The sequence below is a fragment of the Chiloscyllium plagiosum genome, chromosome 38 (genome assembly GCF_004010195.1).
Source record: "Chiloscyllium plagiosum isolate BGI_BamShark_2017 chromosome 38, ASM401019v2, whole genome shotgun sequence".
Classification (NCBI taxonomy): domain Eukaryota; kingdom Metazoa; phylum Chordata; class Chondrichthyes; order Orectolobiformes; family Hemiscylliidae; genus Chiloscyllium; species Chiloscyllium plagiosum.
Window position 1 is genome coordinate 12,066,473 of NC_057747.1, and position 61,120 is coordinate 12,127,592.

General features: G+C 42.6%; 1 protein-coding gene and 1 long non-coding RNA gene across 4 annotated transcripts; one reads left to right on the forward strand and one right to left on the reverse strand.

Annotated features, from left to right (window-relative positions):
* The first annotated feature begins 21,250 nt into the window (after positions 1-21,250).
* Positions 21,251-50,219, forward strand: tmem72 (transmembrane protein 72). 3 transcript variants are annotated; one of them, XM_043678849.1, is made up of 6 exons: positions 21,251-21,523; positions 21,622-21,727; positions 44,809-44,875; positions 44,969-45,040; positions 46,426-46,574; positions 47,358-50,219. In XM_043678849.1, exons 2-6 carry the CDS (start codon positions 21,658-21,660, stop codon positions 47,789-47,791), a joined length of 792 nt encoding a protein of 263 aa, XP_043534784.1. In that variant the 5' UTR covers positions 21,251-21,523; positions 21,622-21,657; the 3' UTR covers positions 47,792-50,219. The 3 variants fall into 3 exon arrangements, with proteins under 3 accessions (XP_043534784.1, XP_043534783.1, XP_043534782.1); XM_043678848.1 differs by having other exon boundaries at positions 21,258-21,545; XM_043678847.1 differs by lacking the exons at positions 21,251-21,523; positions 21,622-21,727 and adding an exon at positions 40,643-40,757.
* Positions 40,709-52,033, reverse strand: LOC122541826. Its single transcript, XR_006309683.1, has 3 exons — positions 50,791-52,033; positions 49,232-49,235; positions 40,709-40,718 (listed from the first exon to the last, which is right to left on the reverse strand). It is a non-coding gene; the product is annotated as an uncharacterized LOC122541826 (long non-coding RNA).
* Between the last annotated feature and the right edge of the window lie 9,087 nt (positions 52,034-61,120).

The window sequence follows — 61,120 nt, forward strand, 5'->3', positions numbered from 1 at the left end:
ATCACATTCCTGACTTGTGCCTTGGCAAAGCTACATGTTATCACTGTGTGGAGCTAACATTCAAGGAGTTGTTATTTTAAATCATTGAGCTGAACCATAACACGCATATATGCATTTCGGAAGGGAAATTAAACATTTTTAAAGATCATCAAAACACTTAAAAAAACACAATGGTTGTATAGAAACTAATTTGGTAACAAATGCTGAAAGAAGTATTTGAAGATTTACAAAGAGAATAGCCTTTCAGATTTGGAAAGGCATTTTGAAGCAGTGAGCATTAACTAAACAAGAATCTGGCAAGGTAAACTGAGTCTGGAGAGGGTAATTGTCAAAATAATGGTATTTTGCTGTTTTCAAAGTGAAATATGAACATTTCATAAAGTCCTGCAGCACAGAAACAACTCATCCGCACCAACCAGACATCCCAATGTGACCCAATCCCATTTGCCAGCATTTTGCTGCTCCTTACAAGTTAAAAATGGGCATTGAACCTCTCAATGATGTTAGAGTTAGCAACAATGACCCTAAAAACGGCCACTGCTGGCCATCATTCATGCAAATTTGATGTGTGCTGTGGGAGGTCATAGAGTCATAGAGATGTACAGCACGGAAACAGACCCGTCGGTCCAACCCATCAATGCCGACCAGATACCCCAACCCGATCTAGTCCCACTTGCCAGCACTGGGCCCATATCCCTCCAAACCCTTCCTATTCATATACCCATTACCTTTTAAATGTTGCAATTGTACCAGCCTCCACCACTTCCTCTGGCAGCTCATTCCATACATGCACCACCCTCTGTATAAAGAAGTTCCCCCTTAGGTCCCTTTTATATCTTCCCCCTCTCACCGTAAACCTATGCCCTCTGGACTCCCCCACTCCAGGGAAAAGACTTTGTCTATTTATCCTATCCATGCCTCTCATGATTTTATAAACCTCTGTAAGGTCACCCCTCAGCCTCCGATGCTCCGGGGAAAACAGCCCTAGTCTACTCTGCCTCTCCCTATAGCTCAAATCCTGCAACCCTGCCAACATCTTTGTAAATCTTTTCTCACTCTGCGGAGAAGTTTAAAAACATCTTCAACTCTTTGCGTTCTCAATGTAGGTCTGCTTCCTTCCAGAAAGGGACAGGTGACCTGTGTGGGATCTCTCAGTCATGCTCCCGTAGGTATATCAGGACAGTGACCGATACCATCTGTGCACAATCGGTCATTTCAATCTTCCATGATGAGGTCAGTGGTGTAATCCAGGCGATTGGAATCAGGTGTGTAGCTGGCATCCCTGGGTGCAGTTGTAATTGGCTGCGCACACATGGCACCGTGAGGGCCGAACCTCAATGCTGCAGGATTCAGTAACTGAAAGGGGCTCCATTCCATTAGTGTGCAGTGATCAGTTACCACTTCCTGGACTTGTGTGCTCTCTACCCTGGCAGTGCCATTATTCCTACATCCTGGAGCACTCTCATATAACCTGGTGCATTGGAGGGTACAGGTGCCTACTACAATGGTTACTGAGAGACAAAGGCTCCCCACTGTGATCCAAGGCTCATGAGACCATCATGCACCTCCTGTCTGATATGGACCACAGGAATAATGCTGCCCCAGCCTTGACCAGGTGGACCAGACAATGGGACTCCTGAAGGTGCAATACTGCTGATGGGAGGGTGGATCCCTCCAGGAGAGTCCAGACAGAGTGTGCAACGTCATCCTAGCATGCTGTGCAGTGCACAATGAGCAGGCAATGAGACAATGTGGTAAATACTGAGGAATGGGGGAAGAGGAACTGTCTTCCAAGGAGGTGGAGGAGGAAGACACAGGGAAGATGCAACTCTCCTGATCAAGGACAGAGCTCTGCTGTGTCAGGCGCTATAAGGCAGACAGCACCTCACTGAGACCTGCATCTAAGGTGGGGCTGTTTTCCCCAGAGTGTCAGAGCGGTGACCTGATAGAGGTTTATAAAATTATAAGGGGCATGGATAGGATAAATAGACAAGGTCTTTTCCCTTGAGTGGGGGAGTACAAATTAGAAGGCATAGATTTAAGGTGAGAAGGGAAAGATTTAAAAGGGACCTGAGGGGCAACCTTTTCACGTAGAGGGTGGTACTTTTGTGAAATGAGCTGCCAGAGGAAGTGGTGGAGGCTGGTACAATTATAGTATTTAAAAGGCATGTGAATGGGCATATGAATAGGAAGGGTTTCAAAGGATATTGGGTAAATGCTGGCAAATAGGACTGGATTAGGTTAGGCTATCTGGTTGGAATGGACGAGTTGGACTGAAGGGTTTCTTTCCATGCTGTACATCTTAACAACTCTGTGACTGCAAGAGTGTTAGGTGCGGCAGGACCACCACAGACTATAGGATAGTCATTGGTCATCATGCCAGAACTTGGTTTTCATTATCAAGGAGAACATCAGCCTCTGCTGGCTCTGTTTGTGTTCCCTTTTGCTGTCTGTAAATAAAAGCGCAGGTCGAGAATGAACTCTGCGGGGCCAGTGCTGAAAGCAATGACGGAGTGGGGGGGGGGGAGGTTTCTTGATTTTCTGATGAATATTTTCAATAGTTCAGTGGAGCAGCTTATTGTGGGGAGCACGGAAATGGACTTTACTCAAATTAAGTTGTACGACAGTCAGTGGCTGCAAACTCAAAAGGGAACCAACATGGAACAACCTATCCGAGCTGATTAATCTGAATAAATAGTGCACAATGGTTTAATGTGTCCTTGTCCGAACTGAGGAAATTTTGGCAAGGCCAAGCATGTCATCTAATTTTTCATTCTTCTCTGGGTAGGATCTGGTTTCCGAAATATTTTCAGAAGAAATCAGATACTCTTTGGCTCTTTGAGGTGTTTTTTACATAAATGCCTGAATATATTTGGAAAATCAAGTCCTTTTCTCTGCTGTTTAAATAAATTAATCCCCCTCAAAAGCTTCCAAAGGCCCTGTATGAAATCCTATGCTTTCTAACTTCGATACTGTGGCCCGACCCAAGCAGAAAGCGTAGCTATACAAAATGTTTGTTTTGAAAGAATATCATTGTTGACAATTTATATATGAAGGCTGAACTGTGTGTATGGGAAATCACAGCCACGGGAGTCCTCCAGTGTTTTCTATATTCTTTTGAATGTTGCTGTTTTTGCGTCGCAGCATATGGTCTCAGTTAGAAAAATATTTCAATGGGCAAATGAAATACAATGCCAGCCCTATAGCTGTAAGTACAGTACAGTACATTGGGACAAAGGTTATGTACTGCAATGCTTTCCTTTTCCATTTCTGCTTGGAGAGGGGAACATTATACATTGTCAACAGAAAAGAGGACACTTTTACAACTCACTGCCATCTCCGTTATTATCCACGTGATTCAGGCATCGCAGCATCATCGCAACTAAAGCCTACCCCCCTGTTACCACATTCACACATGCACAAAATCTTGGGGCTGTATGTTATGGAGGGGACGCTGTCTGATACCCTTTGAAAAGGACATTGGCTACCAATCAACCCACCAGCAAGAAAGGAGATTGGGCTTAACTAGTAGGGAGGTCTGATGAAAGGTCACTAGACTCGAAATGTTAACTCTGTTTTTCTCTCTACAGCTGCCGCTCAGACCTGCTGTGTCCCTCTAGAATTCTCTGTTTCTGTTTCAGATTTCCAGCATCCAGGTCATATTATTGTAGTAGGGCCCCTCAGTGTGAGAAGTGACCAGTCCATCAGCAATGTCCCCCTCCCCCAGGAGCTTTGGGGTGGCATAAAGAGGGTTAGGGAGCATCAGGTTTGGAAGAGTAGGTGGAACAAAGGCGGGAGGTGGCAGTGAGAGAAGGTGCCTCCGATGTGCACTGTAAACCCTCTGAGTCATATAGATCCTCATACCTACCCACCTTCTCAACACCCCTGCTGTCCCACCCCCACAGTCTCTGTTTTTAGATTTCCAGCATCTGGCATCCTCCATATTTATATTGTAGTAGTAGGTAATGGGGTGATATTGGGCCTCGTGGCATTATCACTGGGCTATTAATCCAGAGACTTGGAGATAGGGAGGACTGCAGATGCTGGATGAAAGATCCTGACCTGAAACGTCGACTCTCCTGCTCCTCTGATGCTGCTTGACCTGCTGTGCTTTTACCAGCTCCACACTTTATTGACTCTGTTACTCCAGAGACTCAGGTAATATTTTGGGAATCCAAGTTCAAATCCTGCCATGGCAGATAGTGGTCATGAATTCATTATTGATTGTTGCGCAAACCCATCTGGTTCACTAACGTCCTGTAGGGAAGGACACTGTCGTCTGTACCTAGTCCAGCCGACAAGTGGCTCCAGACCCACAGCAACATGGTGAACTCTCAAATGCCTTCTGGGTAATTAGGGATGGGAATAAATGGTGGGCTGGTCAATGACACCTTCATCAATGAATTTAAAAATAATTTTCTTTAAAAACCTTCTTAAAACTACAACCTGCCCACTCCTATCATCCCTCTCTAAACAGGCCAACCATATAATGGTGGGGGAAGCATGTTACAATGGCTGGCTTGGTAACAAATCCAATTGGTCCATAATTATCTAATTTTTTAAAAAGCTAGGAAGGTTGTTGATTTCATCACTCACCCACTTACAGCTCGGAGGTGGGTGAAAAGGTGGTGAGTTTGCCAACCCTTACACAGGGGAATCTCGATTATCCGAATATCAATTATCGGATTATCCGAGGAGATTTCAAGGCCCCAATAGAAACATTACATCAAAGAGATGTTTCCAACACTGATTACGTCTTTTGTTCACAGTGATTAAAAACAAACTCGGCTTACTGAAATGCTGCTGGGAACAGTCCTGGACATTGTTGGGAGCGCAGGCACTGTCTCCAAATGACTGACCTCCCGCCCGCTCTCTCTCTCTCTCTCTCCCCACACTTTCCCTGGAGTTCTACACAGGGATGTACCCTAAACCCCCCCCCCCTTCCCCAGATAATCTCTCCAACATTGTCCTGTACAGAGCAAAGGTGGAACCTGTCAAAATGTTGCAGTAAAATGTCGTGCGCTATGCGTGTGCTATTAGGAAACTCACCCCTCAAGAGCAGCAGCAGTCCTACTGTTGGTGTCCGGTCTAGCTGCCCCGGAGCGGGGGCTGCAGACATGGGGCGGTGTTAGGGGGTGGGGGCAGATGGGAAGAATGGGGTACTCGCGTGTGGTGTGCTGCTGCCTAATCTCCTGAACAGGGAGTGGACCTAACAGAGAACTCCGAGCCCCAGAAGAGAGGCATTGAATCAATTATCCGAACAAAATAGTGTCCGCTCATCTTATTCGGATAATCGAGGTTCCTCTGTAACTCAGCACCTACTGGAGACATGCCTGGCAGCAATGACATGAATGTCTAGCAGAAAACTCAGCTCAGAGAGGTGGGCACTGCAGGAGCTGGGTACATTATTTTACATTCAACGCTATTCTAATTTCATTCCTTCCCACTTTTCCTTCCCTTCCCTTTTATTATTAGTTAAAACTCACGCAACACCAGCTTATAGTCCAACATTTCACTATTAGTGCATTGCCCCTGGTGGACGGTGTGTGAAATGCATCAAGTTAAATACAGGCACGTGTAATTCTGTGGTAGCTTTACAAAAAAAGGATATAAAACAAATTCCAGCTCATGGTTTCACTCTCGTTAAATTGGCTTTGAGGTGGATACTGGAATCTACTTCTAATGTTCAGTTTGATTTGCAGAAACTCTTTGAAAGAAAATATGTGCCAACCCGAGAGACTATTCACAAGTAAGCAGTAGGAGGAGACTTCCCAGCTTCAAGCTGAAGCATTTACATGTTACTGCTTTATTTTTGGTTGTCCTGCCACCCATGAGGTCTGGTCATTTGTATTCATGGGATCATGGGGAAGAACAAAATTAGAGACAAAGATGATTTTGCCTTTGTTTCCTGCACAATCACAACAAATAGAAGAGCAATTATCAATATATACCACCATCTTCCATTTGTCTAGTCTCTAGTGCATTGATGTTTGCCCATGAGGTATATTCAAGGAGAAAGTGAGGACTGCAGATGCTGGAGATCAGAGCTAAAAAAGGGGTTGCTGGAAAAGCTCAGCAGGTCAGGCAGCATCCAAGGAACAGGAGAATCGACGTTTCGGGCATGAGCCCTTCTTCAGGCATGGAAAGATCCTGACCTGAAACGTCGACTCTCCTGCTCCTCTGATGCTGCTTGACCTGCTGTGCTTTTTCCAGCTCCACACTTTATTGACTCTGTTAATCCAGAGGCTCAGGTAATATTTTGGGAATCCAAGTTCAAATCCTGCCATGGCAGATAGTGGTCATGAATTAATTTAGTGGATTGAATCTGGACTCAGAAAGGGTTGACTCTGAGACTTTCGTTGGCTGTTGTAAAACCCCCCACCTGGTTCACTAATGTCCTTTAGGGAAAGAAACCTGCTATCATTAACAAAAACAGAAATTGCTGGAAAAACTCAGCAGGTCTGGCAGCATCTGTGGAGAGAAATCAAAGTGAACGTTTTGCTTCAAGCGACCCTTCCTCAGAACTGCCATTGTTACCTAGTCTGGCCTTCATGTGACGCCAGACTCACAGCAACTCTTACTTGACTTATGAAATCATCATGCAAAACTCAGTACAAATTCGAGATGGACAATAAAAGCTGGCCCTGCCATGAAGCCTACATCCCTCAAAAGAATTTTAAAAGGTTGATCATCTCAGCTTTCTAGTTATTGGGTGAGCACATAAAGATGGTGTCTGATATCCATTAAACAATATCCCAAAATAGATTGATGTATTTCTTGAATAGACCTTCAAATCTATGACAAATTACAGCAAATTCAGTGCATTGCTTCAAACATTTGATTGGAACAAGGCTAGACTTCCTCAAAAATATTTATATAGCACCTAGGCTTGTTTCATAAAAGCTTTCTACCTGCACCACCATTTGTTCCATCGTCACCTTTGTACTTTATAGAGTCATAGAGATGTACAGCATGGAAACAGACCCTTCAGTCCAACCCATCCATGCCGGCCAGATATCCCAACCCAATCTAGTCCCACCTGCCAGCACCCAGTCCATATCCCTCCAAACCTTCCTATTCAAATGCCTCTTAAATGTTGTAATTGTACCAGCCTCCACCACTTTCTGTTGAAGGAATTGTTTAATTGTTGTGCACAAAGATAAAACACATTCATAATTTTATCCAAGGATTATGGTAATCCTGCCTTGATAATGCACTTATCTGGAAAGTTAGCTTGTGCTGATCAGACTTTCACTGTAATAACTTCCTGAATTAAACTGAGCTGTTTTAATTGCAGTCCCAGTTGTCTTTGTGATCTGCCAAATGAGCAACGTGGTATGAAAAGCGAAGAGAAAAAACAAAGAATCCGATCAAACAAATCCACGATGTTTCTGAGGGGAGGGTACATTTTACCTCTATCAGCCCACTAATGATGAATCACAAAACTCTATGTTCTGTAAAACAGACGTTAGAGCAGTGTACTGGCTTGTGGCATTGAATCCTGTCAATCCATTAACATTCATTCGGAAATGTGAATACATTTAAACTTGGATTGGATTGGAGCCCTGGAGAAGGGAAGATATTGCACATCGTGCTTCCACAGGGAATGCAATCTTCCTCATCATTTCAGGACACATTATGGAGTTTGACAAGGTCACTGTGAGAAAAATTAAGTTCTCCTGACTTTATTATTTTTGGTACACGGGCCAAGGTTAAAGGTATTAAATTAGTCACAGTTCATAGCAATATCAACATTTGTGCAGTTATGGAAATCTTTGGTGCCAGTCTTTTGAATAGTGTCCTACCCAGCTAAAGTATTGTTGTCAGATCAACAAAACAAATCAATCCTTCTTATCTGAGTATCTTAGGTGACTGATATCTTTGGGTAGTGGTTCTGATTGATAGTTGGGTCTGGAATGAATACAGCTTTCCGAAGTCGTAGAAAACGTATTCACTTTTCATCCACATGCCTGTTAATCAACTTACGTTGGTTGCTGTTCTAGAAGTCTCATCCTTTTATTCAAAGTCCTGCATGGTCTTACTCATTCTATCTCAGTGCCTCTATCTGGTCTGACAGTAAAACTGCACAAATTCAGTAAAAAAAAAATCAAAAAGACTGAGCAAAATGTTCATCACGGAGTTGTTACAATGCAAAAGGAGGCCATTGAGCCATCATGTCAGCACTAGCTTTCTTAGAATTCAAACATAGTGCCAATCTCCTGCCTTTTCCAATGCTGCTCATTATTTCCATTTAAATAATCTTCCAGTGCCTTCTTGAACATCTCAAGTGAAACATAGATAGAGTTAATGGTAGTTGTCTTTTCCCTAGGATGGTGGACTTCAGCACGAGGGGCATGTTTTTAAGGATTAAAAAGACATGAGAGACAGATTTTTTACACACAGCGTGGTTCACATGTGGAATGAACTTCCTGAGGAAATGGTGGATGTGGGCACAATTACAACATTTAAAAGACATTTGGATAAGTACATGAGTAGGAAAAGTTTGGAGGGATATGGGCCAGGAGCAGGCAGGTGGGACTAGTTTAGTTTGCAATTATGTTCGGCATGGACTGGTCGGACCGAAAGGTCTGTTCCTGTGCTGTATGACTCTATGACTCTAGAGTAATTTCATTTTGACAGGTGATCGCAGGAGAAGCGCAGGTTGTTGTAACATGCAGACATACATTGGTAAGATTATAACATCTGTTAACTTACAGATCGTACTGAGTACGGATCATTTATTTGTTTTTGTTGTTGGATAATGTTCAACTCGAGCCAAAGTTGGACAGTGCACATTCAATCCCCTGAAGGTGAGTTTATTGTGTGTTTATGTGATTATAGTGTAGTTGACTAGAATATTAGACTCATTGCATTTAGCTAGATATTAGCAGATGAAGGGTCACTTTGATTCCGAAGGAATGCACAGTTCTTTTATTGGAATGATTAGTTACACTAGCAAAACCTACGTCCCACCATCTCTCCAAACACTCCCTGCCCCCCAACGTACATATAAAAAAATCTGTACTTCTATTAAAAACTCAAAAAAGGGACATTGGCTTATGACTGCTGATGAGTTCCTGTCTGCTCATCTCTGCCACAGAGCATCATTCAGGATTGTTTAGTTGCAAGGATTAGGATTTACAGGATGGCTGATGTGAGATGGCCTGAAGGATTGCAGATAGCAGTGTTGCTCCTTACCATAACTTATACCAGCGATCTCGATAGCTCTTGCTGTGCCTTCAAACTAATTGCGACTTGAACATCTATCAAATATCTCAGACGAAGTAGTGGAGACCCTTGGTGGTTAATGCAGAACCTTGGAATCATGATCTGGAAACATGATTGAACAGTTTGGTGGCTGGGACTCCTGTCCCACACATTGTCAATGGCCTTGTATACTCCCAGACTTCCTTTTCACGCATTCCAATCTCTTCAAACACAATGCAGGAATGGAGGAAATGGTGCTAAGCAGCATACTACCCTGTTTTTAATAAGTCACTGCAAGTAGTGCTTATGATTGTTTTTTTTTCTTTACTGTTTCATAAAGGAAATTAAATCATTCCTTATAATTACTGCAACAACTGCTGCTGCATGTCCCCAGAGAGTTATTGTTACTGATTAATTGTTTCTCCACTACAGAGTCTTCATCTACTCCTGCTGTCCAGAGAATGGAGTCACCTTCTTAAGAATCAGGTACATTTTAGAATTCTCATCCCGGTTTTCAAATCCATCAAAGGCTACTTCGGTTGCTATCTCAGTAATCTCCTCCAGACCTAAACAATGTTCTGATACATTTGTGCTTCTTTAATTCTGGCCTCTCGAGAATCCTGATTTTATTGATATATGCAACTTCCTCTGCCTGAATCTTGAGCTCCAGAATTCACTCCTTAAACTTTCATGCCTTCCTTTCTCCTTTTAAGTGGTCCTTAAACCTACCTCTTGACCAAGCTTTTGATTGAGTGCTGTGGACTCCCTGGTGTGGCTTGAAGGTCAAATTCTGCTTGATAGCAATGGTATAAATGCTTTGGACATTGTGTTACATTACAGCAGCCACTTACAGTTTCCAACAATCCTGTAACTTGAGGGTATCCTACAGCCAACCCCAGTGAGATAACAAAGAAGACATAAAGATGGGCGGCACGGTGGCACAGTGGTTAGCACTGCTGCCTCACAGCACCAGAGACTCGCCTTCAATTCCCGCCTCAGGCAACTGTCTGTGTGGACTTTGCACATTCTCCCTGTGTCTGCGTGGGTTTTCGCCGGGTGCTCCGGTTTCCTCCCACAGTCCAAAACTGTGCAGGTTAGATGAATTGGCCATGCTAAATTGCCCATAGTGTTAGGTGAAGGGGTAAATGTATGGGTGGGTGGCAGGTCGGTGTGGACTTGTTGGACTGAAGGGCCTGTTTCCACACTGTAAGTAATCTAAAAATTCTTTGTGAAAAGAAAATTGGCAATATAAACCATCTAGAGGGCATCAGTTTAAGGTGAGGGGGAAAGATTTAAAAGGGACCTAAAAGTCAACATTTTCATGCAGAGGATGGGTGGGTACTGAATGAGCTGCCAGAGGAAGTGGTCATTTAAAAGGTCATTTACTACATTTAAGAGGTATCTGGGCGGGCATATGAAATAGGAATGATATGGGTCACATGCTGGCAAATAGCACGAGATTAAGTTAGGATATCCCTTTGGCATGGACGAGTTGGACCAAGGGGTCTGTTTTCCTGCTGTACATCTCTATGACTCTATAACAAAAGTGGAAAGAAAAATCATTTTCAGTTTGTCTTCTTATTCACCATTCAGCTAAGCTGAAGGTAGGATCAAACACTTATGCTCAAAGATAGAAATATTTAATAATATAGAGTTAACTTGTGTTGAACCACCTCCAACAGGTGGTGAACTGAAGGAGTATTTTGGAATGAACTAATAAACTGGATTAATTCAGCGTTACCAACATAAACCTTTGCTACAAATGACCTCCAGGAAGCTGATGCTAATACATAGACAGTCTGCCTAAATTGGTAATGTACAAAATATTGATACAATAAATCATTATCTGATTTTTCTCATTAATAATAACCAATGTGCCTTGCTGGGCAATGAGCTGAAAAAAAAATTATCTCTGCAGAAATGCTTTTTTCTGGAGATTCTTGGCAGAGGTCCCTGCCAATGAATATTGATGACTTGGAGAAGTCTGAAATACAGTCTGGTATGGCCTATGATTGGAGAAAACCTGGCTGGCTTTATTCAAATACAGTGTTTCCTTACTCTTGATGATCAGGCAACTGGAGAAAAGCAAATCAAGCCTCTTTATATGTCCATCTGCATGAAATTAGCTCAAGAAAATGTATCGTTCACAGATATAACCTGAGGATTCCAGCTCCTCATCGAACATGATTTGGAGGTGACGGTGTTGGACTGGGGTGTACAAAGCTAAAAATCACACAACACCAGGTTATAGTCCAACAGGTTTAATTGGAAGCACTAGCTTTCAGAGCGCTGCTCCTTCATCAGGTGGTTGCAGTGCTCCGAAAGCTAGTGCTTCGAATTAAACCTGTTGGACTATAACCTGGTGTTGTGTGATTTTTAGCTCATTATGCGTGGCTGACTAGGAATCTCTCTCTTTTCTTGCTGCCTGCATGTTGAAAGGATGAACATGCTTGACTATAAACCTGTCCCAATGTATCATGAACTCCCCTTCAGGCAGCCTGTAAGTCCTGCAATGGGACTTGAACCTCTGGCTCAGTGACAGGGTAAAATCTTGATAATGAGCACACACTACAGCAACTTACTTCTTAGAACTACTCCAACACAGTGAATCTGCCCAACGTATATCACAGGAACATTATGCTGCTTGTGGTATTGGGATGGACTTTGCGAGGGCTGGTCAAAAGAGTGGATTTTAAGAAACCAGGAAGAGGTCAAGGGTTTGGGAGTGAAGTTGCATAAGAACCTGAGGAGGAAAGGAATCACAGAATTGGGATGGTGGAAGGATATTCAGCTCATCATTCTTGCACCAGTTCTATTCCCCGAGTGCCAATCTCCTGCCTTTTCTTCATATCCCTGAGCAGTATTTCTATCCAAAAAATCATCCAATGCCCCTCTTGAATGCCTCAATTGAACCTGCCTGCACCACACTCCCAGGCAAAAGTGAGGATTGCAGATGCTGGAAATCAGAGTCTAGGTTAGAGTGGTGCTGGAAAAGCACGGCAGGTCAGGCAGCATCCGAGGAGCAGGAAAATCGATGTATCAGCAAAAGCCCTTCATCAGGAATGAAGGCAAGGAGCCTCCAGGGTGTAGAGATAAATGGGGGTTGGGGGGGGGGGGCGCAGGGGAGAAGGTAGCAAAGAGTACAGTGGGTGGATGGGGGTGGGGAAGAAGGTGATAGGTCAGAAAGGAGGGTGGAGCCCATAGGTGGGAAGGAAGATTGGCAGGTAGGGCAGGTCATGAGGATGGTGCTGAGCTGGAAGCATACTTCCAGGCAGTACATTCCACACCCTAATTACTTGCTGTGTGAAGATTTCTTTTTCTCTCATATCACTTTTGCTTCGTTTGTACATCACTATATTCTCTCATTTTTTCTCTCTCTTTTACGAGTGGGTACAGCTTCTCCCTATCAACTCTGTCTGGCCCGCCTAACATTTTGAAATCAAATCTACTCTCAGCCTTCTCCCTTCCCAGGAAAATGGTCCCAATGTCTTAGGGAATAAAAGAGTGCTGATGATAATTGGTGCTGTGACTGGGCCAACAAGAAAAATCTTTGTAATGTTAACATTGGCACAGACCAATTGGATTGAACAGCATGTCTCGATGACCTAATCAATTCCCATTGATGAGGATCAGTTATGAAAGAATGCACGAGGCTGAAGGGAAGGAGGCAGATATAAACTGTACGCAAAGCTTACTGTGGAAATAAATGTTTTTAGTCTCCATTCTTAATCTATTCTAATACAAGCACAGTATAAGTGCCCCAAGCCAACACTAAAGTATTCTAATGCTCACGCTATCCAGTCATTAGTGGACGAAATATCCTTACACACATTATGTTTCACCCATCTGAATATATGAATTAATAATTCACCAGCTTATTGTCACGTTCTACTCCGAGGACAAAATGCCTTTGTGCGTGAGCATGTCCTCGCTGAATATTCATGCACAATGAGTGTATAAGAGGAATTTGCTGCTGTTATTCAGTTACAATGCTTAATCCTACTCGAGCCACCCGAAGTACGCACAGGATCACGCGAGCGCTCCCGACCAGTTTTCCCCTCATGCATTATTAATGAGGGGAAAATTCCACCCCAGGCCTGGGACAATGACAAGCTTTCCCTCTCGCAGCCTCTCCCTTCCATTCCGTTCCTCAAGCATTTCACTTTTGCCCCAGTTGGATAGTGCACGTCAGGCTTATCAATGCCCCGCTTGTAAAATCTTAAATTAAATGTGAAAATGGAAAACTGTGAACTGCTGAGGTAAAGGAGCCTCTATCCATTTGAGGCTAATCAGCAACAAACTGAGGTGCTAAGAATCGATACAGTGGAGCTGATCATCCTTCTCAGTTTAAATGTTTTGGCTGCAGGGAACTAGTCACACACATAGGGCAAGAACTTTTCCCTCTATTTTTTCATGTTCATCAGTGGTGTAGTATCTGTTTTCAAAAGGAGTTACATATGTTCCTTAGGCTGAAGGGATCAAAGGGACAGAGTGAAACAGGAACAGGGGACTGAGATAAAAAGAACAAAGAACAAAGAAAATTTACAGCCCAGAAACAGGCCCTTCAGCCCTCCAAGCCTGAGCCGATCCAAATGTACTGTCTAAACCTGTCGGTCAATTTCTAAGCATCTGTATCCCTGTACTCCCCACCTACTCATGCATTTATCCAGACACATCTTAAATGAATCTACCGTGCCTGCCTCAACCACCTTTGCTGGCAACGCGTTCCAAACGCCCACCACTCTCTGTGTGAAGTACTTGCTGCGTGTATCCTCCCTTAAACGTTCCACGTCTCACCTTGAAAGCATGACCTCTCGTTATTGAATCCTTCACCCTGGGGAAAAGCTTGTCTCTATCCACCCTGTCTATACCCTTCATGATTTTATAAACGTCAGTCAGGTCCCTCCTCAATCTCCTTTTTTCTAATAAAAATAAACCTAACCTACTCAACCTTTCTTCATAGCAAGCAACTTCCATACCAGGCAACATCCTCGTAAACCTTCTCCGCACACTCCTCCAAAGTGTCCACATCCTTTTGGTAATGTGGCGACCAGAACTGTACACAGTATTCTAAATGTGGCTGAACCAATGTCTCGTACAATGTTAACATGACTTGCCAGCTCTTATACTCAATACCCCGTCCAATGAAGGCAAGCATACTATATGCATTCTTGACCACTCTATCCACCTCTGCAGCAACCTTCAGGGCCTGAACTCTCAGATCTCTCCGCTCATCAACTTTTCCCAAGGCTCTTCCATTCATTGTATAATTCGCTGTAGAATTAGTCTTGCCTAAATGCATCACCTCACATTTGTCTGGATTGAAATCCATCTGCCACTTTTCTGCCCAACTCTCCAATCTATCTATATCCTCCTGTATTCTCTGACAGTCCCTTATGCTTTCTGCTACTCCACCAATCTTCGTGTCATCTGCAAACTTGCTGATCATGCCAACAGTGCCCTCTTCCAGATCATTTATGTATATTACAAACAACAGTGGCCTGAACACTGACCCCTGTGGAACACCACTGGTCACCTTTCTCCATTTCGAGAAACTCCCTTCAACTACTACTCTCTGTCTTCTGTTGCTCAACCAGCTCTTTATCCACCTAGCTAGAACAACGTGCACACCATGTGACTTCACTTTCTACATTAGTCTACCATGGGGAACCTTATCAAATGCCTTACTAAAGTCCATGTGTATGACATCAACAGCCCTTCCTTCATCTATCAACTTGGTCACTTCCTCAAAGAACTCTATTAAGTTGGTAAGGCACGATCTCGCCCTCACAAAACCATGTTTCCTATCACTGATAAGCCCATTCTTTTCTAAATATAAATAGATCCTATCCCTCAGTACCTTCTCCAGCAACTTTCCCACCACCAACGTCATGCTCACTGGTCTGTCATTACCTGGAATGTACAGGAGGACAACATGAGCAACCCTCCAGTCCTCCGGCACCTCACCTGTATTTAAGGATGCTACAAAGATATCTGTCAGGTTCCCAGCTATTTCCTCTCTTGCCTCCCTCAGCAACCTGGGATAGATCCCATCCGATCCTGAGGACTTGTCCACCTTAATAAACTCTAGTCTACCCAACACATCTTCCCTACTTATGTCAACATGATCCAGACTAATCAAACCTCTATCTCTAATCCCAACATTCATCATGTTCTTCTCCTCAGTAAATACTGATGCAAAGTAATCATTCAGATTCTCACCCATTCTCTCAGGTTCGACCCACAGCCTTCCTTCATTACCCTTTAGTGGACCAATCCTTTCTCTAGTTATCCGCTTGCTTCTTACATGAGAATAAAATGCTTTGGGATTCTCCTTAATTCTGCTCACTAAAGCTATTTCATGACCCCTTTTAGCCCACTTGATTCCTCGTTTAAGGCTTGTCCTATTCTTCCAATATTCTTCCGGGGCCCGTTCTGTTCTTAGCTGCCTAGACCTTATGTATTCTTCCCTTTTCCTGTTGGCTAGTCGCACAATTTCGCCTGTCATCCACGGTTCACGGATCTTGCCCTTCCTACCCTTTGCCTTCAACGGGACATGCATATCCTGCACTATTTTTAATCTATCTTTGGAAGCCTCCCACATCTCAAATGTGGACTTCCCTTCAAATAGCTGTGTCCAATCCACATTTCTGGGCTCCTGCCTAATTTTGATATAATTGGCCTTGGCCTAGTTTAGTACTCTTCCCTTAGGACCACTCTCTTCTTTATCTACGAGTATTCTAAAACTTACAGAATTGTGGTCACTGTTCCCAAAGAAATCCCCCACTGCAACTTCTACCACCTGTCCTGGCTCATTCCCCAGTACCAGGTCCAATATGGCCCTTTCCCTCGTCAGACTATTGACATACTGCTCTCGAAAACTCTCCTGGACACTTCTTACAAATCCTACCCCATCCAGACCTCTGACGTTAAGCATATCCCAGTCAACGTTGGGAAAATTAAAATCTCCCACCATCTCTACCCTGTTGCCTCTACATCTTTCCGTAATCTGTTTACCTATTTGTTTGTCTACCTCACGCTCACTGTTGGGAGGCCTGTAATACAGCCCCAATAGTGTGACTGCACCCTTCTTATTTCTCAGCTCCATCCATAATGCCTCACTACCCAAGACCTCCATAGTGTGCTCCTTTAGCACAGCTGTGATATCGTGCTTGGCCAGCAATGCAACTCCACATCCCCTTTTACTTCCCTCCCTGTCCTATCTGAAGCGTCTATATCCTGGAACATTTAATTGCCAATATCATGCCCTTCCTTCAACCAGGTCTCTGTGATTGCAATAACGTCATACTCCCAGGCACCAATCCAAGCCTTAAGTTCATCTGTCTTACACACTATACTCCTTGCATTAAAGTAAATGCATTTCATGCCACCAGTTTTTTTGCGCTCATCTGCTCTCTGCCTACTCTTCCCTTTATTAATGCTATCTTCATAATTCTTACAGTCTCCAGTCTCCACCTCGCTGCCTACTTGTTTGGTCTTCTAGTTCCCAGCCCCCTGCCACATTAGTTTGAAACCTCCCCAACAGTAGTAGCAAAACCTCCCCCAAGGACATTGGTTCCGGCCTGGTCGAGATGAATGATCAGCCATGACCTTATTGAATAGCAGACCAGGCTCAAAAGGCTGAATGGCCTACTGATATTCTATGTTTCTATCAATAACAGACAAGTTATTATTCTTAAGTTGACATCCTCCACTCCCATCTCGTTGAAGGCTTTGACTTTTATTTGAGCTTGGATCCATTGGCATTCTCGACAGTGTTTCATCAAATGAGGTTTTCTTTAGTTTAATTGCAATGGTAAGTGTTGGTAGATGGTTTAGCTACAAAGGAGCTCACATCATTCACCAGGGTCACCCAGCATCTACAGTAATGCACTTTTGGGTTGGAGTCTTTGGATAGCAACCACAAGCGCCGACCTCAATACCAACTGAAATCAGTTATCGAACATAAGGAACCTAAATAGAACATTGGCCACTGACGCAGCACAATTTATGTTCTATGTAAATTCCCAATGTGAAGGAGGAACCCATTTGTTTCTCTACCATGCAACAATACAATAAATAGTTGGTTACGGCCAATGAGGAATATAGCACTCTTTGCTATTGATTTAAGTAATTACTTAAACGTTATTTAAAGTGAGCATATGTAAAATGTTTGCCTCAACTGTGACCCTGTGCTTTTGATCCATTTTACCAAATTACAAATGGGTTCCATTCTTGAGTATGCTCACAAGTCATTTTGGAAGCAAGTCAGAACACGATGTAGTACAATATAAAGTAGCTGTTGATAAATAGAACAAAAGTTCACATGTTATATCTTTAAAGTTAGTAATATTATGGGATCTCATTCATAAGTCAGACCTTCGTAAATCAGGGATCACTTGTGTGTATTTCCCAAGATAAAGAAAGACTTCTTAGTTTTGTTTATATATACAAAAGATGGATGTGCCTCTTAAATTGTGCCTGGCATTATTTTTCAGTTTGGACTATGGATCTATTATAGAATGGTTCTTCAACTCAGTACCAAATCTGCTTTTAAGCATTGTTTCCACTCTTCATACTTTCAAAGCACATGGCCTGGCTGCCTGACTTCTCACTGCTTATTAGAAACTTAGTACTTCTGTTACCTTTCAACAGCAAAGTCAGTTCCGTTAGCTTCAAACATCTTGTTTTTTATATCCGCAAAATCTAACTAATAGCTATCACCACTTGAGGTGAGGTAGAGGCCTACTGCTCATGTCACTAGACCAGGAATCCAGATGATTCATCCTCTAGGGTACAAGGGTTCAAATCCCAGCCAGACAGCATGGCAGAATTTAAACTCAATGAATATATCTGGAATTATCCTTCGGCAAAGGCATCAATCAAACACAGCAGCACAGTGGCTCAGTGAGTAGCACCACTGCCTCACAGCAATGCTGCCTCACAGCACCAGGGTCCTGGGCTCGATTCCCACCTGTCTGTGTGGAGTTTGCACATTCTCTCTGTGTCTGCATGGGTTTCCTCCCACAATCCAAAGATGTGCCAGTCAGGTGAATTGGCCATGCTAAATTGCCCACAGTGTTAGGTGTGTTAGTCACAGGTAAATATAGGGTAGGTTTCTCTTCAGAGGAGTGCTGTGGACTTGTTGGGCCGAAGGGCCTGTTTCCACACTGTAGAGAATCTAATTTTAAAAAACGCTAGTTGTAAAAACTGATCTTGTTCATTAATGCCTAGCAACTTCAAAGGCCTTGCCAATGATGCCTATATCCCATAACGTAAAATGTGTACTTCATTCACATTAATTCCCTATCTCAGTCACCTTCAATAGAACTTGCATATTTCATCTGTTATGAACAGATGAGGTTTGGTTTCCTTCTTCCTGCCAAAATCATCTTTACTGTTTTTTAAAGCCCAAACTCATCCAAGATTTGTGAGCCATTCTTCATCAATCATTTGACATGATAAATCACCCTTCACTTGTCCCTCGCCTTCCGCCTCTTGTCCTTTTATATTTTATGAATAACTCTAGCCTGTTCTCCACTGACACTCTTCTTCCATCTGAACTCAGACTATGTTGTGTTGCAATCAAGTCCACAGAGGGTAATTTACCAGAGTTTGATTTTTTTTAAAAGGTGTGCTTTTCAAATAAAATAAACTTGACCATGTGTAAAACTATGAAGAAACAAGGCTGCCAGATGTCTTGAGTTAATCAATATTAAGAAGTTAGTTTCATAGAAACTCTTAAGTTTGGAAGTAGGCCATTTGGCCAATTAAGTCCAAACCAACTCTCCGAAAAGAAAACCACCCTGCCCTATCCCTGCATTTCCAAACTAATTCACCTAATCTACACATCCCTGGTGTCACTATGGGCAATTTAGATGGCCAATCCACCTAACCTTGACATTTTTGAACTGGGGAAAGAAACTGGAGCACCCAGAGAAAATGCACGCAGACACGGGGAGAACATGCAAACTCCACACCGACAGTTGCCTGAGGCTGAAATTGAACCCAGGTCCATGGCACTGTGTGGCAACAGTGCTGACCACTGAGTCACCATGTCACCTCACCAATCCAGTTTAATTGTCAAACAGAGGAGTTCAGGTACATAGTTCCATAGTGGCATCCCAGGTAGACAGTGTGGTAAAAAAGGCACTTTGGCATGCTTACCTTCATTGATCAGAGTATAGGAGTTAGGGCATCAACTTGGGCTCGACGGGACATTGGTGAAGGCATTTTTGGAATACTTCATGCAGTTCTGATGGTTCTGCTATAGGAAGGATGTTAATAAATTGGGAATAGCGCAGAAAAGATTTACAAGGATGTCACCAGGACTGAAGGTTTCAGTTTATAAGGAGAAATTGGATAGGCTGGGCCTTTTCACTGGAGCGTCAGAGGCCGAGGGGTGACCTTATGGAGGTTTATAAAATCATGAAGGGCATCGATAGCATAAATAGCTAAGGTCTTTTCCCTGGGGTAGGGGAGTCCAAAACTAGAGGGCATAGGTTTAAAGTGAGAAGGGAAAGATTTAAACGGGACTTGAGGGGTAACTTTTTCACACAGTGGTGCACATATGGAGTGAACTGCCAGAGGAAATGATGGATGCAGGTACAGTTACAGCATTTAAAAGACATCTGGGAAGGTACATGAAAAGGAAAGGTTTAGAGGAATTTGAGCTAAACGCAGGCAAATGAGACTAGTTTGGTTTGGAAAACTTGTTTGGCATGGATGGGTTGGACTGGAGGGTCTGTTTTCACACTGTATGGCTCCATGATTCTGTGACACTCAATAAAGATTATTGTAATGGTAAAACCTATCCCTGAATCTAGCATTATACTGTTTATCATTAAGTTCTAGTATGGGTAGCAAAGTTGATTGTCCTTTGGCAGACAGTCCCCACTATTGAAATCTGTCCTTTCCTCAGAGTGAGTATGGTACTTGAAGCTATTTTTACTTTTAAATTCTCAATTCCACAATGTATTCAAACTTTTAACAAAGGTAGTAAGTATCCCAACTTGAGAACTGTAGAGTGAGAGGAATACTGTTATAAAATTCTATACGCCTTTGTGATGTTATTCCTTTTAAAGCAAAAACACTAGCTTAATGGTGATGGCTTCTCACAAGATGGGCTTTCAATGTGTAAAATATGGGTTATTGGTGCATAATGGAGGCATTCTATTTTTAACATAGAGTTCTTATGTGCTATCGGCAGGGTTCGCCAGTTATCTTTCACTGCACATAAAGGAGAATTTCAACATTTCTCTCTATGTAACAAGCTTTGGGGGGATGACATTTGTTTTGGCAATGGCCATATTTAAAAATTCTACTCCCCAAAAACTGTTTGAACATTTCATGTGAGGTGTACAATCCAGGTGATGAATTTTAATAATCAGATAAATACTCTTATAACCTTTGCCAGTTATGGTAGGGCGTGTCATAACAGTCGGTTTTGTCCAAGATATTTAGACATTCTTTTATAAGTTTATGTTGAGCTTGACTACTTTCAGGTCAGGTGACTTTGGCGGCCATTTTAAAGCATCCAAGCTCATTTTTAAACAACTTTCTGTCAAATCAAAGTCCAAGGCTCTTAAGTCAATTGGTGAGATTTAACAAGTCATAGTCCATATTTAGCATCTTCTTTCCAGCTGTCTGATAGTCCTTTCCTCCTTCCTTCAGATCTACTATTTTGAAAACTAATTGATTATGTAAGGACCCCAACAATGGGGAAATAATTAACAAGGCTAAACGTGGTGACAGACTAATAGCTCGATGCACCAGTCCAAAAATCAAAATTAGTCAAATTGCACCAAGTGACGCAGGACTGGGTTAATGAACAAGAGGGTGAAAACTACTTATGGTTACTGTTAGAAGCATTTCTGATTGACGCATTCCCTAAACGTCTGCATTCTATATCACAAAACCCAAGCATGAAGAAATAAGAACAACCAAGGGGATTGTCCTGCACGTAAATCCTCTTGTGATCCTGACTAGTAAGAGTTTAATCTTTGAAGCCCTTGCAATTGCTGAAAGATTCTATTCACTGGCTGTAGTCTGAATGCACAAAGGAGAGGTGATTTGCTGCAAGGAGTCATTAACCCTACTTGCATGATGTTTTGGGTAATGATTAATCAAATTGGATTTTGGAAAACAAGCAGTAAAGTACAGTCACTCTAACCTTGACTAGGTTGTCGCTGTGTTAACTGGTTAGGAGTGGCAACATCCACAGTCTGATGGGTAAACCCCTCAAGTCTCCTTATTTGCAAAACACAGAGTGGAGAGCGAGGCAGTGGGCCAAGTCAGAATCCACCGAAACAGCTTGGTGAGGAAACCTGCTTTAAAAGGTGAATTTAGTATGGAGATATCTTCCAACTGCTGATTGCAGCAATGAAAAATAATGTTATCTGTTTGATTTTTAAGAGAATATTGGACCAATTAGTAAGAAAATTGATCTGCATGGCTGCAACAAGATTTTGGGGAGTGCTGGACTGCATTTGCAGAATCCTGGGGATTATAACTGCTGCAGGTATGTGTAAACAATCTAAACTACATAGCAATCACCAATAGCTATAGCCCACCATGCTTATATTCAGAACTGAGTGCCAGACATCCCTCATTTACTGAGTAGTGCATTCAGGATTCTATATTGAAATCGTTAGACCCACAGTTGCATAATGTCTCACAGGAGGTTTAATATTTGGAAATATTGCAAGGATAGCGTTTAACTTGCTGTCAGCTTTAAAACTGCCTCTTCATGGTATTTTTGAATGAAAGGTTGTTAATAAGGTGAAAGTAAAAGTGGATTTTCAACAGCAATTTTGTGGAATCCCCTTGCAAATGTGAACATAACCCATTGGGACCCACTAGAAGTGTTTAAATGTTCCTGAGTTTAACTTTTGGCATGGAATACTGCAGCAACACAACTAAAAGACTTAAACTTACTCTACAGTGTCAGAGGTAACATGCACGCAGGTGGGATGATAAGGTGTTTAAGACAGAAATCCAATGACCGCATGAAACTCTGGAGCCTGTCTTGATTGTGCTGCGCTGGCCCCAAACCCTCGATGATGAAAGATGTCAAGACTCAGGTAGTTGAGCTAGAATTCAAGGTTGAAAATGTGTCGCTGGAAAAGCGCAGCAGGTCAGGCAGCATCCAAGGAACAGGAGAATCGACGTTTCGGGCATAAGCCCTTCTTCAGGACTTCTTATGCCCTTCTTATGACCGAAATGTCGATTCTCCTGTTCCTTGGATACTGCCTGACCTGCTGCGCTTTTCCAGCAACGCATTTTCAACTCTGAGCTCCAGCATTTGCAGTCCTCACTTTCTCCTAAAATTCAAGGTCACTGCTTTATCAAATTATTCTAGCAAGGAGCAGGAGTAGGTTGCAGCTGGATGTAGGATATGGTCACTGCCATTCGGTCCATCAAAACGTTTTGTTTGGTCTGTGAAGAAAATAAAATGTGGAATTTTGGTTTAAAATTACATCATTATTCAGGAGAACAAATGACAGGCATGGTTCGGTTTAATTATCTGGGTACAGTTGGTGCAAATTAAAAATAGTCTGGGTCCAGAGGAGCATTTGTTTCTCACAGAGGGTGGTGAGTGTTTGGAAAGGGCTGTCAGAGGCAGTGCTGGAGGTGAGTACAATTTTGACATTTAGGAAATATTTGGACAGGTATGTGGATAGGATAGGTATGGAAGGATATGGACCAAATGCAGGCAAATGGGGCTAGTTTAATTGTGAAAACTGCGCAGTATGGACAAGTTGGGCTGAAGGGCCTGATTCCATGCTGTAAACCTCTATGACTGTATGCTTGCTTACTTAATTGATTTTGATCATTTGCTGAAACTGAGAGAGAAGAGAATAATTTTTTGCTTGCTCCATGCAGTCTAGTACTCCACCCAGTGTGCATCTTCCTTGAGATGTAGACGGACTAAAAATTCTATATCATACTTTACCTTGTTGAGAAATAAAGGGCCACAGACCAAAGTATGACCATCACTGAGGGTGGCAAAATAGAACAGATTGTGAGATTAATCAAAAAGAGAGCCCATCATCCCAAGCGGAAGATTATAAAGTTTCACAGTACTGAGGTCCTGAGAAAGAATTAGATGAAATAATCAAAGAGCAACTGCAGGGATGGAGGAGTAATCATAATAATGGGAACCTGGTGGCAAAGACCAGAAAATTAGTGCTCACAGTTGTGTCAACAAACTAACGAGCAACAAGGTAGAATGTATAGAAACAAGATAGAAACGTTGGAGGTGTGTGAGAGAGAGAGAGAGAGAGAGAGAGGTGTATATCCATCAAGTTTCTCCTTGCCCCGATTCAAAAATAGACATGAGTCATTCTAGACAAGGGAAATTGTACTCAGTGTCTGGGTAGGTCAAGACTTCCGTCACAATCGTACAGGATTTTTGCTAAATGGGTTTAATCCTGGTCATCCACAGTGAAGCCAAGATGAACTCACAAACCTCAATCATCACAGACAAATGAAATATGCCTGTGATCTGGGGTATCAGTATGAGGGAATACTGCAATGATTATGGATCTCTATATCATACGTAATGTCGTGATCATATCAGAATGAGATGGAACTTGGACCCAAGATGTTATCTCAGATATCTCCGCTTCTACCCTTTCCCTTATACAACGTTACATTTGATAAAGCCTGTTAGTGTTCACTTAACCGAATGCAAAGCTGACCTTGCCCTGCAGTCACATGGAAAAGTGTTAAATAGCACCTCCAGTCGATGGACAGCATAATATTCCCAAAATGTCCCTCATATATGCTCACAATTGGAATAGAGTATGTAAGTATAAAAAGGTACTGATGTTTACTTTAGGGATTTAACTTTGGATAATACACTAATGCGTTGAAACTTCTCAACTCACGAGTAAACTCTTTCACCAATAGAAAATGTTGCTGCAGTAGTGCAAAGAAGGATTTCTAAAACTGATTTGTCATTTCTAACATCTTAAGTCAGAGTTATTATTGGATCAGCTAACTGCTTTTGAATCAGGTTTTGCATTACATAGTAGCACAAGCAAACATGATTTCTGAGCTGGATTAGGCCATTTGGTCCATCTATGAGCTATCATTGACATTCTATCTCCCATAAACCATCCCCTCTTGCAATAAGGAATGTTTAGATTAGATTAGATCCCCTATAGTGCAGAAACAGGCCATTTGGCCCAACCAGTCCACACCTACCCTCCGAAGAGTAACCCACCCTGACCCATTTCCCTCTGACTAACGCACCTAGCACTATGGGCAATTTAGCATGGCCAATTCACCTAACCTGCACATCTTTGGACTGTGGGAGGAAACCAGAGCACCCGGAGCAAACCCACACAGACACGGGGAGAATGTGCAAACTCCACACAGACAGTCGCCGGAGGCTGGAATCGAACATGGGATCCTGGTGCTGTGCGGCAGCAGTGCTAACCACTGAGTCTCCATGAAGAGAAAATTCATAATCAGTTAAAGGGTCGAATGTAATCTTCATTTCCAACTAATGTTTATAAGCCACTCAAACCCTGTCCTCTTTGCCTGTTGAATTTCTCAGTGATTCATTATTCTTTTACGCAATAAAGATTTGAATAAGATTTCACAGGTTAATTATTTTCTTTAACTCTTTTCCAGCCAAAGTTATTAAATAGAACCAATTGAAAATCCTGAAATGTTTTCAATACATTTTCGGGTCTGATTCAATGTGGAAAGATGTTGGTGCTAGGGGAGCAAAATGGTGCTTATACCAGATGATTAAATTAGTTTAAAGAACATGTAGCACCATTGTTTAATGTATCAAGCTTAGTCTGAATGAGGTGCCTTTCTATGCTACAGAGCAAACTGGAAGCCATATGTATGACACATCCCCAGCTTAAGACAGGATCTGAGTCTTGGTGTCATAATCATAGAGTCACGCAACATGGAAACAGACCCTTTGCTCCAACCAGTCCATGCGGACCATAATCCCAAACTAAACTTGTTCCACCTACCTGCGCTTGGCCCATATCCCTCCAAACATTTCTTATTCCTGAACTTAACCAAAAGTTTTTCAAACATTGTAACCATACCCACATCTATCACTTCCTCCTGCAGTTCATTCCACACACGAACAAGTTGCCCCTCATATTTTTAAAAAATCTTTCTCCTGCCACCTTAAAAATATGCCCCCGGTCTTGAAATCCCCCACCTGAGGGAAAAGACATTTATCATCTTTCAGAATCACCTCCAACAACCTACCCACCACCGAAGCCAAACTCACAGGTCTGCATGTCCCAGGCCTCTCCTTTCTTAAACAAAGGCACAACATTAGCCACTCTCCAGTCACACTAGCATAATGGGTTTGGCTGCATACAGCTACTATGCTGCACGTGGCACAATCTGAAAATATGCCATGTACACGCAATTGAGACAAAACCGGGGTGTTTGACCAAAGAGCCCAAACACACACTATTGTTATTCTGCTAAGTAGTCAACATTTAAATCAACATTAAGATCAATTCAAAACCAAATTGGAAACATACACCATTTTGCACAGGACCTATTACCACATTGTATCCAGCACTGAGTTTGGCATTTGATACAATATTGTGTAGAGCATTGTGTCTGCATGCACATTGCACTGGGTTTCTCTGCATCATTGTATATATCATTGTGCTTTGTATTTTACACATTGTGCGCAGCACTGTAGTTGGTATTTGAAATAGATGTGTTTATTGTCAGACTCGTTACCAGGTGGCACAACGAATTTGCACAGAAAAGAAACAGCGATGCGGCTGCCTATCTCAAAGATGGTGCTGCCCATATGTTCACAGGACAGGCAGAGGCAAATTCGTAAGTGCAAGAAAGGCACCACTATGTGTGGGCTGTAGACTCTGAGACATCAGTGCTGTATTCCTTATGGATTTGACAGCTGAGCAACTGGGACCCTTTTCTACCGAACACAAAGAAGAACAAAGAACAAAGAAAATTTACAGCCCAGGAACAGGCCCTTCGGCCCTCCAAGCCTGAGCCAATCCAAATCCACTATCTAAACTTATCACTTATCATCTGTATCCCTCTGCTCCCCACTTGCTCATGTATCTGTCCACAGAACAAGAAAGAGCATAGACAACAGTGTTCAAGGAAGGGGAGGTGGGATAGACTGTCCACAGCTGTCTATCATGGATGTGTGTTTCTAAATGACTGTCTCAAAAAACCCTTTAGGTTTAGCAGTTACTTATTTCCTCAGTTGATATTATGCCCTCAATGACAAGCCACATTACTCCTGGATAATTATTCAGTGCTTGGATCAAAGATTGGTCAGCACGTGGTTGGACTTAAGTCACAGCAGATAGTGAAACATGATGGAGTATCCTTCACTGTGACCAATCCTATGTTCAATGCCATTTATGCAGGTTCAGGCACATACAGGCGACTGGCATGTAGACATGGCTGCCTGATGTCACAGGGGCTATCTACATATGCACGGCTGTGGGGCCATCTTTGTCAGCCATGTTTAAAGTTGGGAACATGACCACTGATTCCAGGAAACATTGTACCCATCACTGTACTCCCCCATATTAAAACAAATGTTTGAGGAATTCACTGCCAAGTGAAAGTAACTTCAAGAATCCAATTTTAGGAGGAAAGAGATGATTCAGGTTGGTGGGATGCAGATCACTGTATGATCAAAGATTTGTTTTGGGATCTTCTCTGTCCACCACTTGCATTCTTTATTGAATCCGAAGCAAAACTCGAATGAAACAACACAATGAAAAAACAACCTAACAATAATGTTAAGAAACATACTTAACGTTTTAAAGTTTTTTTACAATCCAAAATGTAGACTCTGATTCAGAAATCTTCCACATCTCAGAAGCTCAGCGAACCCACATTGGACCTTCTGGAGCATTGCTACTGTCAAATGGTTTTGAAATGAACTCTGATTATTTTTGAAAACAAGAGGAAATCAGGTCAACTAGAAAGACAATTGATCAGACATTCCAGCTAAAGACAGTAAGTAATGGAATATCCTCAGTGATTCAACCTCAAGGAAAGGATTTGTTGACAAATGATGGACAGTTTCTACATTGCTGATTGTCATGTTCTGGAATGGATTGTCCACAAGAGAGCTGGAAGTGGATTCCACAGTAAATGTCAAAAGGAATTTGGATATGAACTTAAAAAGGAAACATTTGCAGAAGGGCAGGGAGAGAACAGACAGAGTGGAACTAACTGCTCAGTCCACAACACAGGTACAATTGTCTGCTTAGAGAGAAAACATTGCAGACGTTGAAACAGGAGGTTGGAAGAACACAGCAAGCCAGGCAGTATTAGGAGGTGGAGAAGTCGATGTTTTGGGTATAACTCTTCTTCAGGATTGGGGAATGGGTAGGGAGCTCAGACATCAACAGAGGGAGGGTCGTGGGAGAAAGATAGATAGGATAGTAAGTTTCAAAACAAGGTTTTACTCAGAGCCCAGCATAAATCAACTTTCTAAAATGAAGTGAAGTTGGGAATGATTCATTCTTTGTTCACACAAAGTACAAAAATAGAATGCTGCTGGAATAAAATGCGAACAATCTAGGGAAATTATGATAGAATCACCCCATAAGCAAATTTCAGAGATCCCAGGACCAACTCTTTAAAAATAAATAAAATCACAGATTACTGATGTAAAAAAAAAATGGAAAATTTCCCAAGACAGTTAGTGAAATCCCTTCAACATGGGAACAGGAAAAGGCCACTCAGCCCTTGGAGCTTGCAATTCTGTTCGAGTCATAGAGTGAGACGGCACAGAAACAGGCCCTTCAGCCCAACTTATTCATGCTGACTAGGTTTCCTAAACTGAACTAGTCTCATTTGCCTATGTTTGGCTCATTACTCTCTAAACCTTTCCCATCTGTGTACCTGCACACATATCTTTCAAATGTTGTAATTGTACCCACCCCTAGCATTTCCTCTGGCAGTTTGTTCCATATGCATACCACCCTCTGTGTGAAAATGTTGCCCTTCAGGTCCATCTTAAATTATCCCCCTCTCACCTTCAACCTTTGCTCTCCATTTTTGGACTCCCCGATCCTGGGGAAAAGACCTTCGCTATTCACCTCATCTATGCCATTCATGAGTTCATAAACTTCTCATAGACTTCTTGTAGTAGTGGTGGCAGTTTCTTAAATCCAGTTGACTGGCTCGGAATTTAACTCCCTGACAATCCGGTCCCAATCTCTTCTGACGGTCATACTCAAGGACTTCCTGCACACCCACCTTCGATAAACCACTGCGTCTTTCATCTAATCCACCTCCACTACATTTTTGATTCTGAAGTTCTTGCTCCCTGTCCTGATAATCCATTTTCCTTTGTTTAAAATTGCAGCAACTATATTCAACAGCTGCCTCTGATAATTAAATGTAACTTCATTTTAAAATAGTCAGATTGCCTTTAAGAACAGGAGAGTAGCTGCTCCATGTGATATGGTCAGAATGGATTTTGAACTTAGAAAGAAATCTGATGTTTCCCTTTCAATGACCTGAATAGACTCACAAACTCTTAACATTCGCCTGTACCTGTGTTTTTGTTTTGCCGCTGTTTACCCTATTATTTACTATCTATGTTACTTAACTATGTGATCTGTCTATATTGCTCGCAAGACAAAGCTTATCACTGTGCCTTGGTACGTGTGACAACAAATTCAACTCAATTCAGCTCAATTCAATTCAATTCATTTATGTCGCAACATAGGTCTCGGGCACATTTACATGTTACCCTAGTGCCTTTTACTGAGTGTTTACACATTATACAATGAATCTGACTGTGACCTACAGTTGTTGGAAAGGAAAACAGAGAGAGGAATAACAACACAGAGCTTTCAATGCAATAAATAACACAGGGCACCTTGTGAACAGAAAATAAAAAGGCAAGCAGGCACCAAACAAGTTAAGTAGAAATTAAGAGAAGTGACTAGAAGATTGAATCAAAAATCTGAGTTTCAAGAAAACTTTCAGAATGATTGCAAAGAATAAGATCAAAGTTGTCAAAGTCTCTTGCACAATGAAAGAGTGATGCATAAACAGCAAGAGCAAGAGAATTAAAGAGTGTAGCTAAACATAATGGCATGGCCGTAAAAGGTTTTGAAGATGATTAGGATTTTAAATTTAATGTGTTGAGGGACCAGATGTCAGTGCAAATCAGTAAAACAAGGATCAATGGGGTTTTGATTTTGACCAAGACAGAAATAAATAAACCATTTGAGTTTTGGCTAAATTAGAATTTAAGGTTTGTGAAGGATGGAAGGCATTTTACAAACCTAAGATGCAAAACTGTGGATAAACTTTGTGGCAGCAATGGGAATAAGGCAAAGGAACAATAGTTGTCTAATATTGAGTTGGGTGTTTTCAAAAATATTTTTAACAATTACTGAACCTTGAGATTTGAGTGGTGGTGGATCTTCATACAAAGTCATCTCAACCAATGGAGAAAGGGTTTCTGAGAAAAATGTTAGCTTTCCTGTGAACATCTCAATTGAATCATGACCAATTCATGCCTTGATTTCATTTACCCACCTCAGCCCTTTCTGCCATGATGCCTATAATGAACAAAAATCACTTAAAATTACAATTAAAATGATACATTGAACCAACCTAAATTGCTGTTATCTCTTTCATCTTTTAGAATAGGTTGCAGGTTTCCGTTCATCAGTATGTAAATCCCAGAACTTCTTTTGAGTCCCATGCTCGAGATAACTTGAGGTTTTATTTTTTAAAAAGTGACAGCTCAGCTCAGACAATGAATTAAAGGTGTGACATTAGTATCCCAATCTTGAGTCAGACTGGTTCTATTTCCGAGGTGGGAGTTTGTAGAATGTTGTATGGATTGACTGCCTGCCTGCCTGCCTGCAGGTTTGTGTTTTTGAGCAGAATTTGCATTTGCGGAATTGTATTTGCAGATACATTCCATTTTTGCTCGGGGGGGGAACTCAAGTCACACTCAATCCATACAATGTTTTGTGGATTCTGACTTTGGAAATAGGATGGGACTGAGGGTGATTTAGCAGTTTGGATCAGAAATTGGCCAGCTGAAGGAAGATAGAAGATGGTGGTTGATGGGAAATGTGTATCCTGGAGTTCAGTTACTAGTGGTATACTGTAAGGATCTGTTTTGTCATTTTCATAAATTACTTGGATGAGGGCATAGACAGATGGGTTAGTAAATTTGTAGATGACATGAAAGTCGGTGGAGTTGTGGATAGTGCAGGAGGATGTTGCAGGTTACGGAGGGACACAGATAAGCTGCAGAGCTGGGCTAAGAGGTGGCAAATTGAGCTTAATGTGGAAAAGTGTGAGGTGATTCATTTTGGAAGGAGTAATAGGAACACAGAGTACTGGGCTAATGGTAAGATTCTTGGTGTCGATGAGCAGAGAGATCTCTGTGTCTATGTGCACAGATCCTTAAAAGTTGCCACCCAGGTTGATAAGGTTGTTAAGAAGGCATACATTGCATTGGCTTTTATTGGGAGAGGGATTGAGTTTTGGAGCCATGAGGTCGTGCTGCAGCTTTACAAAACTCTGTGGTGTGGATGCATTTGGAGTATTGCGTACAGTTCTGGTCACCGCATTATAAGAAGGATGTGGAACCTTTGGAAAGGGTGCAGAGGAGATTTACCAGGATGTTGCCTGGTATGGAAGGAAAATCATATGAGGAAAGGCTGAGGGACTTGAGGCTGTTTTCGTTAGAGAGAGAAGAAAGTTAAGAGGTGACTTAATAGAGACATACAAGATGATTAGAGGATTTGATAGGGTGGACAGTGCGAGCCTTTTTCCTTGGATGGTAATGGCTAGCATGAGGGACATAGTTTTAAATTGAGGGATGATAGGACAGATGTCAGAGGTAGGTTCTTTACTCAGAGAGTAGTAAGAATGTGAAATGCCCTGCCTGCAACAGTAGTAGACTCACCAACTTTAAGGGCATTTAAATGGTCATTGGATAAATATATGGATGATAATGGAATAGTCTAGGTTAGATGGGCTTCAGATGGTTTCACAGGTTGGCGCAACACCGAGGGACGAAGGGCCTGTACTGCGCTGTAATATTGTATGTTAATATGTTCTAATTAATTCTGCACCTGCTTTTTTTTTGATGAGTCATTCCATATTCCCACTCCCCTTTATGTGAAATCTACTTCCTGATTTTACTACTAAATCATTTGGCTTTAAATTTCAGACTGTGCTCCTGTTTTCTTTTTTGGATTCCCCACCAGGGGAAAGGATTTCTCTGAATGTAACAAAACTCTTAACCTCATTGAGGTTTACTAAAAGTTTAACTCTCCCCCCCATCTCAACTCAAGGAAACAGAAGCCCAAGTTTTTGGAAAGGTGAATGGGCTCCTGTACCTGTCGCCAGTGAAATTTCACTGTTGAAGTGACCAGTTTCACCTTCAAAATTGTGTGTAGATTTGATAAAGAGGTGTATATACGAATTTCTATGTTAACTCGAATCTATGATTGGAACTGCCAGTGGGTTTTGATCTCATAGAATCCCTACAGTGTGGAAGCAGGCCATTCAGCCCAGTAAGTCCACACCAACCCTCTGAAACCTATTCCACTCAGATCCACCCTGCACCCCACCCCCATATCCCTGCATTTCCTATGGCCCATCCACCTAGTCTGCACATCTTTGGATTGTGGGAGGTAACTGGAGCAAACCCACACAGACATGAGGAGGATGCGACAGTCACCCAAGGGTGAAATTGAACCTGGGACCCTGGCACTGTGAGACACCAGTGCTAACTGCTGAGCCACCGTGCCATCAGCTTCAGCTGTTTCAGTTTCTCCAGCTTCAGATGGTCAGTTGTAAAAGAAAAGGAGTAACACTTGTAATCTATGTTCCTTATGCACAGATTAGAGCATCAATTTCAATCAGTAGCAGCACTGATACCCCCCCCTCCCCTCCCCGGAGCAGAAAATTGTGGAGTTACATAATGCTGTAGAATGTTCAGGAAGAGTAGCAAGAGAGTGCTGCATTCCTAGTGTGAGGTATTTTCTGGTTTAACATCAAACCAAGATCCTGTTTTCCATTTCAGGTAGATGTAAAGGTCCCATGGATCTTAGGACAGAGAGTTCTTCTGATGTTCTGATCAATGCCCAGCCAACAGCACCAAGCCAGAATAACTGGAGTTACATAATGCTGTAGAATGCTCAGCTCAAGGAAGATTAGCAAGAGAGTGCTGCATTCCTGGTGTGAGGTATTTTCTGGTTTAACATCAAACCAAGGTGCTGTTTTCCATTTCAGGTAGATGTAAAGGTCCCATGGATCTTAGGACAGAGAGTTCTTCTGATGTTCTGATCAATGCCCAGCCAACAGCACCAAGCCAGAATAACTGAGTGCCTTTCTCGTTGTTGTTTGTAACCAAATCGTCCGCAACAATTTCCCTTCGATCTTGCTTCATGCACCTCCAGTGCAGTGTAACCCTGGATGCCTCACTCTGTCTAAACACCCAATGATCCGCACGGTGGCTCAGTGGTTAGCACTGCTGCCTCACAGCGCCAGAGACCTGTGCTCAATTCCCCCCTTGGGCAACTGTCTGCGTGGAGTTTGCACATTCTCCACGTTTCTGCGTGAGTTTCCTCCGGGTGCTCCGGTTTCCTCCCACAATCCAAAGGTGTGCAGGTCAGGTGAATTGGCCATGCTAAATTGCATTAGTCAGGGGTGAAAGTAGGGGAATGTGTCTGGGTGGGTTGCTCTTCGGAGGGTCGGTGTGGATTTGTTGGGCCGAAGAGCCTGTTTGCACGCTGTAGGGAATCTAATTGATCCATGTGTCCTTGCTTACTGCCTGTACTACTTGCAAAACAAAACATTTCACTGTACTTAGGTAGACATGACTACAATAAAATGTGTTGCTGGAAAAGCGCAGCAGGTCAGGCAGCATCCAAGGAGCAGGAGAATCGACGTTTGGGGCATGAGCCCTTCTTCAGGAAATGAAGGGCTCATGCCCGAAACGTCGATTCTTCTGCTCCTTGGATGCTGCCTGACCTGCTGCGCTTTTCCAGCAACACATTTTCAGCTCTGATCTCCAGCATCTGCAGACCTCACTTTCTCCTATGACTACAATAAATCAAATCAAATGAGAAATGACTGACAGCTTTTCTGCAAGTTGCAATTTATGCGGCTCTACTCTGTATCCTGAGAATGTGAAAGTTGTTAAATGAATACATAGGAGAAAGTGAGGACTGCAGATACTGGAGATCAGAGCTGAAAATGTGTTGCTGGAAAAGCGCAGCAGGTCAGGCAGTATCCAAGGAGCAGGAGAATCAACGTTTCGGGCATGAGCCCTTCTTCAGGAAATCCATAGCCAAATGAATACATAGCCAACAATGCCCACACCCTATGAATGAATTTTTAAAAGAAACATAAGTCTCTCTTCCTCTTGGCATTGATAGCATCTGTCAATATGGTGGCAGACCAGGAGGACTGCATTAAAATAAAAACAGATTTTGTTGCAAGTAGCAAAAAGCAGGGAAGTGTCATTTGTATATTGGTGTGAATCATGTTGTTATTGATAGTGGATACTGCAGGTAGATCATGAATATTTAATACTCCCATCATAAGATCAAGGAATGATCAGAGTAACTTTACCGACCCAGGCCTGGATTGCAAGAGGAATAGGTTAATACTCACAAGAACCACAAAATGTCCATCCAAATCAACAGGTCTCAAGAATTCCAAGCCCCACCTTGGAAAGTTTTCGGAGTTCCTCCCTTCCTTTAAGTAAACAATAACTCTGATACAAAACACTGCAAAGTAGCTGCTGCTATTTTTAGCGATAATTAATTAACGTTTAAAGCAATACTCAGTGAGCATGGATAAACAAACTGCAATCTGTGAACATTTGTAGGTAATCTTCGCAATAACAGTTCAGCTATATACAGTAGCCACCCACCTCTGTACCTGTGGGGGATACCTTCCAAGACCAACCACGGATAGGAGTGAACTCATTCATTTAAATGGGAAATTTACCTTCCTGGCAACCCCCGTTTGGTCCCTGATTCTGGAAGGTTCCCTGTAATATATTCGGGCTGTGGTAAACCGTGGGTAACAGAAACCACGGAAACTGGACCTGGGGACATGGTGAGAGATGGGGTTGGGGAGGGGGGGTCCGCTCTGTATCTTCATTTGCCTCCCCTTCTTAACTGTGTGGAAGTACAACAGTTGCCAGCAGTACTCTTCAATCTCACTTGTAACTATTCTCCACGTGGATGCCTGTGCTCCTGGGTTGACTACTTGGCCAGAGAAGCATCACAACCAGCCCTTAGTCTATCCTGATGAAAGGTTAAGCCTCGGATGCTGCCTGACCTGCTGTGCTTTTTCCAGCGCCACACTTTAGCCACTCTGACTCTCCAGCATCTGCAGTCTTCACATCTCCTGGTCGCTGTAAACCATGTAGTGAAGCCTCTGCCAAAGATGCCCACCTTGAAGAGGTTTTCCTCCTCCCACCGCAAAGATTTCAGCGAGTCTCTCTCCCACTGCAACCCCTTGGTCATCTCCTCTGCTCTGAATCTGTTCAGCGCATCCTGAAACAGTCCCCATTACTACAGCCACATCTTCTTCCTCAGAACCTGCCTACAAAACCAATTTATCCCCCTTGGACTCCAGATAACATTTAAACCATTTCAATTTGGATCAAACTGGGACAAACGCTACCTACAGCATATCCAGAAAGTGTCCTTCCTCCGGATCCTCAGCTTCACGCTCTCAGCCATGTGCCGACACCTACTCTCTCTACTGTCAGCCCTACCCCAGCTCAGGGTCTCACTCTCCCAGACCTGTGAAACACCTCTGCTGTTCTTCATCCTGAGAAGGACCCACACCTTCAACCAATGCTTTTTCTCCAGCCCTGAAGAAGGGTTATGCCTGAAACGGTGATTCTCCTGCTCCTCGGATGCTGCCTAACCTGCTGTGCTTTTTCCAGCGCCACACTTGGTGAATTTTTATTCTATCCTCATCCAAGGTCCCAGTAGCACAGCCTTTCATGAAGAGCAGGAACCTTAGCTGATAATCTCACAATGTTAAGCCAACAGAGTGACATGGAACTAATTCTTTGCCTCCAGGAGCCCCGTAGAAGATCAACACTCATATCCAACTGGTTCTCCACATAGATTTTCAAAAACAATGAGCATCCGTGGAATCCACGGCTTATGAAATGCCTTAGTGAATGTTGTGAGATCTTTCTGAATCAATCCAGTGCTTTCAAATCCATGGAAGTGTGGTCCTCACCTGGACTCTGCACATTCTGGACCCATGGCTGACAGTTTTGGCTAGTCCAAGCAACACAATGACAGGGAGGTCCTCCAACTCTCTGAAACCCCCTATTCACCAGCGGAGCTGCAAGTCAGGAGCGTTCAACTGAAGTTTAGTTAAAGAGGGAGGAAACATGTCCTTTAAACAGTGTAATAGGCGCTGCAAACTCTTACTTTATACATGAATACACAGGAGCTAATGCTGGGATCTGTACTGAAATCAAACAATACTGGAGATCACAATGGGTCACGCAGCATCTATGGAGAGAGAGCAAACTAATGTTTCAAGCCTAGATGACTCTATCTCTGATGCGGCATTTTTTTGTTTTCAAGTGTGAATACATACACTTGCTGAGGCCACAGTACAGACTCAGAATCTCAGTATCTGCAGAAGAGGAAATGTAATATTTGATACTCCTGCTTTTAGTTAATCCTTTCCATCCCGGTGGTGCAGGGATTGATCCCCAAATTGAAGGCCACCCAGTGCAGGAACTTGCATCATCCAGATGACAAGGTATTTCTTCAAGATGTGTGTGGATGACAGAGGGCAAGGAAGTGCAGAACCTGCAGGAGTGATGTTTACAGGAAATGTTCGAGGGTTCATGTCGTGAGGCAAAAGGTCCTGATGAATTTTCTCTCAACAATCAGTAACTCCGCTTGAACAGGAGTGAGACCAGTTGGGATCCTTTCACATATCTGCACCTTCTGCACATATTAAAACAAGTCAAGGTCAAAGCAATTGATCTAAGTACCTGAATGGCTTTGCCTACAACATGGGTAGAAGTGCCAAGACATTTGAGTAACCAATGCCTCCATTGACATCTGAAGCATGCCAATAAACATGTCTCCATAATGGCAAGTAAATCATTTCATTCGATTTGTTCATCCAAATCATCAATGCTTTTGAGTATGCTACACGCATTCAGCTAGTGTGCCTTTAAGAGATTCCTGAAGAAAGGCTTATGCCCGAAACGTCGATTCTCCTGTTCCTTGGATGCTGCCTGACCTGCTGCGCTTTTCCAGCAACACATTTTCAGCTCTGATCTCCAGCATCTGCAGTCCTCACTTTCTCCTGTTAATCCAGAGGCCCAGGTAATGTTCTGGGGACCTGGGTTCAAATCCTGCCACAGCAGATGGTGCAATTTGAATTCAACTAACAAAAACTCTGAAATTAAGAGTCTAGTGATGACCATAAATACATTGTCAATTTTGAAAAAAACCTACCTGGTTCACTAATGTCCTTTAGGGAAGGAAGCTGCCATCCTTACTTGATCTGACCTACATGTAACTCCAGACCCACAGCAATGTGGTTGACTCTTAATTTACTTCTGGGCAATTAAGAATGAGCAATAAAGGGTGGCTTAGTCAGTGATGCCCTCATCCTGTGAAAGAATAAAAATAAAATTCTATTTTTATAATGCAAATGTCTATTCTAATTCCATTTGATGCTTGCCTATGCTTCATCCATTATCTAATTTGGCATCCTATTTTGTTATCTCTTTTTATTAATATTGCTCCCTTGAATCTGAGCTCCCACTCAGTTTCCCACCTTCCTGCCAATCTCGTTTAAACTCTCCCCAACAGCAAATCCCCCTGTGAGGATGTCAGTCCGGATCCTGTTAAGATAGTCATCCATCTTGTACAGGCATGACTTGCACCAGAACCGGTCCAAATACCTTAGTTACCTGGACCCTCCTTCCTACACCATTTATCCAGCCACATAATTACTCTCTAATTCTATCACTATGCTCACTAGCACTTGGGACTAGAAGCAGCAATCCTTCAGTTGGTGATGTTCCGATGCATCAGCAGTCCATGTCCTTCCAAACAGTGCTTGTGATTTTGGAAGGCACTTCAAGGGAGCCTTGGTGAATTGCTCCAGTGCATCTTGTGGATAGTACGCACTGAGCATTGGTGGTGCAGTGGGTGTTTGTGAATGTGGTGAGTTGTGCAAGTTCCCCTCCAAGCCATTCGCCATCCTGACTTGGGAGTATATCATTGAAGCCTGGGAAATCACTTATTGCACATTCCCAGTTACCCTGAAGAAGGTGGTGGTGTGTTGCCTTCCTGAACCACTGCCGTCCGCTAAAAACCTCCACAACAATAAAGGGGGATATCCAGGATTTTGATCCAGCGACACTGAAGGGTCATGCACTCCACATAGATCCACATGGATTAATCACTCCGCATGGAGTGGTCAGGGAGTCATAGAGTCATAGAGATGTACAGCACAGAAACAGACCCTTCAGTCCAACCTGTCCATGCTGACCAGATATCCCAACCCAATCTAGTCCCACCTGCCAGCACCCGGCCCATATCCCTCCAAACCCTTCCTATTCATATACCCATCCAAATGCCTTTTAAATGGTGCAATTGTACCAGCCTCCACCACTTCCTCTGGCAGCTCATTCCATACACGTACCACCCTCTGTGTGAAAAAGTTGCTCCTTAGGTCTCTTTTATATCTTTTCCCTCTCACCCTAAACCTATATCCTCTAGTTCTGGACTCTCCGACCCCAGGGAAAAGACTTTGTCTATTTATCATATTCATGAACCTCATGATTTTATAAATCTCTATAAGGTCGCCCTCAGCTTCCGACACTTCACGGAAAACAGCCCCAGCCTATTCAGCCTCTCCCTTTAGCTCAAATCCTCCAACCCTGGGCAACATCCTTGTAAATCTTTTCTGAACCCTTTCAAGTTTCACAACATCTTTCCGAAAGGAAGGAGACCAGAATTGCACACAATATTCTAACAGTGGCCTAACCAATGTCCTGTACAGCCACAACATGACCTCCCAACTCAATAATCTGACCAATAAAGGAAAGCATACCAAAAGCCTTCTTCACTATCCTATCTACTTGCAACTCCACTTTCAAGGAGCTATGAACCTGCACTCCAAGGTCTCTTTGTTCAGCAACACTCCCTAGGACCTTACCATTAAGTGTATAAGTCCTGCTAAGATTTGCTTTTCCAAATTATAGCACCTCACATTTAACTTAATTAACCTCCATCTGCCACTTCTCAGCCCATTGCCCATCTGATCAAGATCCCGTTGTAATCTGAGGTAACCCTCTTCACTGTCCATTTCGTCTCCAATTTTGGTGTCATCTGCAAGCTTGTAACCTATACCTCTTATGCTCACATCCAAATTATTTATCTAAATATTGAAAAGTAGTGGACTCAGCATTGATCCTTGTGGCACTCCACTGGTCACAGGCCTCCAGTCTGAAAAACAACCCTCCATCACCACCCTCTGTCTACTACCTTTGAGCCAGTTCTGTATCCAATGGCTAGTTTCCCCCTGTATTCCATGAGATCTAACCTTGCTAACCAGTCTCCCATAGGAAACCTTGTCAAACGCCTTACTGAAGTCCATATAGATCACATCTACTGCTCTGCCCTCATCAATCCTCTTTGTTACTTCTTCAAAAAACTCAATCAAGTTTGTGAGACATGATTTCCCATGCACAAAGCCATGTTGACTATTCCTAATCAGTCCTTGCCTTTCCAAATACATCCTGTCCCTCAGGATTCCCTCCAACAGCTTGCCCACCACCGACGTCAGGCTCACTGGTCTATCATTCCCTGCCTTGTACACAATTCCTTCCCCCCAAAGGTAAGTTGCCTTGGCAGCCTCACAATACGCCATTTCTCTTCCTGCTAACGATTCATTGTGACTTCTCACTTTGTCCATTGTTCGTCTTTTTGTCCTTTACCTAACACAGAGCCCGCCTAGCCAAGCATTACACAAATGGTCTCAGAGGTTCATGCTCAAACCCTGTCTTTTGTGTTTGTTTCTCTATGAACTTTTCTGTAGACCCATTTGTTGCATCTTTGTGTTGTTGCAGCATTAAATCTGGTTGTGTTCGGAACTGCATCTGTTATAATGAGTGTTCAACATAGTTTATTAAAATGGCCTATTCTGGCTCATCGCCAGTTCTGTTACTGAACCAGCAGACTGTCTTGATAATTATTGTCTTTATTATTCTGCAATCTGACTGATACATGGGTCAAGCAGAATAAAGGATTTAATCCTTGATGGAATTCATTAAGAACATTCCAATATTAAGCAATGCAACATTCACAATGTGAAAAGGAACACTTTCTTGTATTGGGCACTTGTCAGCATCAGGCCTGTCCAGGTCAAGTATAGAATCAGTATCTGTGCCCCAACTATGTCACATCATTTAACAGCATCCCCTACTGTGTTGGTGTGATTTTTTCTGTTTCCACACCAGTCGTGTTGCAGCCTCTATTGAAGGAGGATACCAGCCACTGGCATTTCTTTGCTGTGGTCTTGTACAAAACAAGCTTAAATCCATTCCACACAGGACACCAGGCAGGCGAAACTTGCAGCCCATCAGTCTGACTCCAGGCCCGAAACAATGTGGCTGAGTCTTAAGTGCCCTCTGGGCAGTTAGGGGTAGATAGTAAATGCTGGCCTAGCGAGTAAAGCAATCATTTGCCAGAAACCAGCATAAACTGGAGGAGGCGATGGCCCAGCGGTAATATCGCTGGATTGTTAATCCAGAGAGGAAACAAGGACTGCAGATGCTGGAGAAGTCGGAGTCAAACGTGTGGTGCTAGAAAAGGAGAGGAGCAGGAGAGTTGATGTTTCGAGCATAAGCCCTTCATGAGGACTGTGATGAGGGGCTTATGCCCAAAATGTTGATTCTCCTGCTCCTCGGGTGCTGTCTGACCTGCTGTGCTTTTCCTTTCCAGTGGCACACAGTTCGACTCTGTTAATCCAGAGACCCAGGTAATGTTCAAACCTGGGTTCGAATCCCGCCATGGCAAACGGTGGAAGTTAAATTCAATTTTTGAAAACTGGAATGAAGAGGCTAATGGTCACAATGAATCTGTTGTCAATTAATGGGAAATTTCATCTAGGAAGATACATCCTTACCTGGTCTGGCCTACATGTCACTCCAAATCCACAGCAATGTGGTTGACTTTAACTGCCCTCTGGGGTAATTAGGGATGGGCAATAATTGCTGGGCCAGCCACTGATGCCTCATCCCCTGAATGAATAAATAAAAAAAAACTCAAGTTCCTTTTCTGTTTCTTGCAGAGTTTTTAAATAGTTTCTGAACTCATAGAGAATTGAACTTTCTCTGGTTCCTTTTGTGAAGCATCCTACCACACAACAGGGAGGAGACAATGCTGCAATGCGATATACAATGAGTTCTGGAGTGGGAGCAGGCCGTCAGAGGATGAATTGGGAACGGCCTTCCAAATGGAGAAAATTAAACATCATTCTTCAATGGGGTGTGTGCCTGACTGATAATTCCAGTATTTGGTCTCCATCCCTAATCGCCTTTGAATTAAATGATTTGCTTGGGCTAACAGAGCAATTCAGAGTCAACTACATTGCTGTGGATTTGGACTCAGACATAGGCCAGGCAAAGGAAGGTACCAGCATCCTGATGTTCTAACCAGTGTTTCCCTACAGAACAAAGAGGATAGGAACTAGATAGATTTTTAACAAAAATCAATGGTAGCCACAGCTACTGAGGCTATCTTTATACTCCACTGGTTGCAGTAGGATTTGAACCCACCTCCCCAGAATCAATAGGCTAGTGGCATCAGCACTACTCCACCATTGCCTCTATGAGGCACAGGCCTGTCCAAGGTTGACATCTGCAGACGCTTCCCCGTTTAAGGAATATTGCTTCCAACTGGATCATCTCTGTCTCCCAGAATTTTAATGCACATGATTATGTTTGACCTCCCTTTTCCAGAGACCACAAGTCCAATCCTCCAAGTTCTTTTCACATAATTAACACCTTTCTGACCAATCAGAATACACTCACAGGATAAAGCCAAAGGTGAGAATCTACAATCATGAGGAGATTCTTGAATTTCTGCAACTAGTTCCATTCGAATAAAGAAGAATCAAAGGGGATTTAATTGAGGATTTTTAGGTTATTAAATATGTTTGTCCCATATATAGCAATAGACTAATTCCTCTAATTGAAATGTTGGTGGGCCTGATATTCGGTTTAAATTTTTGTTTTATCCTCTCATGGGTTATGGGCATCCCTGGCTGAGTTAAGCATTTATTGCCCATCCCTAGTTATGCTCAAGAAGGTGGGGAAGAGCTGCCTTTTTGAACAATTGCAATTCATGTGCTTTTGGTACATCCACAGTAACATTAGAGAGGGAATTCCAGGATTTCAGCCCAACAACTCTGAAAGATCAGTGATATATTTTCCAGTCTGGGTGGTAAATGGCTTTTATCTGAAAGAATGTGGAGAGATCCTTCACACAAAAGGGGTTTGGAGTACTGGATGATTTTCCACAGAGAAAGATTGAGGCATTAGGAATAGTTTTGGATTGGTCGAGAACTAAGCTGGCAAAGATACAAGGAGCCAAACATCCTCTTTCTCTATTGCAAAAACATTTGTTTCCATTGGAATCACTGTCACCACCTCTCAGTGAGGCAGTGTGTGCTGTCCACAAGAACAAATTCACCAAGGCTCCTTAGACAAGACCTTCCAAACCTATGACCACGTCCTTCTAGATGAAAGGGCAACAGGTACATGGGAATGCCACCACCTGCGAGTTGTCATCCAAGCCACTCAACAACCTGACTTGGAACAATATCACTGTTATTACTGCACCGCTGGTCAAAATCCTTGGACTTCCTCCATATCTGCATTGTAGGATACCTGCATGAAATGGCCTGTGACAACTTAAGAAGGAAGTTCACCATCACTTCAGGGGCAACTAGGAACTGGCAATGAATGGTGACCTAGCCAGGGATGGGCCCATCCCATGAGTGAATAAACATTCTTAGAATCTTTCTGAAGGTAGTGGCATGACCAAAGTGTAATATTCAAAGGTGACCCACATGTGCTGTTCCTAAAGGCAGGTTCTTGATTCATTGTATACTGATGCTTTGTGTTAAGCTATTTTCTTGGCAGTTGTTGCATGATTTACCCACTACCGACTGCATTATGACAAGCAGGCATCACTATATATGTCTATCAGAACGTTGGTACACGTGGTATCAACTTGCATCCTTGCCAATGAGCACATTTAAACCTCTTGGCTCAAGGGATAAAAGTACAATGAAATGTAGGATGACTTGCTCTTGAATGGTCTGCTTATGATCTGTAAATGTTTTATTCAAATCTGCAAAAGACTCAAAAGATTGATGTAAACCCCAAAATCACCCAGAATATCTGAACCACAGAGACAACCAAAGATCCAGCATTGAGATACTCTTGTCCAGGTTAATTGAATTCAGGTAAAGTGTTACAATTTCAGACAGCTCCTTTGATCTACCAATACTGAAGTGGCTTCAAACAATCACTAGTTGGGTCTTTAATGTAGTTATACGGTTTATACCAAGTTTGACAGCTTATACTCAAAGCAGTTCTTGTCAGTGCATTCCTGAAATGGGTTCCAAGTTCTTTTCCCTGGTCAGACGCTGCCACCTACCTGTCACATAGAGAAATGCTGCATTCATTTGTGCTGCAGGGAGAATTATTAGAGCCCGTTGGTTCAATGAAATAAGGCGATGTTACATTTAGGGAGAGTGCAACTGAGAATGTTATGCTGTCTATGCTAGTTCAGACTGCACCCACACATTTGAAACTCTTGAGTTATTTTGTAGTTGATGACCAGATTTTCATCATTTACATAAATAATTTGGATGTGAATATAGGAAGTCTGGTTAGTAAGTTTGCAGATAACAGCAAAATTGGTGCTGTCGTGGACAGTAAGGAAGGTTATCTCAGAGTACAATGGGACCTTGATTAGATGGGCCAATGGGCCAAGGAGTGACAGGTAGAGTTTAATTTAGATAAATGTGAGGAGCTGCATTTTGGCAAGGCAAACCAGGGCAGGACCTATACAGTTAGGGGTAAGGCCCTGGGGCAGTGTTACCAAACAAAGAGACCTAGGGGTTCAGGTGCATAGTTCCTTGAAAGTGGAGTCACAGGTAGACAGGGTGGTGAAGAAGGCATTTGGCATGCTTGCCTTTATTGATCAGGGCATTGAGTAAAGCAATTAAGAGGAAGGGCTCATGCCCGAAGCATCGATCCTCCTGCTCCTTAGATGCTGCCTGACCTGCTGCACTTTTCCAGCAACACATTTTCAGCTCTAAAGCAATTAAGAGGTCATGTTGCGGCTGTACAAGACATTGGTTTGGCCACTTCTGGAATATTGCTTTCAGTTCTGGACTCCCTGCTATAGGAAAGATGTTGTGAAACTTGAAAGGGTTCAGAAAAGATTTATAAGGATGTTGCCAGTGTTGGAGGGTTTGAGCCATAGAGAGAGGCTGAATAGGCTGGGTGTTTTCCCTGGAGCGTCAGAGGCTGAGGGGTGACCTTATAGAGGTTTATAAATCATGATGGGCATGGATAGGGTGAAAAGCTGTGGTAAAAACAATGACTGCAGATGCTGGAAACCAGATTCTGGATCAATGGTGCTGGAAGAGCACAGCAGTTCAGGCAGCATCCGAGGAGCTTCAGCAAAATCGACGTTTCGGGCAAAAGCCCTTCATCAGGAATAAAGCTGTGGTGCTTTTCCTATGGTAGGGGAGTCCAGAACAAGAGGGCATAGGTTTCAGGTGAGAGGGGAAAGATTTAAAAGGGACGTAAGGGGCAACTTGTTCACACAGAGTGTGGTGCGTGTGTGGAATGAACTGCCAGAGGAAGTGGTGGATGCTGGTACAATTACAACATTTAAAAGGCATCTGGATTTGGATATGAATAGGAAGGTTTTGGAGGGATATTAGCCAAGTGCTGGCAAATGGAACTAGACTAGATTAATTTAGGATATCCAGGTCAGCATGGACGAGTTGGACCGAAGGGTCTGTTTCCATGCTGTGTTTAGGTTCTATTCAAGTGAGGCTGGAAAATTCTGTGTTTATTGCCATTCCAACTGCTTTCAACATTCTCCTGGGGAAGGCAGGGAATTCTTTTATTTCGACCCAGCAGTTAAGAATGAATGGCAACACATATGAACATGTCCAAGTAATTTTATGCACTTCCTCATTTTTTAAAAATATACCTCAAACGGACCTTTGATTCAGTGAAATTTCTCGAGCAGAGAGCTGGCACAGCAGCAGCAAGGCTGAATGGTTTTCTCTGAGCTGTAACCATTCCATGATCCCACGGTCCCATGAAATTGTAACTTTTGTTTGAAGAGCTAACACTGAAATGAGAATGCCGCATTTCGAAAGGATTATTTGAAGGTTGTCGAATGATATGAAACTTCACTTGGAATCTAATTGGTAAAAGGCAAAAGAACTGTTCAACTAGCAGCAAATTGATATTAATGACTTGCTTTCTGTCCATTTAACACATAGTTCTTCTAGGAGTGGGGATAGACACTGCAGTTCAAGGGCAGTTCATGAAACTGGCTGCTTATTTGCTGTAAGTATAACAGACATGATTTCCATACTTTTATGAAAGCTTTGTAGATGCATAAAGACAGATTGAGTGGTTAATGTCTCCTTTCATTTTAAGATTTGCTGCCACAGTCCTCATCATTTTGGAAAGCCCGTATTTCATTGGCATTGTGTTCGTCCAAAACTGTCCGTAAGTAGAGCTATGTTTTTCAACAAGCTCCAACAATCCTGTTGCTGTAATGTTCCTGTGTGCCTCAGTACCTGACACTGCAAACAGCACTAACATCACCTTTCCATCAATGAACATAAATCCTGTCATTGGGCTCTTGTGGTGCAATGGTAGTGACCTTACCGCTGAAGTCAATAACATAGGTCCAAGTCCCACTCATTCCAGAGAATTGTAATATAGAGCCATAGAGATGTACAGTATGGAAACAGACCCTTCGGTCCATGCTGACCAGATATCCTAAATTAGTTAGACCCATTTGCCAGCATTTGGCCCATATCCCTCTGAACCCTTTCTATCCATGTACCCATCCAGATGTCCTTTAAACGTAACATTTGTACCAGCCTCCACCACTTCCTCTGGCAGCTCATTCCACACACGTAGCACCCTCTGTGTGGAAAAAGTTGTCCCTCAGGTCCCTTTTAAATCCACCCCCTCTCACCCTAAACCTATGCCCTCTACTTTTGGACTCCCCTACCTTGGCAAAAAGACCTTGTCTGTTTATCCTACCCACGTCCCTCATGATTTTATAAAGATCTATAAGGTCACCCCTCCGCCTCCAAGGGTCCAGGGAAAACAGCCCCAGCTTATTCAGCCTTTCCCTACAGCTCAAACTCTCCAACCCTGACAGCATCCTTGTAAATGTTTTTCGGCACCCTTTCACATTTAACAATGTCTTTCCTATAGCCGGGGAGAACAGAGTTGAATTTTGCAATTCCTTCAGTCTCATGATCGCATAATGCCCTCCCTAGTGGCATTGTGGGTCCAATTGCAGTGAAAGGACTGCAGTGGCTGAAGAAGGGATCTTACCACCACTTTCTCAAGAACAACGAGGATAGGGCAATAAGTGTTGGCCCAGCCAGCAACATTCACAAGACATGAATGAATTAAAAAATATATGATTTATCCTTTATATCAAATTTTTAACATTAATCATTTGCAGTGAGAAACAACTCTCATATTTCCATTATAGAAAGGCTAGTCTCTTCCATTTTCATTCCTCTTCAGCTAAATCAATAAATACTGACTTCTCTTGTGCTAAATATTTAATGGAGAAAGGCATGGATTAGTAGAGTCCAATAAAAGTGCCTCATTTCAGAGGAAATATTTAGAGTGTGGTTGCGGTGCCTTGTTGAATTGTCCTTTCTTTCAGTTTGAATCTGATTTTACATCCCAAAATGAAAAGTCACATTAAAAAAAGAAAAAGTGTGCTTAGATTCACCAGATGGACTAAACCTTTCTCATTTGATTTCTAATGCACTCTCTGATATTGAAATTGGTAGATATATGTAGATATATTGGTAGATGCGGTAGATATTGAAATTCAAAACATTATCTTGTTCTTTTAGCATATTCTTTGATAAAATGGACAGCAAGATTTGGAATCTTTGGAAGAAGGCAATGAGGCCGAATGGTTTACAGAAGTTTCTTATTTTCATCTTTCTGTCCGTGGCTTGCTTTTTACACCCAATTCTTATTTGGCATGCAACTATCCCAGGTGAGTAGTTTATGAATTTCCAAGTTGAGTTTTTAATCTTTGTCTTTGGTCCCTCAATGTGTCTCCTTTACAAACGATAAAAGAAATTAGTGAGCAGTAACACAATTGTACACCATTGTGTTACAATCTCCATCTCGTCCGGTAATTCCTAGTGACTGTCTGGGACAGGACTTAAACCTTCTAACTCAAAGGCAACAGTTTGACCTTTGGTTCAATTCTCTTAAGGTCCTAAGCGGTTTGTGTATTGTGTGTTGTTACATCAAAAGCAAACAAAATCAACAGATCATCCACAAACTGGAGGAACATCTCACCTTCAGACTAGACACCGTACAACCTTTTGAGTCCCAACACCTTCAGATTGTGAACCCACACCCATTTCTTCCCTTCCTTTTAGCTTTACTTCTACTCTTGGTTATCGTGTCCTCTCTCCCCCTCCCACCCCCACCCCAGTGGGATTGTCTGTTCTTTCCATTCTGGCAGTTAGACACACCTTTGTTCTGCCAAACTCACATCCCGATCTGCATTATCATCATCTTTTGTCCCCCAGCACTCCACTCCCCCCAGCTATTACAAAAATGCTGCCTCCTCCACACTTCACGCCAGCTCTGAGTTGAAAAGTCATCGAGACACAAAACGTTAGCTCGCTCTCTCCTCGAATGCTGCCTGACCCGCTGTGATCTCCAGCATTTTTTTGTTTCCAGAACATCAAATGTTGCAGGTTTTTACTTTGAATGTTACCATGGAGGATTGCCACACTAATGTTGCCATGCCAATCTCTTCCAGGCGCCATGTTGATAGTGAGTGGTCTTGCCTACTTTTTTTTGAACCTGAGAAAACGGTATCAAAGGAACATGCCGGAGGTGGCAAACATACAGGTATGTTCCCAGGACTATATCAACGCCGTGGCCCTGACAGATGCTGGGCAGATGGAACAAACCTACCGCTTCCATCATGGCACCGCAGAGAAGAAATTAGCTGGCATCAGCTACATGTGTAACATCTTTCGATTCAACAGCAAAAGGCCACTGTCCAATGAAAGTGTACGGACGCTTCAAGAAAGCACTTTTGGCAACCTGAGCATACATCTGAAGAACAAACACGCACCGTTTCTGGAAAGTTCTGTTAAAATTATCCCACCTGAGCCTAATAGCCTGGAAGAGCATGAATTGGAATCAGAAGAAACCACCTTTGACAAAGCAGCAATAATACCAAAGTGAGGGTTTATTCCACAATGTTGGTGTGTATTCACATTCCAAAACACGCCGTTGTGATTGAATACGGACATCAACATTTTTATGACTGCAAAGTATCTGCCGAAAGAAAGCTTTGTTTTCCTGTAGAGCCTTTCACATATCCACGATAGCTGCAAATGATTCACAGCCACTGATTTACATCTTGAAGTGTCGTCACTGCTGTTTTGATGCCAAACACTGCCATTTGTGCACAGCAAGCTCCCACAATAAGATAAGTCAGCAGTTGGCCTTCTTTTGGTTGTGTTGTTTGGACGATCAGTGGCCAGATCACCATGAGCAAAGGCATCATTTTATATTTGACTGAACCATCTTGGGGCTTCAGATTAATGCCTTACTTGATAGACTTTGACAATGCAACGTCCCCTCAATACTGCAACCAAATTCAGGAGTAGGGTTTGAAGGATTACTTTTTGACTCTGGATGGCGTTGACACTTGTCACCAATGGCACTGGATATTTATTTGTATAAACAAGATTGTGTGATTCACTAGGGACTTGAAGGTTGCATCCCAGCAGTGGGGTACAGGGTGCAATGGAGAATGGTGCCTAGTGAAAGCAAAGTAACTCTCTATGGGACGGGGAGTGTCAGAGCAAGATCATAAACCTGTAGCAGTAATTCAGTCTCATGTGACAGGTTTAGATTAGCAATGCATTCATGCAATACATTCACACAGTGTAACTGCGAAGAAAGACAAAGGGATTTCATAATCACTGCGATACAGACTAAAAGGGCAGTGATTGTCACAATCTGTAGTGAAGTCATAAGCACATGACTGTTAAATGCATTTACAATCTCGCCATGTATAATGGTGAGAACATGTCTTATCATGTCCTTTGCTAAAGGAGAAAAATGGGGACAATTCGCTGGATAATTTTGGCCAATGATTGTACTGCTAAATGTGAAAGGGTTAACAGTAAGATCACTTTTTTTGTTACTGGTGTATTGTTACCCTTTTTGAATCCTTTTTTGTGTTTCATCCCCCACCACTCCCCTTTTTAATCATTCACACACAGAAAAAAAGAAATTGTTCTACTTATATTACCAATGAAAAAACTGTTTGCCTTGTTCCGTAAGAGCCCATTTCAGAGATGGCTCTCATTGCCATTCATTTGGAACCTGAGAAGACAGGAGCAGGAGGAGGCCATTCGTGGTCATGGCTAATCACGCAACTCAGTCCCCTGTTCCCACTTGTGCGGTATATTGCGGATTTTCTCCCCCACTTGGGACAACGGAGTTTACTTCACCTTCCTGTCCCTCTGTCCTGCAGTAGCTCGTGCTACCCAGCCTGGCCTTATTCCCTTCTCCCATGCATCCTTCAAACTAAGGGAAATCCCCAATGAGATGCTAATGGTCAAACATTCCCTTTCTTCTGCTGGTTCCTATAAGGAATTCAATAAGTAGCACAGCACTTACGCCCTTTAGGTAAAGTCCTCAAATAATTTCCAAAATAAGTGCCAATAGAATTATGGCAAAAGTACCAAGTCTCCCAAAGGCTTTTTCAAAAGTTCTCTTCAAGCACCTGAGGCAACTGAAAGCTTAGAAGGTGGTATATCTTCAGGTAACATTCCCAACAATGACTAATGTCCTTCTATTTGAGTATTGGGGTACCCAAAACAATATGCAGCCTTTTTAGTGAGTGCTACCGGTTAATTTAATTGTCAATGGATCCTCAATGATCCTCCGGGCAGCCCTTTCAAACACTGACTTCAGCTCCCTTCCAAGATGGGGTCTTGCATGAACATGGACTAAATCTCCATTTCATCACTTCAGCATCTAAAGATACTGGAGCAATCACACTCACCCCTCTTCTCCGACCCCCTGGTGGGTTAGTACTGTCATAGATGCCCACACTGTTGAAAATTACATCCATGGGCTGTTTATAATGGGTCTAACATAGCTCTAACATATCAGATTCACCACAGCAGTATATCAAGGGCAGTATGACTCCTCCCAATGAATTCAGTCCTTATGCTCCAACGGTTGGTTCCAATAGAAATATTTGCAACCTGATTAATGTTTAGAGTGTTCCTTTGAAGGTCATTGGTAAGTATAAAGACACGGAGTTGGATTTTCCTATGGGGTTATGAAATGGAAGTCTGGGCTATTTTTGACTTCCAACCTTGCCTTGGAGGTGCCAGGTAACAATGGCAAAGGCTGGTGGATCAGTTCTTGAAGATGGAGGACCAGTCTCATGCCTCATGGCCCACTTCTCATTCCACTAAAGCAGCCAGCGTCATAACTTATTAAAGTGTGTAGATGAACTAAAAGGTAAAGTCACCATAGCCATACCAGACTATAGAGCTACGCTCTCATTAGTGAGAGATAACTGGTGGTGGTTTCTAATCAACCAGTTCAGAGGTGTTATTACATCCTCTCTGGAGCAGGTGGGAATTGAACCAAGGTCTGGGGCAGGGTTGAGAAGGAGAGTCCTTCATGGTAACCTCAGCCAGTGCAGGAATTGAACCCACGCTGTTGGCATTTCTCTCCATTGTAAACCAGTCATCACAACTGAGCTAAGGAACGGACACAAAGGGCTTATTTTGATAGACAGGTTATTGGTTTGTTCACAGTCTCATAGCTCTCCATATACACCATCCCCTTGCCAACTTTACCTTCTTAACTTTTTTTTTATTTTCATACATTTTTAAATCTGCAAGTGCTATCACACACAACTGAATGGCTTTACCCACAACCACAATAGTTTTCATGTATTAACTACCACCTGCCTTCCCATATTGTTCAATTTACATGCAGAGGTCATGAGGAGCAGTGTAAAAATACTGAACGTGAGGGAGAGGGAGAGGACGAAATCAAAACAAGAGTTCCTTCTTTACATTGCAAAACACCAGTCATTAACTCTTCAGGCATGCAATTAAAATCAGGAGTGAGGAAACGTGTATTGAACAATTAACACCCTTCACCTGTTTACTTCATTCGCTGGACACTAACGTAGTACTGGGAACAGATACTAGAATGCCAGCCAGCATTGTTATTTTTCCATTTCTGCAAATCTCCAATAAGGCTTATATGAACGTCCCACCATGTTCATGTCAAAACATCCCAAGGTAATCTCTTAACAACAGCACTGGCTGTATACCTAGACCATACAGACTGAAGAGGATCAAAAAACACAGCTCACCACCACCTTCTCAAGGGCAACTACATACTGTCCCAACCAATGATGCCCGCATCTCATGAAAGAATTTTTTTTTAAAAGCATTGATTTTTTTCCCTCTCAGCATGAAAGCAAGTTGCAAAGTACAACAAAGTGTTTTCTTTATAGTTCTTCAGACACTGATGTGTTTGTTCCCTTACAACAATTACTCTTGCTGCTCCACATCTCAAAGATTATCGTTGGCAATTAACAGCTTGTAGAACATTCCTCGGCATCATTTAATGGTGACATTGCCCTAGTTAAAGAAAATGAGTTAATTACACAGAATTATATAGATCTTAAAACAAAGACGGAGGAATCCCCAATAGATGCACAAAGAATTTGTCTGCAGTCATTTACAAGCTGTTCATACATTCTCTAGGTCAGCTGTTCTCATTTATGAGAAGGATTCCTCTAGAAAAGTCTTAGACAAACTAAAAAGCACTGCTTGGTATCAAAACTCAGACCCAGGACAATGCTGCCTCCTAGTGGTCTGCTAGGAACAATCGCAATTTTCTCAAACCAAATGCAGTTTCCATCTGCTATAGTCACTTTTAATCATTATTTGCTTTATTCATCCTTCAGGTATATGCTGCATTTCTCAACATCACATCGATACTCTCTGCAGCTAAGATTCCTTGCATACAGTTGATCAGTCTTAAGTCAAAAGGAAAATGAAATCAGAGTCTTCAACCCCAGAGGCTCCTGAGAGTCAATTCTAAATGTATGGAACTCCTCAGAAAAGATCTGAAAGACAGGAAATGTTTTGAGAGAGAGTAAATTGAGAATTCAATCTCCTCAGATCTGTCCAGTTATTGTGAATTATAGACCCCAACGGACACATTTTGAACTAGATATTTCATTGCTGATGCAGAATGGGGAAGAGTTAACCATAGTCCAGGGAGGGTAGACATCTTTCTTCATTAGATGATTGATAAAATGCACCAATCCACATGAAGCAAACTGATGGCTAGCAGAAGGGGACATAGCTTTAAATCGAGGGGTGATAGATATAGGAGAGATGTAAGAGGTAGTTTCTTTACTCAGAGAGTAGGAGGGGCATGGAACGCACTGCCTGCAACAGTAGTAGACTCGCCAACATTAAGGCCATTTTAATGGTCATTGGATAGACATATGGATGATAATGGAATGGTGTAGGTTAGATGGGCTTCGGATCAACTTCACAGTTCGCACAACATTGAAGGCCGAAGGGCCTGAAAAGAGCTGGAATGTTCTATGTTCTATGATCAATTATGGAACCCTAGTAAATCAGTACTATAAAGATGACTCTTGTTAAAACAAAGATAAAGGAATACTGCATGGGTGCACCAAGCATTCAGCCGCAATCATTTACAAACTGATTGCACATTCTTCATGGCAGTGTCAAGAAAGAAATATAGGGTTGAGATATCGATTCCAAACTCTATCCCTGGCACACAGACTCGAATGACCATCTGCAGAGGGTTTAGATGCACCTTGACAGAGCAAACGAAGCCTGTATGTGTCATCCAGAGGCCATCTCACTGGGAGTACTGGAATGACTTGGAATACTGTGTTCAAATCTGATCTCCCTGCTATAGAAAAGTTGTTGTGAAACTTGAAATGTGTAGAAAAGATTTACATGTGACCAGGGTTTGAGCTATAGGGAGAGGCTGAATAGACTGCTGCTGTTTTCCCTGGAGCGTCGGAGGCTAAGGGGGAAAATTATAGAAGTTTATAAAATCATGAGGGGCATGAATAGGGGAACAGCCAAAGTCTTTTCCCCGGGGTGGGGGAGTCCATAGCTAGAGGGCATAAATTTAAGGTGAGAGGGGAAAGATTTAAAAGGGACATAAGAGGCAATATTTTCATGCAGAGGGTGGTGCGTGTATGGAATGAGCTGCCAGAGGAGGTGGTGGTGGCTGGTACAATGACAGCATTTAAAAGGCATCTTGATGGGTATATGATTAGAAAGGGCTTATAAGGATATGGGCCAAATGCTGGCAAATGGGATGAGATTAATTTAGGATATCTTGTCAGCCTGGATGAGTTGGACAGAAGGGTCTGTTACTGCACTGTACAGCTCTATGACACTGTTGAATGCTCTGGGTAATGCCTCCAGTGGATGCGGTTTAGAGTTTCCCCTTTAGGTAACTGCATAAACACAGCCTCAAATTACACCGGACACATGGCAGGATTCCAGCCACTGTGATGTTCACCTTGTGTGAACCAAGGTTCACTCACAGGATGTGAAAATACAAGCTGATATCAGGGGCGACAGCAGACATTGGGATTGATCCTCCATCAGTTATTTAACTCCAGTCCATTTTTGCCCAGAGTTTTCTCTCCATGAAGCAGGTTCTCCATATTACGCATGAAGCCTAACTCAAAGTCTAACTTCCTAATTCGATGGTGAATGGAGCAGAGGGACTCCTCTATTCATTCATGGTCGAGTGCATCATTGGCTGGGCCTGCGCTTAATGCCCATCCCTAATTGCCCAGAGGGCAGTAAAGAGTCAACCACATTGCTGTGGGTCTGGAGTCATGTGAAGGTCAGTCCTGTTAATGATTGCAGTTTTCTTCCCTAAAGGACATTATCAAACCAGTTGGATCCTTTCCAACAATAGTTCCATGATCTTCTTTAGACTCTTAATTCAAGATTTTTATTGAATTAAAATTCCACCATGTGGTAGGATTCAAACCCAGGTTTCTGGAACAATACTGGGTTTCTGGGTTAACGCATCAGTGACAATACCACTAGACCATCACTTTCTCCCACTTTTAGGGTGGCACAATGGCTCAGGGGTTAGCGCTGTTGTCTCACAGCACCAGGAACCCGGGTTTGATTTCAGCCTCAGGTGACTGACTGTGTGGAGTTTGCACATTCTCCCCGTGTCTGCGTGGGTTTCCTTCGGGTGCTCCAGTTTCCTCCCAGAATCCAAAAATGTGCAGGTTAGGTGGATTGGATATGCTAAATTGCCCATAGTATGTGTAGGTTAGGTGCACTAGTCAGGGGAAATGTAGAGTTAAAGGATAGGGGAATGGGTCTGGGTGGGTTACTCTTCGGAGGGTTGGTGTGGACCTGTTGGGCCAAATGGCCTAATTTCCACGGTGTAGGGATTCTATGATTTTAGCATATCTAGGAGTTCAGACTTCCATACAAGGAATGGCAGATGGAATTTAATTTAGATAAATGTGAGGTATTGCATTTTGGTAAAACTAACAAGGACAGGACTTATACAGTTAATGGTAGGCCCCTGGAGAGTGTAGTCGAACAGAAAGACCTTGGGCTTAAAGTACATAATTCTTTGAAAGATGTCTCACAGTGAGACAGGGTAGTTAAGATGGATGGCGTTTGGTATGTTTGCCTTTATTGCTCAAAGTCAGAAGTTACACAACACCAGGTTATAGTGCAACAGGTTTATATGAAATCATAAGTTTTCAGAGCACTGTTCCTTCACCTGATGAAGAAGCGCTCCGAAAGCTTGTGATTTCAAATAGAACCTGTTGGACTATAACCCGGTGTCATGTGACTTCTGAGTTTGTCCACCCCAGTCTAACACCGGCACCTCCACATTATTTCTCAAAACATTGAGTACAGGGTTTGGGATGTCAGTTGTGGTTCTACAGAACATTGGTGAGGTCACTCTCGGAACCCTATGTACAATTCTGGTCAAAAGATTTACAAGGATGTTACCAGGACTGGAGGATTTAAGTTATAGGGAGAGGCCAGATAGGCTGGGACTTCTTTCAGTGAAGTGTGAGAGGTTGGGGGTGACCTTATAGAATCATGAGGGGCATAGATAAGGTGAATAATAAGCTCTTTTTCCTAGGGTGGGGGAGTTCAAAACTTGACAGCAAATTTTAAAGGTGAGAGGAGAAAGATTTAGAAAGGACTTGAGGGGCAATTTTTTTCACACAGAAGGTGTTTCATTTGTGGAATGAACTTCCAGAGGAAGTGGTAGATGCAGATGCAGGTACAATTACAACATTTAAAAGACATTTGGACAGGTACATGCATAGGAAAGATTTAGAGGGATATGGACCAACTGGAGACAAATGGGACTAGGTTAGTTGGAGAAACTTGGTCAGCTTGGACAAGTTGGACCGAAGGGTCTGTTTCTGTGTTGTATGACTCTATGACTCTACTGGATAGCCCTGCTGCTCAACATGGAAGCGCGTTTCACATCAAATAACCAATAAATATATAAGATTAACTGCAACTTTAATCTGGAAAAAAATGTTGTCCATCCCAAAGAAGAGCCACATTGGACTTGAAACATTAATTTTGTTTTTCTCTCTCCATAAGTGTTGCCTGACCTGCTGAGTTTCTCCAGCACTTTCTGTGCTCACTTCAGATTTCCAGAATGTACAGTATTTTGCTTTTATAAAGTGGCTTGTATTGTAACAGGTGGAGTTTTTAATAACATGGGCAGAGGTAGGGGGGAGCACTGTGCTCAGAAGCCAAAGAATGATAATGCCTGCTTCGGGAAATTGATTTATCAGGAGATAAATCTAGTCCATTAATTGGAATTTTGCTGGCAGATTTTCCACAGATTATCTGTTAAATATTCAAAGCAAAGATAAATAGACAATGTCTTTTCCTGGGTGGGGGAGTCCAGAACTAAGTTTAGGGTGAGAGGGGAAAGATATAAAAGAGACCTTAGGGGCAACTTTTTCACACAGAGGGTGGTATGTGTATGGAATGGGCTGCCAGAGGAAGTGGTGGAGGCTGGTACAATTGCAAAGTTTAAAAGACATTTGGAGGGTATATAAATAGGAAGGGTTTGGAGGGATATGGGCTGGGTGCTGGCAGGTGGGACTAGGTTTGGTTGGGATATCTGGTCGGTGTGGACAGGTGGGACCGAAGGTCTGTTTCCATGCTGTACATTTCTATGACTCTATGACTCAAAGACAGAGATAGGTGCCTTCCTCTGAGCCAAGAGTTCAAGTCCCATCTGCTTCAGTAGTCTGAGATAACACCACTGAACAGGATGATTAGAAAACAGCTCAAAAGTGGCAGTACCAGAGCTTCCTAAAAATACAATAGTGATTATTCCCCGGTCATTCTGAAGTACTTCAGCACAGACTGGGGACATGGCCCATGCAACACCTACCTTATATTACTTGGTATGGAATATTTGTTCCTGCAAATGCAAACTAAACTACATGTAAAACTAAAACCCCTAATTAGAAATCTTTTTTTTTTAAGGTTGCATAAGATTGCTAAGTGATTTTTATGAAACACTAAACCTGATAATAATATAGAAGCAATCATAGGAAGTCCGGAAGCGGCTGCCTGTTTGTCCTCTCAGTACATCCTAAGCTCCTAATGACAGGAAATGTACTGAGTCAATTATAAAGGTTAGCTCTTATGGCTTTTACAGACCAAACATTGTATAAGTATCTTTAATTAGACTGAATGAGGGAGATCAAGCTACCTGTTTGTTGGAAGAATAATCTTTGTGGGCCTGACTGCTGTCTAAATATCAGCAGATCAAAAATGAATCAAGTGTCCGAAATCAAATCCAAATTAAACACTGCAAAAGGTTACATTTATCCTTCCCTTACTTTCCTTGGTGACATTCCAAAATGGACTTGTGTCAGAATCAAGAAAGATTGGGGAATTGTGGCGCAGTGGCCCATACAGTGAAAGATAGTGTCACAGTTTCTGTATCTTTACCAACACCAAGTCCTATTCATCCACTTCTCATGTGTTCACTGATCAACATTGGTTCCCAGTACTTGCAGCAACAGCTCAATTGTAAAAGTATTATCGATCCTTGAGTGTTTTTTTTTTGTCATGTCATTTTGCTTCCATGTCCATGAATCTGGGGTTAAGACAGACTAGTCAAGAAGAAGTCAAGGTCAAGAACTCAGAGTACAATTGATCAGATGGACTGATGGGTCAAGGAGAGGCAGATGGAGTTTAATTTCCATAAATGTGAGGTGTTGCATTTTGGTAAGGCAAATCAGGGCAGGACATGTACACTCAATAGTAAAGCCATGGGGAGTATTACTGAACAAAGAGACATTGGGGTTCAGGTGAATTGTTCTTTAAAAGTGGAGTCTCAGGTAGACAGGTTAGTGAAGAAATTGTTCGGTATGCTCCCTTTTTTTGGTCACTACATTGAGTGTAGGAGTTGGGCGATCATGTTGCACCTGTACAGGTCATTGGTGAGGCAACCTTTGGAATTCTGCATTCAATTCTGGCCTCTCTGCTAGAGGAAGGATGTTGTGAAACTTCAAAGGGTTCTGAAAAGAGTTAAAAGGATGTTGCCAGGGCTGGAGCGTTTCAGCCATAGGGAGAGGCTGAACAGGCTGGGGCTGTTTTCCCTGGAGCATCGGACGCTGAGGGATGACGCTGAGGTTTATAAAGTCATAAGAGGCATGGATAGACAAGCTCTTTTTTCCCAGGGTAGGGAGTCCAAAACAAGAGGGCATAGATTCAAGGTGAGAGGGGAAACATTTAAAAAGGACCTGAGGGTTAACATTTTGAGGTGGAGGGTGGTGCATGTATGGAATGAGCTGCCAGAGGAAGTGGTGGAGGCTGGTATACAATTACAACATTTAAAAGACATCTGGATGAGTATGTGAATAGGAAGGGTTTAGAGGGACAAGGGCCAAGTGCTGGCAAGTGGGACTAGATTAGGTTAGGATATCTGGTTGGCATGGATGAGTTGGACTGAAGGTTCTGTTTCCTTATTTCCTCTATAGCTCTGAGACTGTCTTCAGGCTTGGGTTTCTTTATAACCATGTATCTTACATGTTAACACTAATTACTATTAGCACTAGAACAGAATAGTCTTTATTGTCGTGTGTCCTCGATTGTGTGCAGTGAAAGGTTTCTGGTGTCATCTCTAGGTACAGATACTTTAAGAGTTTGTTACTGAATTGAAAGAGTAAAAGAAAATGTCTAGCATAGGAATACGAAGACTTAAAAAGTACTTGAATTACTCAGAGTCCAGAATAAGAAAAGGTATCTATAAAAGTACTCAATTGATAGTCCTTTTTCACTGAATCCATGCCGACTTGTCTTCAGGATACAAGGCCTCGCTGCTTCCACACACTTGCCTCCAGGACTCACCTCTGGGACTCGCCTTTTGCGCTGGCATGGACTTCAACCCGTCACCCATGTTGGGCTGGATGCAGACTCACCTCCATTCTCCATTCCCTCCGGGTAGAGAGAGTTAAAGAAGTTAAAAGTTGGGGCGGGAGGGCTGGGAAGAAAAACTGCAGAAAAGAGGAAACAAAGAAAGAGAAAGAGAAAGGAACTGGTGAAGCAGAGGAGTTCCAGCTTGAGTGTCCTATTCTGCTGCCATCTTGCAGGCTATTTGCTAATTACTGCAATAGAGGGTAATCAGAGATATACCACGCTCTAGTCTTACAGTTACATTACTGTTCTATAAAGACCACTACTGAAAGAAAGTTGGTCTACTCCATTTTCACCTCCACTACTCCATACTTCCATATGCATGGTTATAACATTCATATGGTTGTATATCAGTGTCATTGAGTCAAAATCCTGGAACTCCCCTTCCTAACAGCAATGCGGATCAACCTACACCAGGGAAATACAGAACAAAAAGTATAGTTTTTTTCTGCTAAATGAGGTTGGAAACACATTCCAATCCTAAACCAACCTAATACAAACAGATTAAAATCACCAGCATCTCTTGAACAAAGTGAAAGTACTTACAAATCCAGGCACCTATTTCACAGTTCATGGAGGAACCGAACAATTAAGATCAAAGATAAAAAGATTGGCAGGAACTGAGTGTTATCACAATGCACAACTTGAAACAAGTTCAAGTTACACTCTGAGGCTTCACTTGTTCAAGACGGTGGGAACTAAACCATCTCCACAATAAAAGCACCTTGTCTAAACCTGTTTTTTGTCAATCACCTCTCCACCCATCTGTATCCGAAGATAAGTGCAGAATGAAACTGACTGGAGTCAAAATGATTATTTTTCTTCTTGTCAAGTAATTTCTAATTGTATGCTGTGGAGAATATCACCCTGTGGTTTTAGAATTCATTGCTTATATAATTAACATTGCTGTTAACATCTGAAGACATACAAGCCACAGAAGATCCCAATAAACTGCAAATTGGTTCCTTTGTCACTTACAATTGGCACCTGCCCAATACTCCGGCATCTTACATAATGTATTTGTGTTTATTAGTAAATTTTGGTAAATACTGCTGTTCTCCCTAATCAAAGCCTAGGCTCCCAGCATGGACAGGGATCACTGAAATCTCACTGACATGCTGAGTGGCAATTATTGATTCATTCTCCCTTTGTTAATAGTTCATTAACCCAATGAATTTGCAGACCCTTTATCTTTCAAGTGGTATGTTTTTATCCTTAAATGTTTGCAAAGGTTTGCATCCAGCCATTTAGTTTCCTTTCACTAATGTTCTCTTCTTCACTGTTGACTACAATGATCCCTTGTTTGGCTGTGATTGTAACACTCCTTCAAGTTCCATGCCTACACCATGGTTATTAATTTGTGAAGTTTTGCATGTGCAAACAGAGAGACACCAGCAACCCATTCTCACCTTCATACCACAAACAGGGGTCACTGAGCAGCTGTCCGAAACCAGAAACAATTTGAGCTGGCACAGTGGTTAGCAGGACTGCCTTCTGGGCCAGGCAGCTGAGCTCAATTTCAGCCTTGGATGATTTGGCTGTGTGGAGTTTGCACTGTGTGTGTTTACTCCTAGTGCTCCGGTTTCCCATCACAGTCCAAAGATGTGGTAACATCCTAGGGACTATTACTGAACAAAGAAACCTTAGAGTGCAGTTCATAGCTCCCTGAAAGTCGAGTCGCAGGTAAATAGGATAGTGAAGAAGGCAGAAGTGGGTACTGCAAATGCTAGAGATTAGAGTCAAGATTAGAGTTGGAAAAGCACAGCAAGTCAGGCAGCATCCGAGGAGCAGGAAAATTGACGCTTCGGGCAAAAGCCCTTCATCAGAAATGAGGCTGGGAGCTTGGGGGTGGAGAGATAAATGGGAGGGGGGCTATGCTATCCTTTATTGGTCAGAGCATTGAGAATAGGAGTTGGGAAGTCATGTTGTGGCTGCACAGGACATTGGTCAGGCCACTTTTGGAACATTGCATGCAATCCTGGTCTCCTTCATTTCGGAAAGATGTGAAACTTCAAAGGGCTCACAAAAAATTTACAAGGATGATGCGAGGGTTGGAGGATTTGAGCTATAGGGAGAAGCTGAATAGGCTGGCACTGTTTACCCTGGAGCGTTGTAGGCTGAAGGGTGACCTTTTAAAGGTTTATAAAATCATGAGGGGCATGGATAGAATAAATAGACCAGGTCTTTTCCCTGGGGTGGGGGAGTCCAGAACTAGAGGGCATAGGTTTACGATGAGAGGGTAAAACGTTAGCAGGGACCTAAGGGGCAACTTTTTCATGCAGACAGTGGTGAGTATATGTAAATGAGCTGCCAGAGAAAGTGGTGGAGGCTAGTACAATTATAGCATTTAAAAGAGATCTGGATGGGTATAGGAATCGGAAAGGTTTAGAGGAATATGGGCCAAGTGCTGGCAAATAGGACTAGATTAGGTTAGGATATCTGGTCAGCATGGACAGGTTGGAATGAAGGGTCTGTTTCTGTGAAGTACATAAATTCATAGAGTAATAGAGATGTACAGCACAGAAACAGACCCTTCGGTCCAACCCGTCCATGCCGACCAGTTATCCCAACCCAATCTAGTCCCACCTGCCAGCACCTGGCCCATATCCCTCCAAACCCTTCCTATTCATATACCCATCCAAATGCCTCTTAAATGTTGCAATTGTACCAGCCTCCACCACTTTCTCTGGCAGCTCATTCCATACACGTACCACCCTCTGCGTGTATCTTTATATCTTTCTCCTCTTACTCTAAACCTATGCCCTCCAGTTCTGGACTCCCTGACCCCAGGGAAAATACTTTGCCTATTTACCATTATCCATGCCCCTCATAGTTTTGTAAATCTCTATAATGTCACCCCTCAACCTCCGACGCTCCAGGGAAAACAGCCCCAGCCTGTTAAAATACTTTCCTATTTACCATTATCCATGCCCCTCATAGTTTTGTAAATCTCTATAATGTCACCCCTCAACCTCCGACGCTCCAGGGAAAACAGCCCCAGCCTGTT

Excerpts from the sequence above, each read along its gene's own strand:
- tmem72 (XM_043678847.1), top strand. The coding sequence starts at position 40,658 with ATGCGATATACAATGAGTTCTGGAGTGGGAGCAGGCCGTCAGAGGATG. Across the intron at positions 44,876-44,968 it reads AAACTGGCTGCTTATTTGCT|ATTTGCTGCCACAGTCCTCA; the intron begins GTAAGTATAACA and ends TTTCATTTTAAG. Across the intron at positions 46,575-47,357 it reads TTGGCATGCAACTATCCCAG|GCGCCATGTTGATAGTGAGT; the intron begins GTGAGTAGTTTA and ends AATCTCTTCCAG.